This window comes from Musca domestica, unplaced genomic scaffold (genome assembly GCF_030504385.1).
Source record: "Musca domestica strain aabys unplaced genomic scaffold, Musca_domestica.polishedcontigs.V.1.1 28, whole genome shotgun sequence".
Lineage (NCBI taxonomy): Eukaryota > Metazoa > Arthropoda > Insecta > Diptera > Muscidae > Musca > Musca domestica.
Window position 1 is genome coordinate 505,233 of NW_026712293.1, and position 72,089 is coordinate 577,321.

Here is a 72,089-nt window from a genome sequence, read left to right on the forward strand (position 1 = left end):
GAGGCCAAAGGATATTGGGATTCGACATCTTCAACAATTTAACCTAACATCAGAATTTCACGATTCAACACACTGACGTCATGTGGGCATCAGGAAAACTACGTTAAAACTGAAAAATCGATATATTTGGAGGAACATGTCCAAAATGATAAGGAAATATGCTGTGAACTGTCCAAAGTGCAAAATAAATAAACAAACCAGCCTTAAAGTCTGCTAATTTAGTAGAGCTCCACATAACAATTAAAAGTTTTTATGGGAGAATTCAATCATACAAGCTATGATTATTATTTAAAGTTCAAAGGACTAAGTATGCCGAAGCATTTGTATCTTTTAAATTCGGACATGTGTTGCCCATTGGGTGCACAAATAATTTAAAATCGGATAATAATATATAAGGGAGCTATATCCAAATCTGAACCGAACTCGATATAAATTGGCAAAGAGCTGTATTTGATATATTACCTTGAATATCGTTATTACGGAGTGCATATTACGATTGTGGGTAACAAATATAACAAATCGGATGAACAATATATATGGAAGCTATAGACATATCTGAACCGATCTTTACCAAATTTGACACACTAGCTTCTAGACCCAATTCGGTCGTAAGTGCAGAATTCCATCCCATTTAGACAAGTATTAGACGTTTGGTGTACAATAAAAGGTAAATCGGACGAAGTTATATATGGGAAAGGTAAATCGGACGAAGTTATATATGGAAACTATATCCAAATCTGAACCGATCTCGATAAAATTTGGCAAATCCGAAGAGCTCTTTCTAATCCGAAGAGCCCATAAAAAAGTCGACCAAGGCGATCGCCGAGAATATCGCTGCCGTACCAGCCAGTGTTGAGAGGTCCCCAAGAACATCCCAAAATCGCCGTTCTCAGCAGTTGGGCATGGCTCGGTCCACTTTACAACGGATTAATCGCATTAATTTGCATTTGTTCCCGTACAAAATTTAATTAACGCAAAGAATGTTGCCTGCGGACAAGCCTCGTCGAATGGAATGGGCCCAAAGGTCCGTCGAATATGGGCAACCCTGTATACACACTAAAGAAAATATCAAATGTTTTCAGATATGTATTAACTATGCAATGTGACTTCATTACATTTCTGGTAGCTTGTCCCATGGAAACAAGGGGTGCAATAACAGTTGCAACGACGTTAGTAGAGAATTTTTAAAAAATATTAAATCAGATAATGGGACTGAGTTGTTGAATCTTTTACGCCCTTGTTGCAAGTCTAGCTAATATTTAGTACTCCGTATCATTACGAGACGTTGGGTTGCGTGGAACGAAGTCATAGAGTACATAATGTGTTCCAACTCAATTTCGCGAAATTCGATGAATGGGTTGCTTGGATACCATATTTTTCATTTGCATACAATACTTCACCACATGTCGACACAAACTACACACCATATGAGTTAATTTTCAGTAAACTGCCATATCTATTAAATGATAAAGAAAGAAATAAAATTCAATATATATAGAAGACTATTGTACCGAGATGAAACAAAGATTAAGATTTTCGTTTTAGCTAAGGAATGTTTAGAAAAAATCAAAAATTAAAAGAATTAAAGAAAAAACTTTGGGAACTGATTGAATTTCATGGCGACTTAGTCCTGTTAAGATTTACAAGTGGAAAGGAACATTAATCGACATACTTAGGTCCATACAAAATTATCATTTTTATCATTATAATATTTTGAAAAATTTAATAAAAATAATACAATAAAGAATTGTAAATATACTGAAATAATTTTCTTAAAGTAAAAATTATTTTTAGGGTGAGTGTGAAGTGTATTTAAACAACATATATTTTAATACGAAAAATCCTATCAGTCATAAGTTGATAATATATCATTTCGTGTGAACCCTATTAATACCTATTATTAGTAGATGATCTTCCAAAAAGTAAAACTAAGTTCTTTAATTTTGAGCTTAAGGAAGCCAGCATTTGCAAACCACTTGTGCCTGCAGATAACACAACAAATTTATTTTTGAGCCAAGTGACGTTTTTGGTAGGCAAACCGCAATACTAAATCATGAAATGCCAAATTTAAAGTCTATTATTTATTTAAAATGCAATGAGCGAAAAGGTATGAAAAGCCAAGCAGGAAAAATACGTAAAAGGAATAGGTTTATATATATAATTTTTTTTTAATTAAATACACTCCATGGTAAGAAAGTGTTGCCACAGGTATAGAAAGGTGTACAGAAGCTTCCCGTTGACGGGCGTAATTTTTCTGAGAATCTAACAGCACACATTCATGGCCCTCAGACAGTTGTAGGCCAATATCTTATCATTTTTCGTCTCAGTTCTCAACCCAAAATAGGGACTACAACTCAAATATACATCGACGAAATACAGTCGCACTGTCAATTCTAACCTTTTCAAATAACCCGGTGTTAAAACTCGAATATTTCATATATCGGCGGGAATACTTCCAACATCATTATAATTAAGCACGTGAGGACATTCTAAATGAATCTCACATGTTAGTATCAGGCCCAGCAGTCAAATGGTTACGTAGACCTGGGGCCAAATCACCGCATTCGCCATCGAGTTCTGTTTCGTATGGAGAAACATTTCGATCGCTGTAAATTTTTGGATCACCGCATTCGATCGCAAATTATTTTGTCTACTACTTTTTTTTACATCGCTGTAAGCATATAGTAATAAGAACTTGGAAGCGAAATAGAATTATAAGTTTTTTCGATTAAAATATGTTATTTCTAAGAAATTTATATTGTTTCTGTGTGTTTAAATACATGTGTACAATTATATTATGAATGCAAGTGTTTTTTTTTCCTCGAGCATGAGTACAAAGTGGCATTAATAAGGAAAATATTAGTGACAAATTCAGTCACTTAACATTTGCCTGGAGTACACCAGTGATTCTATTTAAAGTAATCTCCTTCAAACCTTTTTCTTTTTGTTTGCATTTTTCTTCACAAAAATCACTACATTTATTTATTTATTTTTTTTTTTGAAAGCATACTACCTACCGTGTACAACTTCGAGTACAATCAATTCGATTACGACTGCGTTGATCCGCGTAAGCTACATTACGATTTCGACTGCGGTGATTTGGCTCCTGTTCAAAGGCAGACATATGCCACGGAAACTATCTATTCGTTTTTCCATGACATAAACTTAATAAGGTTGAAAGTGGAAAGACCGGTTTCCGAGTTCGAAATGATTTCCTGGGTCAAGAAGAACCTGTTTAAATCCTGTCGAGCATTGTTTATTAAGTTAATGTGTCACCTCTTGAACAGCTGAAGTAGAATGTTTAGAGGTAGAGAGGGCATTTTCCAACGGGAATATACCCTCATAAAAACCTCTCAAAACCACAAGACTATGACTATGGAAATAAATGCCATTCATGAAAAAGGAAAATGGAAATTACTAAATGTTAGAAGAACAATAGGAGGTGGTCGATTTATATGCGATAAGCACCGCGTAATGTACATCCTTACAAAGAGGTAATTTCAAGTGCCAAAAGCGATACCTCCAAAATGTGCTAATTTTAGTCAGAACACAAAAAAAAAACGATAAAAATTGAAGGAATTGCCAAGGTTTTGTAACTTGGTGCGGATTGCTGGAAAATAATCCAGATAGCATCCCAAAATGTCCCTGCAGCTAAGTTTGGCCTAGAAATCGATGAAAAATCCATGCCTCTTCAACAAATGATACCCGAAATATGCATGTCTTATCAGAGGAGCAAGGAAAATGATATGAAGTTATATAAACCATTGCAACTTTCGATATGAAGGGTTTGGATTGTACCAAATTGGAAAAACGAATTATAAAGCTGGTAGAAAGTACCAACAAAGGCAACGACAAACATTATCCCCTGTCACAGGCGGTCCCAATAATCGTGCATGATGAAATTGACAAAATTATCTACCTGATGGTAATAGAAGAGGGTGATTAAGCATAGAGCATACGGACTACCGTTGCAGAACATCGAAGGACCCATTACATAAACAAGGTCAAAGTATGTTTAATTTTAGAATGAATTGGGAGAAAAAACTAATACGTAAATTTACATCCACACCTTTTTACTGACAACATGACTTCCGTAATGCATTTTGTATTCCACGTATTGCATCGAATTATAGCGTAGGCGCAGTGCTGTTTCAGAAGAACCATGATGGTAAAAAGGAAAATTAAAATCTGTTACAGAAAAATAATGTTTAGGAGTTAACGGCCAAGAAGTTCCGCCCGCGTCAGCCTAAAATTATTGATTTCACTCAAAGACCTTAGGACTTTCAGCAGGATTGTTGCAATTCCACTCTTATGGTTATCGAACACTACAAGGCATTGTAAATCGAGGTGGCGGATACGTTATTTAGCATGCCTATAGGCTTCGGGGTGGCCATTGAAGAATTAGACATGAAAGACGATTTATTGAATTTTCAAACAACAGCCTTTACCAGCTGGCAATCTACGGAGCTTCACGGTACGGTCCTTCTAAATAAAGAGACGCTTTCGGGTTTGAAAGTGAGTGTCGCTAAAGTGTTCATAAGGAAGAAAATTTTGATTTTAATTACACATAAATTTGAATTACACATAAACCAGAAATAACATATGCTTCAATAGAAATATCGCTTAATTTTAATAATACAGTTCGCTAAACCTAAACTAAACCGTCAGTGAGACGGTTAACTAACATCACCCACAATGTTTTCGTAAGATTAAGGGGTTGATATCTTTATCTTTCTATATTTAAGTCCAAAAACAGATAAATAAACTTAGTATTTCTAAGATGTGGAACGTATATGTATGTTTTTATGTGGAAAGGAGTGCCGAAAATAAAAGATTATCTATTATATTTTAAAAATTGTTCACGCGTCATACAAAAGCATTTAAGATATGAAAATAGATTTTTTTAAAATATGACAAAGTCGAAAAGATTTGCCATATTAAAATTTAGCAAATGAGTTTACCATATTTGTTTTGCTATAGTATTTATCAAAGATTGGGTTTGGTCTCGACGTCAATGGAACGGTGGTGAGGAAAATGAGGCAGACGACGAACCCTAGCCACTGCGAGACAACATCCGCAAACGGAGGAATCCGAGTCGTTACATCCCTTACCTGTATTCTTCAACTGATCTACAAGTACTTGCGGATTAAAGTGAGTAGGTTTGAATTTAGTTACTTTTATTTAAAAATGATGGAGGTTTTTTTATTTAGCCTACCCACGTGATCAGACATAATCCCAGTAAAAGATCAAAGATGTGCGAAATGTGTTTGAAGACATATTTATACAAAATACATAATGATTTCATTAAATGTACCTTATATAGCAAACATTAAACATTAAACATGCAGGCGAAACATTTGTACTGGAATGAATAGTGTAATATAATGTAAATCGATTTGAAGTATTGCTGAATTCAACATCATTTTTCTTGTTCAAATTTCTCTCGAGAGCATTTTTACTGCTTTAGCAATATCCTTCGCTTGTTTGTTGGTTGATGAGTTACAAACTGGGGTTATTTTATGCTCAATGCCATTATTAAATAAAATCTCTAATTCTTTTGGCAATCCAAATCGGGCAGAAAATTCTCTAAGTATATCCACCACAACCTTACTAGTAGTCTTCTTTCCCATATCTATGCACTCAACCCATTTTCTTGTACTGTCTACTGTCCTAAATGGACTAAAGAAATCAATGTGTATACACTACCATACCTCATTTGACCTTTCCCAGCATACAAGTTCTTGTTGGAATGGATCAGATCTTGTCCTTAAACATACATCGCATTTACGTACCAAAGCTTTTGACTGCTTTCTTGACTGACCAACAACATTCCCTAGCCATTGACTTTATTTTTACTATTCCCATGTGTGTGGAATGCAAACAATTTTTTAAACTTTATGGTATGACTAATCTATATATCCCCAAAATCAACAACCATCTTCAACCGACAATTCTGTTCTTTTCACAAAGAATGGCAATGTTGAAACATCGGAGCATATCGAATGCAATTGTCAATGTTATTACTTTTTGCAGCATAACATCCGACAAATTGGTGTAAAATCTAAAATTTGCCTATCATCTAGCAGTTGATCCCTATCGAGTTGAAAATATATTTTTTCTGCCTGTGACAATGTTCTCAATGCAAGCTCAATTGGCTTTCCACATTTTCTACGTCAATTTGTTCAAGAATAGCACCTACTCCTACAAAACTTGCATAAAACTTTTGCCTGAAAATCGGGACAATTTTAAGAAATCTACATTTTTTTCAATTGATACTTTGATAATGAACCTTTATCACCCAAACAAAATCTTTGCTATTTTTCAAAAGCTCATATTAGAAATTTAATAGAGTTCCTATGTTAGGTATGAAACTTTTACCAAATTTACCATACATAAACACGACTGCAACTGTTTAACGTTTGTTGGGTATAATTTTTTGAATGTCTATGATTTTCTATCGATTCATGTTTACCTATAGCACGACCCAAATATTGAATTTCATCACGAAAGAAATCAGATTTTTCTATTGAAAACTTAAACCTACTCTTACTTAACAATTTTAAAACTTTAGTTAATCGTTATATATGGTTCATCCTTTTAGAGAATGCAATTAAAGATCGTCGCGAAAAACGACTACTCCATCTAATCCAATTAATGAAGAATTCATTATTCGTTGAAATAACGTTGGCGCCGATGCCAAAACATAAATAAGTCGGGTGCAAAGTTAATACATCCTCCATTCTATGGAGGATATATTAACTTTGTCATTAAGTTTGTAACTCCTCGAAATGTTCATTACATAATCTGGATCAGCGTAAAGTTTTAAGGCGATCTTTCAAACGAATTGAGATAGGAAGCTAAAATTTTGCATACATTCATAGTTTACCAGTAGGCAGGTTATGTTCGTAAATGGTTCAAGTCGATTCACGTCGGTATTTTGATGATTTCAGCAACATTATTCATCGGAATCGTTTGAAATTTCGCATTGGAAGATCCTAATCGGAACTACAATCTATGACAGGTCTACGTCTTCGTATAGCCCCCATATTACGATACCTCCAGATAGTCGGTATTTTGACATTTTCAGCAACATTTTTCAACGGCATCGTTTCAACTTTCGTATTAGAAGATCTAAATGGGTACTACAACCTATGACAAAAAGTGTCGTATAGTTCCCATTTAACGGTTTTCATTTAATTGGTAGCTTCCGTTTTTTTTTAATTTTCAAGTTCGCTCCAAATGGTGGAGGGTATTAAAAGTTCGGCCCGGCCGTACTTAGCTGCTTTTTAATTGGGTTTTAATAATTGGGACAAAACTCGACAAGTTCTAACATATTTTATAGATAATAATTTATCAAGTCCATTTTCCACTTTCCACAAGGAATTTTTCCATTTATGCTTCAAATATTTTTCACAATCTCTCGATATTATCACAAAAATTCACTCTTCCAATAATCGGGCGTACTTGTTGCTACATATTCTGCAGCTATTTTATTACTTTTTGGTCTTTCCTAGTTGTCATTATAATATATTAGAACGCTCGCAGTTTTCTCCCGTTCCTTTATTTAGTCAACACACAAAATCAGCAACAATCCAAATGAAAGGTCAAGGATGTGCAAAAGGTGGTTGAAGACCAACCACAAAATTAGAGCAGAATACCCTCAGATAGCATTTAAAATACATTAGTAAATCTGAGTTCACCTTATATCATATTCAGACACATACTCAAAGTTCCGAATTTTGTAATGCAATATTTAGACACTGAGGTGTCATCATTATTTTTTTATATTATTCTTACGAAGATATGGTTAAATATGACGAATAGAAAATAAATAATAAGTCTTAGGAAAATATAAAATTAATATACATCTTGTTTTTGCAAAATGGTCTGGCTTTATCCCTTTATTGTTGTTTTTATAAAAACAACGTTTGTTTATTACCATCGTTCTCCACTAATAAACAAACGTTGTTTTTATAAAAACAACAATAAAGGGATAAAGCCAGACCATTTTGCAAAAACAAAATACTACGGTATCCCGAACAAACAAGCCACACTGTTCTATTAATAGACAAGGCATGGTCGACGAAGGGGTTTTTGTTGTAACAGACAAAACCAACTTACATGGTTATGCTACTTCGTTCAGGCTGAACGAAAGCATAACAAGTGGAGAAAGATGTAAATGTTTATAAGTGCGGTTGTAAGATTTAGAAGACTTTCCAAGAGAATTTTAGTTTTATTTAATTCTTTGGTTCCTCTTCTATTGAGCTTACGATCTCGTCACTTGGGTAAAAAATGTTTTTTGTCATAGAAGTTATTTTTTAAAATAACTTCTGGGGAGAATATCCCAGGCAAAAACAAGGGAACTGATGAGGATTGGTGGCTCTTTCCGAAACCTAGGTATTCCCTGCCTTACCCCCTGGTAAACATTACCATCGTTCTCCACTAATAAACAAACGTTGTTTTTATAAAAACAACAATAAAGGGATAAAGCCAGACCATTTTGCAAAAACAAAATACTACGGTATCCCGAACAAACAAGCCACACTGTTCTATTAATAGACAAGGCATGGTCGACGAAGGGGTTTTTGTTGTAACAGACAAAACCAACTTACATGGTTATGCTACTTCGTTCAGGCTGAACGAAAGCATAACAAGTGGAGAAAGATGTAAATGTTTATAAGTGCGGTTGTAAGATTTAGAAGACTTTCCAAGAGAATTTTAGTTTTATTTAATTCTTTGGTTCCTCTTCTATTGAGCTTACGATCTCGTCACTTGGGTAAAAAATGTTTTTTGTCATAGAAGTTATTTTTTAAAATAACTTCTGGGGAGAATATCCCAGGCAAAAACAAGGGAACTGATGAGGATTGGTGGCTCTTTCCGAAACCTAGGTATTCCCTGCCTTACCCCCTGGTAAACATTACCATCGTTCTCCACTAATAAACAAACGTTGTTTTTATAAAAACAACAATAAAGGGATAAAGCCAGACCATTTTGCAAAAACAAAATACTACGGTATCCCGAACAAACAAGCCACACTGTTCTATTAATATACATCGTCATAAACAAAACTGCAGTCATAGTGTCTGTGTGTGATAATAAAATCATTTTTACAGGTATACATTTTTACGTTGCTTTGGTAGTCCACATTTTTGTTGCACTAGTTTATGTGGAACTGTTACGTTGCAATCAAGACACTGTACGGTAAAATCCACTGGCTAATAAAGCCAAACCCCGCTCGAATACCTCGAATACCCCGCTCCACTTGTTATGCTTTCGTTTTACATGAACGAAGGAGTATAATTATATAAGTTGGTTTTGTCTGTTATAACAAAAACCCCTTCGTCGACCGAGAATTGTCTATTAATATAACAGTGTTGGCTTGTTTGTTCGGGATACCATTTAGATTACCATTTCGCAACAACAAAATACTACGAATAGATATAAATTTTATAAACAATCAAATTAAAAAATTACACATCTGGTAACACCAAACAATACAGCGTAAACAGATAATAGATGATGCAGATGTTGCATAGTAAACAACGGCATGTTCGTATACAAAAACAAAGACTATTATAGAAAGAAAAAGAGCAATGTAATGTAGTAAACGAAATAATTAGCAAAGAGAATTGTGTATTGTGTTCTCACAACAAAGCGAAGCTTAATCACAAGAATAATAGAACATAACTCAGACATACTGAAACAATACATACACTAAATTATTAAGCTAGAAAATATCTTTATTGTACAAACCCAATACCGATTTTTTAATACAACTCCTTCTTTTTAATCGATCTATTTCTATACAGATATTGAAGTGGAATCTTATTCATTTATACATTTCTTCCGAAGATATGGTTAAATATGAGAAAATTAATAACAAGTGTTAAATGTAATTAATTTGCTAATTTTACTTTAACGGTCTTTGAGGTCACGCAAATTGCATTTTTCATTACTTGAAAATTAACCTCCTCGCTTACACCATTAGCCACCAGGAATTTTTCCATTTGCACTTTATATAATTTCCACAATCTGATCAAAGAATAACATTTACCTAAAAGCAAAAGTAATGAAAAATAAATTATTTTTTATCACATGTCTTTATGAATACACTAATTTTTAGTGTCATATTCAACTAATATGTCCATATGTCACACCATCTCCTAATGTTCAAAATAGGTACATTATCAATCAACGGCAAAATGGTCTCCTTGACTGACTTGACGAATCGTTTTGAAGTATCAGTTTCTGCGCACTCTCCATTTAGTAATTAATGAATTACTTTATACGAATCTCTTCTCCAAATCATGTTTGCGATCAACAGCGGCCTGTGGCGATACGTAATGTGAGTTGATTGTTTGTTTTTTAAAGCTTTTCCATTCTTTTTCGTGGTATTAAAAAACACACAGTACAATGTTCATCTTTCTGAACACCACACGCAATTTCGAGCACATAGTTGGTTCTAGTTGGTTCTAGCTGCGGTGGTGGAACATTGCATGCATAGGTCCATGTTTTGGTATAGCCCTTTATAGCGGTACCTCCCGATATTCGGTATTTTGATGGTTTTTGTCACATTTTTTCCACGAATATGTCTAAAAATTGGTATGTGTGGGTCATAATTGGTTCTAATGTTTCCATTGCCCTAAGGTGGACGGTATTAGAAATTCGGCCCGGTCGAACTTAATGTTTTTTACTTGTTCTCGTTTCAAAAAAAAATTTTTATGCACTAAAAAAATTTACTTATTTTTGTGATGCTTTAAAATGCTGTAAACTTTTTTACGGTAGACGATAAAAAAGTCTCTTCACACAAATTGCCTGGATTGGAACGTACAAAACCCGACAGTGTATATCGCCGGACTGCAATAGATTGGTGTTGACTACATTTCTTCTTATTTATATATGCAAACGTGCCACAGAGCAACGACGCCGGCGTTAAGCGAAGAAAAGTTCCCGTCACAAATAACAAAGCTGCCCGAGTGTGAGTTGAAACCAGCAAGTATGTGTGGATGGCATAAATCGAACACTTTATCAATGACTACATATATCAATAAGAAATGTGCTACATACACATATTTATAATAGCCTGTCCAAATTCATACAATCAAAAAAATCACATTTTCACTAAATCGTACTGTATAAAGAGTCCTTATCTGTGAGCATAAAATTCCCGAAAGACAAAGTGCGCATCATTGTGAGGGTGTGTGTTTCTCACTTTGAACCTGAGTTAGGACAACGAGAGCCAGGTCGTCACAAATAATTTGCTTAGATTATGTATTTTGTTTCATTTGAGAGAGGAATGTGGAAGGATTTTCCTTTTATACCCTCCACTATACTATGGAGGGTATATTAACTTTGTCATTCCATTCGTAACTCCTCGAAATACTCATGTCGAACCCACGAAAGTATATATATTATTGATCAGCGTAAAATTCTAATTCGATTTGGCTATGTCCGTCTGTCTGCCTGTTGTAATCACGCTATCTTTCGAACGAATTGTGATAGAACGCTACAATTTTGCACACATGTTTATTCTTCAGTAGGCAGGTTAAGTTCGTAAAAGGACCATGTAGGTCCACGTTTTCATATAGCCCCCATATAACAGCTCCTCCAGATATTCAGTATTTTGATGATTTTAGCGACATTATTCACCGGAATTGTTTGTGCAGGTCCACGTCATTGTGTAGCCCCCATATAACGGTACATCCCTATATTCGGTATTTTGATAGTTTTAGCGACATTATTAACCGAAATTGTTTAAAATTTGGTATATGAAGTTCGTAATGGATACTGTCAAAAGTAAAGGGAACGTTATGAAGAGTTGTCGCGTCGAGACAGCTGCTAGGACAATGAACTGTCAACCAATTTTTTAAATGAAAAATTTTGAATGAAAATATATTAAAATTATAAAAAATTTTGAAACATATTTTTATCACAACAACCTCCAATTGATGTCGTCTAAGAAAACTTATAAAAATCGACTTATTAAAAAAAGAAACAGAAAAAGCTTTGTCATATCAATTTTCCTTAATTAACAATTTCCCTTAGCGATAATGCTTTTACCTGTATTTTTCTACCAAGGAAGTCCTCTTTACTTACAAGAGAAACAAACAATCAAAAACAAACAATCAACTCACATTACATATCGTGAACTCCATGTTGAACGAACCACAGGACGCTATTGATCACAAACATGATTATTAGAAGAGCAATGTAAAAAGTAATTCATTAACTACATAGTGGAGTGTGCCCAGAACCCGATACTTTAAAACAATTTGCTATTAACATGTAAAAAAAAAACAGTGATTTAATCTGGAAATGTGTCAAAAAGACCATTTTGCCGTTGATTAAAAATTTACCTATTTTCAAAGTTAGGAGAAGGTGTAACATATGGACATATTTGTTTGAATATGAATATAAAAATTAGTGTATTCATAAAGATATGTGTTAAAAAGATTTCATCCCTATCGCTTTTAAATAAATTAAAAAATATGATATAAATAGTCAAAAAAATAGATAAGAAGATTCATGAACATATTATTTAAGCTAACATGAGCAGAAAACTATGCCTGAAACGAAACTGACAAAACGAAATAATCGGAATTATCTCCTTCACTTTTTCTGAAGGTATTCGGGTGAGATTTGGTTTTGTTATAATTATATTGCAAAACATGGAGAGTGGATTTTACCTCCTAACTAGGGCAACAAAAATGTGGACTTCGAAACCAACGTGAAGGTTTATACCTGTAAATTCGTGTGTTAAAAAAAATTATTCATCCTATTTATTTTACAGTAGTAGCGTATGATACCTGTTCAATGAGATAATCAATGATTTGGATTGCCATCGCTTTTGTCTATTGGCAAAAATTATTTTATTATCTCACACACACTATGACTGCAGTTTTGTCTGTGACATATCATTGTATATTTTCCTAACAAGTATTATTCGTTTTCTTTTTATCATATTTAACCATATCTTCGGGAGAAAAATATAAAAAACTATTTACAGAATCGTCTCATCTTGTTAGGGATTGTGGAATTGTGAGATCACGATATACCATCGTCTCTGTCGAAAGAGGGAAACTGCCACACCTTGTCATCTAAAAACCCGGACAATAAAGATACTTTCTAGCTTAACCATTTAGTATATGTATTATTTCTGCCTACACGGTGTGTTCACAAAATAGGTACATTTTAACGACAACATAATCTACTTGACGCATTCCCAGACTATATTAGTTTTAATTGTTTTAAAGTACCGTTCTTTTTCGTGGTATTAAAAAAAAACACAGTACAATGTACATCTTTATGAACACCGCACACAATTATCAGCTCATTGCAGACAAATCATGTATTTTGCTATAAACTTTTTTTGTATATCGGAAACATTTTTCACACGAGTGATTCTTCAGATTACGGGCTACGGTATATGATAAAAAAGTCTCTTCACACAAATGAATCTAGAAAACCGTACATTGTATATCGCCAGACTGCAAAATGTTGGTTTTGACATTTCTTCTAATTTGGTTATATAAACGTGCCGCAGAGCAACGACGCCGGCGCTAAGCGAAGAAAAGTTGTCGTCACAAATAACAGAGCTGCCCTAGTGTGTGTTGAAAAAAACCAAGTATGTGTGCCTGGTATGAATCGAACATTTTATCAATGACGACATATATCAATAAGAAATGTGCTACATTTACTGTAAGCCAGCGTACACATACTTATACTGTCTAACTTCATACTCCTTATCTGCGAGTATAAAATTCTCAAACGCCAAAACCGCACATCCTTGTGTCGGCGTGTTTCTCACCATCAAGCTGGGTAAGGACAACGAGAGCCAGGTTGTCACTAATAATTTGTTTAGTTTATTTATTTAGTTTCATTTGAGATTATAGGATCACAGTTTTAAAGAACGTTGCAAACCCCTCTCAACTCTAACTCTGACACACAGTACTCTTATAAACAAAGGGAGCGTTGGAAACCACACTCCATACTCAAACTACAAAACAGTACAGTTGTTGCAGTTAATGGAACTGTAAACCTTACTTAACTTCAATGCAAGCATCCATCCAATTACAAATCGCCATCTAGGTAGAATCGTTTACTTAACGACTGATAAGAAGCAAGAAACTAAGCCAATCAAGTAAACTCTGTTATTTTGTTTATACCACTACTCCCGACTTTCCCACCCAAGCCGATATAACGGCCAAGAATTTGTATAGAAACACCAAAAAGACTTAGAAGAAGAAATAACATTTGCTTAGTCACAATATTTTTAATTTTAAGATAATGATAAATTAGTCTTAGTGTATGTGCATAGAAGTTTGTTTAATTAAGTTGTCTTATTGTTATTGGTGTGAAAGTTAACCAAAAAATGTAAATTATTAATAATTTAAAGGTTATTAACGCTAAATTGATTCGTTGAATAGAGTGTAGGTTAACCTGCCGATAAAAACGGGATTACTTTGTCACTTCGCCGCTCTGTCAAGTAGGATATTATGCTGTTTGAGCATAGTTTTACCGTATTGGCATTATTTACCGCAGATTCATGTAAGGTGATCTGAGTCAGCGATACGACATTTTATATATACACATGTATACGTTTTTGTTGTTGTTTTTATTTGTCATTTTAATAACTTGTTTAGATATACAGCGTCAATAAAATAATGCTGAGTTTTTCCTTGTTAAAGCAAAGACCGAAACGCATCGCATAGTAGTAAGAATGTGATAGTATCTACTTGGCCTTTCTTCTCACCGCTCCTCGCTAGTCTCGAACGTGCTTACGAGTTGTTTGTAAGGAAACACCTATTTTTTAGGGTGTGGGAGTGCCCCACGTTGGACAGGGATGATGTCATATCGTGATCTCACAATCCAATAATCCCTATCAATTCCCACCATTTCCAGCACAAAGTATACAAAATATTGAATTGAAATTGAAATTGAACATTTTCTTAGTCAAAATATTTTTAATTTTTAAGACTTAACAGGAGCATAAAGATAAATTAGTGTTAGTGTATATGTGAAGCATTTGAGTAAAGTTGTCTTATTTTTATTGGTTCTGATTTTGTTGAAGAGGGTGTAGATTTATCTGCCGATTTTACTTCGCCGCTTAAGAGAGCTCTGTTCAGTAAGATGTAGAGCTGTTTGAGTATAGCTTTGCCATATTGGCTGAGTCAGTGACGCGCCATTTCATATGTACATAGGTGTGAATATTTTTGTAGCTGTTTTTATTTTTCAATCTAATAATTTTTTTTATATATATATCGTGTCCTTTGTAAGTATTGGATTTAGAGAACCCTATTACTTTTACAACACACAACATACGTTTTTTACTAACTGCGGTTAGTTCGCACACACATGTAAATATTAGTATTAAGTTTTTCCTTTTTAGCGTCTAAGTTGTAAATTGACCACTCAGAATAAAGAACTCGAACAGAACACAACTGTCCTTTAATTGGGACATCGGCAGCAGCACGCATAAAAAAAAAATATATATATATATATATATATATATATATATATATATATATATATATATATATATATATATATATATATATATATATATATATATATATATATAAAATAACAGTTTATGGGCCCTGAAGAGATGAAAAATAAAATTGCCCAGGAAGACTAAGTGAAAGCCCAATGAAGTTAAAGTGCCCAAAAATAAAGTGAACATAAAAGAAACATTTTATTATTGTAAAAATATGTGTTGTGTGTTAACTTTAAGGAGAAATAATAAAAAAAAAACTGTGTGTCAGTTTAAGTCGCGCGTTGACATCAATATTAAAGAAAAATCTCTTATATCTTGAGCATTGAGAAATTGTTAGAGGACAATTATGAATCGTGGCATCTCCAGATGAATGCCGTGTTGGTCCATCAGTATCGATGGGAGGTGATCTGCGACGAAGAGGCTGCCGAAAAGACTTCTCCGTGGAAGAAGAAAGATGATAAAGCTATGGCAACAATTGTGTTAAGCATTACACCAGTGCAGTTATCTCACATTAAAAACTGCAAAACAGCGAAAGATGCTTGGAACAGCTTATCGCAAATCCATCGACCAAAAGGGCCAATAAGAAGGGTATCATTGTTTAAACAGCTACTCAATATGAAAATGACGGAGAACGGAGGCGTTCAAGAATACCTATTACAATTCACGTCCGTCGTGGATAAGTTGGTAGAGCCAGGTACCGAGCTAGGCAAAGATCTATTGGAGATTATGATTCTCAAAATCATATGAAAATTTTGTGGTCGCTCTGAAATCTAAAGACAATTTACCTAAGTTGAGTGCATTAAAAGTCAAATTGTCAGAAGGAAGTGAAAGAAGAAAATCTTCAGTGGACAATGGTGATACAATTTCCACAAAAACGTTTATGGCGCACAAGATCCGAAATTCCAATAAAAACAATAGAAGAAATTACAACGCAAATAGGCAAAACCCCAACAACAATGCAGGTAGCATTTAGAATAAATCACACACAAGCAACAAGAACAACAACGTATAATGTTACAGTTGGGGTGGCAGAGGACATTACGCATCAAACTGTAAAAAGGCAAAGAAAAATGTTGAGCAAGCGTACGCAGTTTTTGCGTTCGTCGACAACAACAATTTGAATGACAACGTATGGTGCTTTGATAGCGGTGCTTCCTCACACTTATGTGAGCGCAAGAATCATGAACAAGGGGAAAACGGTGTTGATTGCGATGAGAGGGGGACATTTATTTTTGTACAACGAGCCCAAGAACAAATTATTTTTAGCTGATACACCAAATGCAATGAAGTGGTATTACCGTTTAAGAATTTTATGAGGGAACATGGAATTGTTCATCAACTCACAGTGCCTTACACACCACAGCAAAATGGGGTTGCTGAGCGCATGAACAGAACGTTAGTCGAGATGGCACGCGCTATGTTGGTTGGTTCAAATGTTGAAGAATATTTATGGGCAGAAACAGTAAATACGGCTGTGTATTTACGCAACACGTCACCAACGGGAGCATTGAATGGGAAAACACCTTCTGAAATGTGGTATAAGAGGAAAACAAATGTGAATTAATTTAAGGTATTTGGCTCACTAGCAATAGCATTAGCAAAACTCATCATTACAAGTTTGGACCAAAGGGAAAAGAATATTTATTGCTAGGCAATTCTGAAACATCAAAGTGATATCGTTTGTATGACAAAACAACAAGAAAAGTAATAATAAGTCGAGATATTTATTTTATTGAGAACATGAATGAAAAAGAAAAAGTGACTTTCGATTAGGCCCCCAAGTGATGACAGTTTGAGGGAGTTTGAGTCTGCAGAGGAACAAGATGATATATTAGGGGGGGCACAGTTGCCAAACGAGGTAAGGTAGACCAAATATTTTTCGCACAGGACGTCCAGGTAGACCATGAAAGGAATACAATACATTGAATTTGATACACGCCTCAGAGATAAAGGTAACTAAAAAGAAGCATTAGCTCGCGAGCATTCTCAGTGTTTGTGGGATGGGACATGGGATTTAACAGATTTACCAAAGGAACAAAAACGCGTGGGTTGTAAATGAGTATTTGCTCTCAAAAGAGGCAAACATGAACTAATAGAAAGATTCCAAGCAAGGTTAGTAGCAAAGGGTGATCCTCAAGAGTACGGTGTTAGTTACACATAAACTTTCTCTCCAGTTGTCTGTTATGAAACCATTAGAATGGTAATTGCCAAAGCAGCGCAGTATAAGTTGCACTTACATCAGATGGATGTTTCAACTGCATACCTAAATAGCGAATTGTCCGATGATGCATATATGTCCCAGCCTCCATGTTTTATAGATAAATCTAATCCAAAGAAAGTCTTTAAGTTAAAGAAAGCACTGTATGGTTTAAAACAGTCAGCTCGTCGTTGGAATAAAATATTAGATAGTATTTTAGTAGAAATTGGATTTGAGGCATGTAAAAGTGAACCGTGTCTGTACGTCAGACGAAAATCATTGATTTAATAGCTGTATATGGGCACGACTTTTATTGCTACATCAAGTTTATCTGATATGAACAGCATCAAGAGGGAAATATCAAATAGAGTGAAAGTTGTTGATAAAGGTCAAGCCAATAAATTCCTAAGTATTGAAATTGAAAGGAATAGTTGTACAGGTGATATTAGTATCCATTAGAGAAGTTATATTGAAGAACTTTTAGAAGAATATGGAAGGATGGAATGTAGAACTGTCCCCTTGGAAGTGAATTAACAAGTTGCCTGTGAGAAGGCAGATTGCAAGAAGGTTAATTCAACAGAATACCAATCATTAATAGGTTCATTAATACATTCGGCTATTTGTACCAGAACAGATATTTTACACTCGGTGTGTAAATTACCACAAAGGAACTCTGATCCTCACTATGAACAGTTATCAGCAGCAAAACGGATCTTAATGTATTTGAATAAAACGAAAAATATTAAGATTGATTTCAGTAAGTCTGAAGAACCATTGAAATGTTTTGTTGATGCTGATTGGAGAGGAGATTCTAGTAACCGAAAGTCATATATAGGGTACTCGTTTATGCTCGAACAGAACACAACTGTCTTTTAATTGAAACATCGGCAGCAGCACGCCTAAAATGTTCAACAGTGTCAATAAAATATGCATTCAATTTTTTGAGTTTTGGATTTTTTTAAGAGATTAATTTTCGGAAATGTTCGCTACAAAAACAAGCTTTGCTGTAAAAATAATGCTGGTATAACTTGGGAGGAACTTGAAGGGTTTCTGGTATTTAATCTTTAATTCTTGGGACGTATTTTATGACGTGGTGAATTTTAACCCCTCTTAATCTATAAACAAAAAGATCCATTAAAAAAGATTTTATTTTAACTTGTAATAAATAAATAAAAACAGATGCTTTCTTTTCATTTAAATAAAACGTATACTTTTGTTCATCGCAATAGAAGAGAGAATTTCAACAAAATGTGAAGAGAGGTTTAAATGTATAACAACCTCGTTTGTTAAAGGTTAATTCGAATATGCCTAATCGCAATAAGTTCGAAATAAGTACTATTTTATAAAGAAAGGTCCGTGTAAGCCATCATCCACAACAAGCATGACGGATGAGCGCTAACTAACTGCGAAACGCGTCCCATAGCGGTAATTTTCAGATCATTAAGCTCGTCTCGAACGTGCTTATGATCTCATGTAATGGAAGCATCTAGTTTTTAGTGTGTGGGAGTTCCCCAAGTTGGACATAGTTGGTATATCGTGATCTCACAATTCCATAATGCAATACCCATAACAAAATGAGACGATTCTGTAAAATTTTACTTCACTTATGTGAACAACCCCAAAGAGTCATCAAAAAGGTTTAGAAGCTTTTTAATAATATTTTCCTTTTCACCCTTAGTCTTCGAACGTAATTAATTTGCAAATTTTACTTCAACTGTTTTAAGGTCACTCAAATTGCGTTTTTGATTTCTTCCTGGCTTATACCATTAGCAACCACGATTTATTTTTTGCAGTTGGACTTCAAATATTTTCCACAATCTCTCTGTACAGTCGGTGTTTCTACATATTCTGGAGCTATTTATTATTAATTTTTGATTTTCCCTAGTTGTCATTGTAAAATATTGAAACGTACTGAGTTTTCTATTGCTCTGTTATTTAGTCTGCACTCATAATCACCAACAATCCAAGTAAAAATGTGGTTGAGGACATATATATATATATATATATATATATATATATATATATATATATATATATATATATATATATATATATATATATATATATATATATATATATATATATATATATATATATATACACCGTGTAGGCAGAAATAATACATATACTAAATGATTGAGCAAGAAAATATATTTATTGCACGGGTTTTTAGATGACAAGGTGTGGGAGTTTCCTACTTTCGACAGAGACGATGGTATATCGTGATCTCACAATTCCACAACCCCTAACAAGATGAAACGATTCTGTAAATAGTTTTTTATATTTTTCTCCCGATGATATGGTTAAATATTATAAATAGAAAATGAAAAATACTTGTTACGAAAATATACAATGAGATGTCACAGACAAAACTGCAGTCATAGTGTGTGTGGGATAATAAAATCATTTTTGCCAATAGACAAAAGCGTTGGCAATCTCAATCATTGATTTTCTCATTGAACAGGTAGCATACATTACTGCTGTAAATAAACAGGATGAATATTTTTTAAGGTATAAACCTTCACGTTGGTTTGGAAGTTCACATTTCTGTTGCCCTAGTTAGGAGGTAAAATCCACTCTCCATGTTTTGCAATATAATTATAACAAAACCAAATCTCACCCGAATACCTTCAGAAAAAGTGAAGGAGATAATTCCGATTATTTAGTTTTGTCAGTTTCGTTTCAAGCATAGTTTTCTGCTCATGTTAACTTAAATAATATGTTCATGAATCTTCTTATATATTTTTTTGACTACTTATAACATATTTTTCTTATTTATTTAAAAGCGAAAGTGATGAAATCTTTTTAACACAAATCTTCATGAATACACTAATTTTTATATTCATATTTAACTAATATGTCCATATGTTACACATTCTCCTAAGTTTGAAAATAGGTACATTTTTAATCAACGACTAAATGGTCTACTTGACACATTTCCAGATTAAATCTCTTTTTATGGCAGGTAAATAGCAAATTGTTTTAAAGTATCGGGTTCTGGGTACACTCCACTATGTAGTTAATGAATTAAGTTTAACCTTGCTCTTCTATTAATCATGTTTGTGATCAATAGCGTCCTGTGGTTCGTTCAACATGGAGTTCACGATATGTAATGTGAGTTGATTGTTTGTTTCTCTTAAAAAATTGGTTCACAGTTGATTGTCCTAGCAGCTGTCTCGACGCGACAACTCTTCATAACGTTTAAACAATTTCGGTTAATAATGTCGCTAAAACTATCAAAATACCGAATATAGGGAGGTACCGTTATATGGGAGCTATACGATGATGTGGACCTGCACAAACAATTCCGATGAATAATTTCGCCAAAATCATCAAAATACCGAATATCGGCAGGAGCTGTTATATGGGGGCTATATGAAAACGTGGACCTACATGGTCCTTTTACGAACTTAACCTGCCTACTGAAGAATAAACATGTGTGCAAAATTGTAGCGTTCTATCACAATTCGTTCGAAAGATAGCGTGATTATAACAGGCAGACAGACGGACATAGCCAAATCGAATTAGAATTTTACGCTGATCAATAATATATATACTTTCGTGGGTTCGACATGAGTATTTCGAGGAGTTACGAATGGAATGACAAAGTTAATATACCCTCCATAGTATAGTGGAGGGTATAAAAGGAAAATCCTTCCCCATTCCTCTCTCAAATGAAACAAAATACACAATGATGCGCGCTTTGTCTTTCGGGAATTTTATACTCACAGATAAGGACTCTTTATACAGTACGTTTTAGTGAAAATGTGATTTTTTTGATTGTATGAATTTGGACAGGCTATTTTAAATATGTGTATGTAGCACATTTCTTATTGATATATGTAGTCATTGATAAAGTATTCGATTTATGCCATCCACACATACTTGCTGGTTTCAACTCACACTCGGGCAGCTCTGTTATTTGTGACGGGAACTTTTCTTTGCTTACCGCCAGCGTCGTTGCTCTGTGGCATGTTTGCATACATAAATTAGAAGAAATGTAGTCAACACCAATCTATTGCAGTCCGGCGATATACACTGTCGGGTTTTGTACGTTCCAATCCAGGCAATTTGTGTGAAGAGACTTTTTTATCGTATACCGTAAAAAAGTTTATAGCATTTTGAAGCATCACAAAAATAAGTAAATTTTTTTAGTGCATAAAAATTTTTTTTTGAAACGAGAACAAGTAAAAAACATTAAGTTCGACCGGGCCGAATTTCTAATACCGTCCACCTTAGGGCAATGGAAACATTAGAACCAATTATGACCCACAAATACCAATTTTTAGACAAATTCGTGGAGAAAATGTGGCAAAAATCATCAAAATACCGAATATCGGGAGGTACCGCTATAAAGGGCTATATAAAAACGTGGACCTATACATACAATGTTTCGCCAACGGAGCTAGAACCTATTATGACCAACTAATTTCAATTTTTAGACAAATCCGTGAAAAAATGTGACAAAAACCATCAAAATACCGAATATCCGGAGGTACCGTTAGGTTAGGTTAGGTTAAAGGATGTGTGGTTGTGTAAAAACAACCACTCCACTCTGAGACCTATTGGCCCATTGTGATCATCCTAATTTAGAAAAATGAAAGTGAAAAGGTTAGGATGTTAGAGTAGAATAGATAGGAAATAAAAGAGTTAGTGGGTTTGCATCCACGGTGTAGTCAGCGTGTCGTCCTTAGCCATTTTAGTCTTCTGGCTAACTGAAGAATAACTACTGGCTCGGTTTCGGTAGGACAGTGACAGAGTAAGTGTTCCACCGTTTCTGTTTCTTCCTCAACTTGGCAAAGCATGCAGTCTAGCGGCTTTAAATTAAGTAGGGTAAATAGAGCGGATTGTGGCGTGCTCCTGACCGCACCTGTAATTAGTAGCGATGCAACTCTTTGAACTTTATCAATATTCTTGCAGAGGGTGGTTTTCCTTAAGGAATGACACCAAACAAGTCCCCCATAGGTTAGGATTGGTCGGACTCTTTCCTATGGAGTTTTTGCAGGAGTAAAGTGCATTTAAGCCCTTCTTCGCTCGCTCCTCGATATTCCTCTTCCAGCTTAGCTTCTGGAAGAAGCTTAGAAAATACACCGTCCAGCATTGGTAGAGAGAAGACAGGTATTTTCCGCCTCCTTGTAAAGAGTACGAGCTCAGTTTTGGATGGGTTCACGCCTAAACCTTTGCAGCGCGCCCATCTGGATAGTTCAACTAGAGCTCCATGCATAAGATCCGAAACAGTTTGCAGAAACTTCAGGACCACATCGTCAGCGTAAGCCACGACCTTTGTTCCGCAGTGTTCCCGATCGAGTAAAATGCTGTTTAGCACCAGAAGCTAAAGAGTGGTGACAAAACGCCTCCTTGTGGAGTACCCCTAGTGACCGTTTTCCTAACAGAACACTCCCTGATGCTTGAGTTGATGATTCTGCTGCTAAGCATAACATCAATCCAATCAATGAGAAGTGGTGGCTCACTAAGTCTTTCGAGAGAACTATGAATTGCCTCAATTGTAACATTGTTGAATGCCCCCTCGAGGAAGGGCGCCAACGCGAAACATGAGCTGTTCAGGTTCTTCTCTACACAACGTCGTGTTGCGCTGATTCAACGGATTTGCCTTTCATATAGGCATGCTGAGCAGTGCTTAGTATTAGAGATTTGATCTCTATGTCTATTAGTCTATGTAACGTTTTCAATAGAAAGGACGAGAGACTGATAGGCCTGTAGTCTTTTGGAAGTACATGGCTTGGCTTCCCAGCTTTGGGAATGTAAGTGACCTCCCTCCACAATAATGAAATGTGAGAATGACGCAAACAAGCCTTAAAAATCACTTCTAGGAATGGTATTATCATGCCACCGTTGGAGGTGGCATAGGTGATGTACCGCTCATTCCCTAGCCCAGTTACCTTATTCTTAAAGATGTAAGGTTCCTGGACCAGGGCTATGTCAACTTCAAGCTTGGAGAGGGATAGGAGAAGCTCAGCCCCTGCTGCCTTACAGTGATGCAGATTTATCTGCACGATGTTAAGCAGCTGTAGCTCTGTTATTCTTACTGCGGCAGCGGCGTTAGATGGAACCGAATCCATCCTGTGTCGAAGTGCAGTTTCCCTCCACGCGCCTGAAGGTGTTCCTGGCCAGCAGTATAAACAGATATCTTTGTGACCAGGCCTCCTCCCTCCGTACTTGAGCCAACTAAGCGCCAGCTGTCCGTACAGAGATTGGGATTTTGTTTCCCCAATATTGTCAGCACGCGTGACGGGTCCACAGAGGGCGGCGGCACCCATGCTGTCAATATCCTCCTGCAGGGGATTTCCTTCAGGGATACAGCAGCAAGTGCACTTCCATCCCAAAGTCCTTGAAGGCCAGCTACTGCGGTCACAAGAAAGTTCTTTGACTCCTCATTTTCGCAGCAGATGACCTTCACTCCCCTGTAGATGGTACCGTTATATGGGGGCTATACCAAAACATGGACTTATATATGTAATGTTTCGCCACCGCAGCTAGAACCAACTATGACCAACAAACACCAATGTTTACACAAATCCGTGAAAAATGCAACAAAAATTATCAAAATACAGACTATCGGGAGGTACCGTTATATGAGGACTATACCAAAACGTGGACCGATTATTGTGAAAGTGGGAAACTCCCACACCTTGTCATTTAAAAACCTTGGCAATAAAGATATTTTCTTGCTTAATCATTTAGTATATGTTTTGTTTCTTCCTACACGGTATGTTAACATAACTCAAATAATAATGTTGTGGACCATGCATTCCTCTCAATTACAAAGAGCTACATTCCATATAGCTAGTTATTATTACAATAACAAATACTTAAAAGTTTGCATCCCTTAATAAAAAACGAGAAATAAAACAAGGAAGAGAATGCATTTACTATATAAGTTACATTGTATATAATCTTTATGTATGTTATATAAATATGTCTTCAACCAAATTTTGCACATCGTTGACATTTTACTTGGATTGTTCCCGATTATGTGTGCAAGAGAAAAATCAGTGCGTTTTAATATATTACTGTGACAACTAGGGAAAACCAAAAATTAATAATAAATATATTAATAGAACCATCTCATTATGTTTGGGATTATGGAATTGTGAGATCACGATATAACATCATCTCTGTCCAAGGTGGGGAACTCCAAAACCCTAAAAACTAGATGCTTCCCTTACGATCCTATAGCGATGAGTCAAATGTGAATTAATCTTTAACAAAGGAGGTTGTGATAAATTTTACCCTCTCTTCACATTTTGTGAAAGCTCTCCCTTCAATTGCGACGAATAAAAGTATATGTTCTGTTTTGAAATGAATGAATTAAACCATATAAAATATTACCTTTTTTAATAAAAAACAAGTAAAAAGGCTTTATGTTCACCATTCGGTACAAATTTAACAATTTTCAAAAAAAAAAATCCCTTAAAAATCTGTTAAAATCTTGAAAATACCTAATGTAGCCGTATATTAGAGTCTATGCGACGATGTGGACCTGCATAGGCAACTTTTGTCACAATATTGATATGCGAAACTTGAAAAAAAAAACAGTTTGTAATGCATAGGCAATTTTCTGTCATAGGCTATAACATCGAACTTCACGAACTTCAAATGCGAAATTTGAAACAATTCCGGTAAATAATGTCGCTAAAATCATGAAAATACCGAAGATCGGGGGGGGGGGGGGTACCGTTATATGGGGGCTATACGAAGACATGGACCTACATGGCCCCTTTTTAATACCAAAAATCCTGCAGACATAGTACACATTTGAGTAAAATTTTATCAACCTACTTCATTTCGTTCGGAAGCTAGAGTGATTTCCACAGACGGTCGGACATTGATAAATCGACATAGAATTTTATGCTGATCAAGAATATATATACGTTGTGGGGTCTAAAATGTATATTTCGAGGTATTACAAACGGAATGACAAACTTAAAATCCCCTTCATACTATGGTGGAGGGTATAAAAATAAAGGGGAAAAATTCACCATCACCATCATCATAAAATATGTCCCAAGCATTAAATATTAAATGCCAGAAACCCTCCAAGTTCGGCTAAAGTTCTTTTACTATTTTTTTTCGCAGAGAAGCTTTTTTTTTAGTGATCATTTCAGATAATTAAGTTCGTTAAAAAAAATAAACACACAAATCATAAACATATGATGTTCTCCTATATTCTAAAAATTGGATGTCACTCATCATAAGATAGAGCCGGAGATGATATATGATGTTTATTTGAACATAATCACTTTCGACACATAAAAGTGCTTCTGCCGAAAAAAACGAGTCAAATCTTACTTCCTGGGATTTGATAAATTTAATAGTTATTAAATCGTAAAAATCACTTAGATATGTTAATTAAAGTTACTCATTCATTGCTTTTTCAGAGTACAAATATTTCTTAGTTAATACTATTATGATTATATGGTAAAAAAAATAATTGATTGTAACCATGGTACAATGATATCAGGGTAGGGCTATGATACCATATGATTTTAATTTTTTTATTTCTTGGCTTAATATGTCATCTTTAGTTGTTTATGTATGTGTTTTCTTTTCAATAACAAGATAACTTGTTCAGAAAATATACAAATTCGTGTGTTTTAAAAATGTTTATTTCAACGTATGCATCGACAAAATATAGAGTTTTTGTGGCGAAATAATCCTTTAGAGATATATAGTACATGATTTTGAAAAAAAGTGTTGACCTTTCATTCAGTTATCGCGTTTTTCAATTATTTATTCAAAATAAATGCAACAAGTCGTTTGATTTTTTATTGTTTTGCTACTAATTCTGACATTACAAGCCAAACAGGTAGACCTCTATACCTGCAATTTTTTCAAAGTTCGCCTACCTTCTCTTCATTGTACCATGATTGTAACCCAGTTTTAAAATTTCGAGAGTTGAGCGATGGTTAATTCAATGAGTATATGAACCATACATAATCCAACGGAAAATATTGTTTTGTGCTGTTTGTTGGCCAGACCGTTTGAAAATGCCCTCACTTATTACATGGGAGTATATATCAACACCAAGAGTGATATATATTGGACCAGATTTATAGAAGTCTTTGTCACTTAACACTTGGATGTTATAGACCTAGGCAAAGATTTGCCTGGAGTAAAAATAGACATTCTACGGTTTACACGAAGTGTGGTTTCGATTTGTATGTTAGAATCGTATGTTGATTACAATGTAATAGCGCAAATAGTTTCATCTCTCAAGGCTAGAGTAGTTAATAGTAAGTTATTAACTCTCTTTGATGCACTGCAACTAAATTTGGAAGCTGAGTCTAGAATGCATCGAAATTTAAAAGCACCATTGAAACGGTTGTTTTTACAACCATTTTTGGAAGAATTGTTAGAACATTTTGCTTGAGAAGAGATGGCAAAGGGGGATAAAGGGCATTCGTTTAAGCAGCCTTCAATTTAAGTGAGTTTGAAACTCCTCGTAAGTGTGTTTGAAATTGAAAGCTATTTTACGGAAGTGGGAATTACAACTCCTAACCCCGCTTCCCAGAGCCCACCCATGTGTGGTGCTCAGAGATGGTCTGGTTTACAGTTTTTTTTTTGGGGGGTTTTGGACTGTCGAAAAGTTGTAAACGTCATATACGTGTATAAAACGTAGAAAAAGTAAAAAACCTCATAAGCTTCTAAAATACTGTAATGGCCCACATAATACATCCCAAGTTGGTTGATAAACGTTTAGGTCGTATCATTGAAACCTCTATGCTCTTAATGAGAATAGTTTCCTTGTGTAAGTCTTCCAAATCTGCCAAAGTTACTACAGAGAGCTTAAAACCTGAGGCTGGCGTTTTGTTCCAAAGGCATAAAACTGTAAAGATTGAACAAAATCCATATTGCTTTAAATGTCTCGATCAGGCAATAGATGACCAACGACATGGCAAAATGCGTTAAAAAATTTACAGAAATATGTTATTCTGATATCGAGAAAAATAACGTTAAGCTGTGGAAAAAACTAACAGATATGATAAATATGGAGTCACATACATATACAAAATCAACGAAAATCCTTCCAAAGTGCCCCCTATGTCACATTATAACATAATGCTATGTTATGGTGTCGTAACATATTTTTCCACTACCAACGACATCTATCAATTCAATGTAACAATTAAATGTCCCATTTTATTATATGGCTTTGTATTCAACCACCACGTTTCTGTCAAAAACTCTTATTATTTGTCCAGGTTTAGGACTTTTTCAACGTATATAATACGTCGGAAAAGTATGACATATACGTCAGATTTCTGACAGACCATCAATTGTGGTGCTCCAGGCGGAATTAAATGTCATTGTATAAATTCGGATATATTCTCTTGCGAATATTTTTGGCGCTCCTACGTAGTTTGTACCATTGTCTGAATGAATATACAATGAAAACCCTCTTTTTGAGGCAAATCTGCTAAAAGCAGCTACGAATGAATGTGTAGATAGTCAGTGCTGGCTTCACGATGGATAGCCTTTGTTGACAAAAGATTGAATACACTCACATAACCCTTTGTTATTTTAAATGATCTGCCGGAATGACTTCTAATGCCGAATGACCCTGTGGAATCTGAACCTATATGCGTGAATGTTCTAGAGAGTTCGGACCTTTCAAGAGGTAGAACTGACATTATTTGTTTCTGGTATCTATGTTTGTAGAGCAGCACGGCTTGCATCTATTTATAATATTTTTTAATGGTATGGGTTTTCACTCGAATAATCCAATATTGTGTTCAAAAAGAAAAAAAAAAAAGAATATTGTGAAAAAAGACTAGTTGGTTTCCACCGTGTAACCATATTCGGTGGACAAATCTTCCTAATAATCGAACATGCTGACAATTGTATGGTGCTTATCATAAGATAGAGCTGGAGATGATATAAGTCTTTTACAGACTGTCATGATTCCGCTCATATCAAAAAATGGATTGAGGTTATACATTACTGCGAAAATATGCCTTCCGTGCCATTGCAATAAATTTCATCTCAATGCTTCGCACCTACGAGGGTGATATGGTGGAAGAATTAGGTTTTAGATTGTCTCGAAACTTTGGATGGTATGGTGGAAAAATAATACATTCTACCACACGAATCGGTCTTGGAAGAGAGGAGAAATTATCCAAGATGTCAAATGTTCAAAATCCGAAAAGTAAGACAAAATGCACTTTAACTGTCTTCCTCATCCCATGCAGTACATTCTACCCAGTTTTTTGCATGATAATCGTGGCAGTAACAATTTAGAAATTTGTGACAAAACATTCCGTTTGGTATAGCTACTTGTTGCATGGAAATTTATAACGGAGAATAAAAGGGAATCGGATGAGGCATCCAACGAATGCCCAACGTCTTAGCATCGCTTTTGGATTCGAATTCAAGGAAATCATCATTGAGAAGGAAGGAATATCAGCAAAAATTTGTCTTGACTTTGAAGTCCACATCCTTATCGTGAATCCAGCTGTACTTAATACGCTAGTAAAATGATTCCGTGACAAAAATGTGAATTTTTTAATATTTATAAATCTTTCATTGATATACATCTATAAGTATTTTGGACACTTTCGTATGACGTGGGATTCATTTGCACTAAACTACATTGTTCTGATGTGATTTTATAGGTTTTGAGCTATGTTTTGAAGAGGAAGGGGTTTTGTGTGGCTTTGTTTCCCATGACGATTTACGTCGCAACTCGGTTACAGACTCGAGTGTTCTATGACGATTGGGCAAAAACGAATCGAGTTCTAATCATTTTGGTATATTAGCTTTGTCCGTTAAAATCTGCTCCCACAGTGTGCGAATGCATCAGGAAGGCGATTTGAGCAGATGAATATGAAACTTGGGCCCACCTCTATAAGTCAATATCATATAGCTTTAGAATATATGGATGTGTTGGATTCGGTTTGAATGACAGAAAGACCGAAAAATTTTTTTTTAACTGTATGTTAACGAGCACCCTCTTATTCTCATTATTTCTCACAATGGGAACATAAATACTTGCAGGCCACTCCGAAGTTTTAATTAAAGGAATTTTTTGGAAATTTCATTGGGTTCTCATTGTGTTCTTTGGTTCAAATGAAATAATTTGTCCCCAGAGCTAGGTCTGGGGTTTTTGATACAAACCGCGGTGAACATGTCCCTAAAAGTCGACCAAGAAGGATAATCACCACTAAAAACAGGAATTACGCATAGTGGAAGTTGGAAACCATATTGTTGGGCTGGAATCGTGATGGAAGAAGACGGAGATAAGAACTGAGACAAATCACCCACGTACTGCGGTATTTGGATTTTATTGTTTCTATTTCGGAAGAAGATTGGCTATCGTCCGTCTTTGATTCGCCTTGTTCATCGACTCCAAGCTCCATATCAATGAGACATGCTCGTATGCTAGCAGGAAACGCCCCAAATGTCCATCATTTCTTGCTTGTGGGATTTGATAATAAACTGGGAGATGGGATGGGACTGCTTGTCGTTCAGGCCAGCCTCAAATTCAACTAAGTTGTCAGAGGGACGTATAAATTTTTCCAATGGCATGGCATAATTTGTGGAAAATGGAAGAATTTAGATAAACTCACAAGATACATAAAGCAGAGAAACGTCCTAATCTATCTTAAAAAAAGTTATTTTATTTTACTTTTGCCTTGTTAATGCAAGGATCATATATTCATGATTTATATGTTTATTTATCTTTCGAGACGAGCTTAAATATCTGAAATTTGCAGAGAAAAGGAAACCCAGACAGACACTATCACACACTCACAACTATGCGACGCGTTTTGCCGTTGGTTAAGCGGCTCATCTGTTATATTTGGTGTGAATGATGACTTACAAGGCCGTTCTCTGGAAGGTAGTATTTATTTCGAGCTTATAGCGATTAAGCATATGCAAATAAAAACACCAGAAACCCTCCAAGTTCAATTCAAGTTCTTAAGTCGAACAAAAATACTATGTGATCGATATCAAATCTAAAACCTCAACCGATACCAATATTATTTAACAATTTAATTGGCACCGAATTCCGTTACACATTCAAAATTTCATTGAAATTGGAGACACATAGCGTGTTTGTTGCATCAAATACATGAAATCTACCGAAAATATATATTAGAGGTATATCCAAATATATAAATATAAATTCACAAAATAATTTTGTACCAAATTCAATTAAACATTTCAAAATTCATTGAAATTGAAAATACATAGCGCATTTGGTGCATTAGAGGTATATCCAAATATATAAATATAAATTCACAAAATAATTTTGTACCAAATGCAATTACACATTTCAAAATTCATTGAAATTGAAAATACATAGCGCGTTTGGTGCATCAAATATATGTAATCGGCCCAATTTATATGTGGGAGATATGTCCAGTCTGACCCGACTTCAATATAATTTGGAACATTTATTTTTCTATCGAATTTCGTCCCTCATTTCAAGTTTCATTGAAATTTGATATCAATAGCATGTATGGTGCATTAAATCACTAAATCGGAAATTTTGTACCAAATTTAATTACACATTTTAAATGAGATATGAAATAAATTGAGATTTGACTGCATAGAGTGCTTGGAGCAACAAATTCATGAAATCGGACGAAATATGAATGGGAGCTATAACGAAACCTTAATCGTTTCCAATCTAATTTGATAAAATAATTATTGTTCTAACCTAGTTATGGATATTGTTTTCAAAGGAGCAATTTTGGTCTTACAGCAAAATAAGTGGCTAGAAAAACAGATATGGATTCGCACGCGAATTACGGGTATGAAAAAATGAAAAAATTAAAATGACAAGAGCTTTGGCTTAATGCCACTTTATTCTTCTTCTGTGATCTTAAGACTAAATGTATTCAAGTTCTTTTTGACAATTTATTTTGTATTAATGCTAAGTTGACAGATACGGCGACAATGTTGTGTAACATTGTTGCTGCTTTCTGTTGACTTTAAAAAACGTTTTGTTTATGCTTATTCCGTATATTATCGATTATGCTTATTTTGTATATTATTGATTTTATTGGTTTAGCTGATTCAGCGTCGTCAGCGTTAATGGCAACATTAGGGTGAAGGTACGTAACTCCTCCCCCTTTTGTCATAGGATTCTCCTGAATTCTGTATTTATTTTGGATTGTTCTTAGTTTTAGAAAAACATATATAATAGTAATGCTTAAACTTATTATTATTGCAATTGTGCTTGTATCTGAAATTATGTTCCTTATTTTTAGTTCTTGTATTTCTTTAATATTTTTATTTCTCTTATTACTATTTCCTTGAATGATGGTGTACTTGAAAAATTATAATTTTTTTTTCATGTTATCTTCGTCATATTTTTGAATATATATTTCTTCTTTGTTTGAATATTGTTCATCTTCTATTATGATTGTACAGTTTATAAATTCAATAAGAGTGTTGTTTTCTATTGTGTGAGTTATTTCTCTTTCATTACATTTCTCTTTTATTAACATTTTATTTGCATTTTGTATGAGTATCGTGCCATCATTTATTTCCTCTACTACTGTTTTGAAGTCTTTTATTAATTTACAATTATTTTCCGTTATACAATTTTTGCTTAGCTTAAGTTCTCTTAGAGTTTTTTCGTTTTCAAACGTGTAGGTTTTGTTATTTGTGTTTATTATTTCTTCGATTTCTGCGTGTATTTTCTCATTATTACTCTTAGTAATAGGAATAATGCGTATGATTTTAGTAGTGATGATGTCAATGGGAATTTTGATAGCGATAACTATATTTAACTCATGAATCATTACATCAATTTTTATTAATTTAATTTTATAAAAATCGATACTGTATTTACTTAATTCCTCGTTTGTTAATGTGGATGGATGGAATAGTTTGTATCTAGCCGAGGCTATAGAGTCCAGTATGATATCTATTTTGTCATTCAGAAATTTTAATTTTATTATTTGATCGTGATATAAGATTTCGTTTCTAAGTTCGTTATTGCACGTATTGATGTTATTAAGTGTGTTAGTTATTTTCTCACGATCATCTATTATTGTCTCTTTTAGGTTATTAATGGATTTTTGGATATTATCGTTTATATTTATTTGTTGGTTAATAGTATTTATGATTTGGTGATTATTTTCTTGATGGTTTATGAGATGCTGTAAAATGTTTTGGCGATCCGAGTCGTCCATGACACCGAACAGCCATTTTTGTACTGTTCCTCCTATATTACGTAGTCCCCGTTTCTGTCTGATCCGGGTATTTGGTGTTATAGACCCGATCTTTGACCTAAGAGTTTGTATTTCTATGTCGAGTTCGTATTTATCTTCTCTTGTAATTGTCTTTATATTCTGTTCCATTTTACTTATCAATTCCAAAATTTCCGCTGGGTTGATCAAATGTAGTACGATTTTTGTGTTGTTGACTATTTCTACTTGGGATACTCCTATGGGTATGAATCCGATTTCAGTTTGAAGGGATGTGATTTCTACCACCGCCTTCGTCTGGGTTATTAGAATGATCAGGATGATGGGGATGATTGTCTGAAAATTTGGTAGGTCGTTTGATATTAGAATCGTGAATATTGGTAAGATTCTTTTTAATAAATTTTGCCGTTTCTTTATGTCTGACGTTTTTGTAATTTTTAATGAACCCGTTCTCTCTATTTTCGGTTAAATTTTCCCTGTTTTTGTTTGCATTTTTGTTCGTTTTATATTTTTAAGCCGTTCATATATTTTATTATGGTCGGCCACATGATTTTGGGCTTCAAGGGGTGTACACCCAATTGTGCTGTGATAATTGTTGTTATAAAGAGTAATAGCCTTATTCATTTGCATAATAACTGGTATTTTCTCTTCGATATTAAGTGTTCTAATTTTCTCTGTTATGGTGTTATTAAGTCGCTCTGCGTATGAGTTTCCGGTGTGACTATTTGGTTTAGTTGTATGAAATTCTATATTTTCTCTTCTTAAATATTCTGTTACTGTTCCCGATTTAAATTCATTATCGAAAACGAATTTTTTTACTTTTCCCTTTATAGCGATAAACTCTTGAATCTTACTTAGGATAGTTCTTGCATTCCTATCTGGGAGTGGAAAACATATGGCATGTTTTGAAAATTTGTCTATAAAAGTTATAAATGATTGTTTACTATTTATATATGTATCAATGCGAACTACTTCGTTTATTGTTTTCGGGGTTTCTGTTGTGTAGAATTTACTTTTGATTGGGTTGCGGTCATATTTTCCACCGCTGCATACATCGCAGTTATTTATAATTTTATGGATTTGTATTCTTAAATTTGGATTATAGATTATCGATTTTAGTTTCTCATACGTCGCCACTATGCCGCAATGGCAGCTTTCATTTTTGTGAAAGAGGGCAATTTGAGTTTTCAATTCATTTTCTATATCCCTAGCGTACTTTGTACATTTCACGAACTTAATGTGATGATTCATGGAGTACTCACTCTCTATTATTTTGTAGACTTTGTAATATTCGTGATCATTAAGGTATGAATATATTCCCACCTTGCCCTTTACCAGTTCTCTGCGCAAGATTTCGAGGGTCAATCCGTTATCAATATCGTCTTTGTCTAGGAAAATTCTTTTGTTTCCGAAAACTACAGTTGTTGGGTTTTGTTTCTTTTCCACGAGGATTATTTGTGTTTTGAATCTGTTAACCACTGTCTCTAGTATTGGTACGTTATACCCTAAGTCGTACTCTTGAGAGTGAACTGTTTGTACCTCTAATGAGGCGATATCGTCTTGATCTATGTCCCCACTTAGTAAATCAGCGGTTCGTGCCTCTTGATTGTCGGTTTCCGGTTGCCAACAGTTTATTTCATCATCTCGTATTCTACTCAGGAAATCCGCTATGTAGTTGGTCTTTCCTTTTATGTATTCGAGAGAGAGAAGTTGTACTCTCCTAGACTTATTAACCATCTCTGGAGTCTTGGGTTGATATCTTTGGCGGAGTACTTCGTCATTAACCACTTCAGCGGTTGGTGATCGCTTTCGAGATCAAATTCTCTACCATATATATATATGGTCTGAAGTATTTTACTGCCCAGACAATGGCGAGTAATTCTTTTCCCACCGTAGCATAATTACATTCATGTCTGTTTAATGTACGAGATGCATAGGCAATTGTGTGTCCTTCTTGAGAAAGTACTGCCCCGATTGCGAAATCGCTAGCATCAGTAGTTATTTTAAATTTCTTATAGAAATTTGGATATCTCAGTATTGGGGTGTTCGTCACCAAATCTTTTAATTTTTCGAACGCTACCAAATAATTGGGATCGTTGATATTTATTGACTGACCTTTTTTCAGGCATACCGTCATTGGGTGTGCAATTTTTGCGTAATCTTTGATGAACTTCCTATAAAATCCTGTCATTCCCAGAAAGGATTTTATTTGTTTTGCAGTGTTTGGTATTCTCAATTTTCGAATAATAGAGACTTTATCAGGATTTGGTTTTATACCCTTAGGGGTTAATACATGACCTAAGAATTGAGTCTCTTTCTTCAAAAAATCACATTTGTCAACTTGTATTTTAAGCTTAGCTTTACGTAGGGTTTTTAATATTTTCCTCAAAGTGACCATATGCTCCTGGAGTGTTGTACTGAATATAAGGATATCATCCATATATATAACACATGTTTTGTTGATGTGATCCTTAAGGACCTCATTCATCAACCTTTGGAAAGTCGAGGGGGCATTTTTCAGCCCAAAAGGCATTCAAACAAATTCGTAATGACCTGAAGGTGTAGAGAAAGCCGTTTTCTTCTATCTTCCTCTCTAACTAATATCTGGTGAAAGCCTCCCGCCAGATCAAGAGTTGTGAAGTATTGGGCTCTACCCAGTCTGTCCAATAATGAGTTTAGATTACGAATGGGATACTTATCATCCACTGTGAACTCATTTAGTTTCCTGTAATCGATAACGATTCTGTATTTCCTTATCCCTGAGTTGTCCAATTTTTTGTCCACATTCCATAGTGGGCTATTGTATGGTGAATTACTTTTTCGTATTATATTTTGCCTAAGCATGTCCTCAATTTGACGATTTATCTCCGACTCGTGTATCTGCGGATACCTATATGTTTTTGAATATAAAGGTTTGTCTGTAGTTGTAACTATTTCGTGAAATATTTCGTGTGTCGCTGAAAGGTTGTCTCCTTCTTTAAAGAAGAGATCTTTAAAATCGTTGAGTAACCTTAGGGTTAGCTGTTTCTCTTCAGAGTTTAAATGGCTTAAGTCGAAATTATCTATGTCGTCGTTTTCTATTGATTCGAGTGTACAGATATCGTCCATATACTCTGGGTATATGTATTCCTCGAAATATAATTTTTGACCTAGCAATTCTATGAATTTTATTCGCTGTCTATTTTAGCTTTAAATCCCGTTAGAAAATTCTGACCAATTATGCCAGAAAAATTTTTGTTGGAAAAATGTATTATTTTCCATTGCAAGTTACCCTCACACCTTAATTCCTTTGGGAACGGTGTTACTACTTCATATTTTACTTCCTTGGTCCCACTAAGGGTTTTGTAAACCCATGGATTTTTTAATTCTGACATTGGGTAGTCTTCTTTAAGAATACCTTCTTTTAAGATGCTAGTGGTTGAACCTGTGTCCACTAGGCACCTAATCTTCTGTTTTCCTATTGATAATGATTCTAAGGGTAATTGTGCCCTTGAGGCAATGTCAAAAAATTTAATTCATTTTCTGTTTCGACTCTTTCTTCCTGAGTGGTGTCTATCTCCATATATATGGGTTCATTATCACGATTAGTATATTGAGTCCCTATACTCATATGAGAATTTCGGGTTTGCCCCGAGCTTTGTCTATTATTATAATTATTCCTGTGTTGAAATCCAGTATTGTTATCTTGTGTATTGTTTCTTTGTTGGTTAGTGTTAATACGATTTTGGTATGGTCGTTTTGAATGTTGGCTAGTATTAGTTTCATGTGGTTGATTAGTTGATTGATTTTGAGTATTTTTTTGTTTGTGTCTATAGTGAATGACTCTTGGGTCATCCAAAGCTCTTATTTGAGTATACCTTGTAATAACTTGATTCAGAGTACTATTTTGGTCTATATGAGACCTTAAGGGAATATCTATTTTTTCAATGAATATATTAACTAAATCTTTGTCCACTCTGCTGGGTTCATATATTTGTGGTTTCATTTCATCAAAAAGATATATTTGGCTGAGTTCGTATTTAGCCTTTTCAAAATAACTAAATAATTCTCGTAAATTACTCACTTTAACATAACGACACTTATTAAATACGTCCCCATATGTTGATTTTGGACGGTGATAGTCCATCAGCTTAGTTTTTATCTGTTGCCAAGATGCGTCAGGTCCTATCTCCCGGATGTAATTTCCTGTTGTTCCAAGAATTTTTCATTCATCACGATGGCCATGGATAAACGTATTAGCTGCTGGTTATTCCTGGGGCATAAATCAAGTATTGCTTCCACGGATGCGGTAAATGCTGTCACCGAATGGTCCTTGTTTAGCGGTTTTAGTTGCCGAAATTGTGCCAATATGTCTTTCGGAGTAAGCAAGATTTGTTGTTCAGGTTCTTGTATTTGTTGATGTATTTGCTGTTGATGAAGTTGGTTGATAGCCATTTCTTGCCTTCTAACTACTTCACTTAGTTCATTAATTTGTTCTTGTTCCATTTGTAAATTTCGATTTGTGTCGAAAACTTCTTGTCTATTCATAATATATTTTGTTTTTGCGAACTGTTATTAGTGGTTTTGACATACTAATTTTAATGTCTGGTTCTTTTCTTAGTATCTTTTGATGCTAATTTCCGCGACTGCGCTAATTACGGGTATGAAAAAATTAAAATGACAAGGGCTTTGGCTTAATGCCACTTTATTCTTCTTCTGTGATCTTAAGACTAAATGTATTCAAGTTCTTTTTTACAATTTATTTTGTATTAATGCTAAGTTGACAGATACGGCGACAATGTTGTGTAACATTGTTGCTGCTTTCTGTTGACTTTAAAAAACGTTTTGTTTATGCTTATTCCGCATATTATCGATTATGCTTATTTTGTATATTATTGATTTTATTGGTTAAGCTGATTCAGAATTTATTGTTTCGAAATATTGATTTAGCATTGGCAACGGAAGCAACATCAGTGCGATCGTTGTTATGTTATTGTTTCAAGTATTTCTGGACAATAATGCTGATGTCGTCGTCAGCGTTAATGGCAACATTAGGGTGAAGGTACGTAACTCGCGTATATAGAATGCAGCACCATATGCCTTTTCAGATACATCACTAAAACTATGAAATTGGATCTCACAATCAGGAGAATAAGGAAGCCATCTGGATACAATGCTAAGAACGATTTCGACAGTAATAGGGAGTCCTGAAAAATCTCTTCCCACGCAGTACCTTCCACCCAGGTTTTTGCATGATAATCGTGGCAGTAACAATGCATAGGGCCAGCCAAGGGCAAATTGGGACAAAATATTCCGTTTTGGTATCGCTACTTGTTTCAGGGAAATTTACAACGGAAAAGAAAAAGTAATCGGATACGACTTCCAACGAATGTCCAATGTCTTAGCAGTGCTTTTGGATTCGAATTCAAGGAAATCATCACTGAGAAGTTTTCGGTAGGAATATCAGTAAGAATTTCTCTTGAATTTGAAGTCCACTTCCTTATCGTGAATCCAGCTGTATTTAATGCGCTAGTAAGCTGATTCCGTGCATCTCTTGCAACTGATGTATAATGACAGCCAAAAAACACATCATTTACGTACACTGAATTTCGCAAAATATCAGAGGGCAAAGGATATTGGGATTCGACATCATCAGCTAGTTGCAGGATTGTTCGGATGGCTAAAAAGAAAACGCAATTTATACAGAACGCTACTGTTATGAGCTCAAATCTTTGGATATATTTTTGGGGATTTCTACGAGGAAGGAGGTATGCTCTAAATGAACAACAATTCGTTTATGTATATAGTTATGTCTTCATTAAATACGTGCAACAACAAAGTCGTTCTGACGTTTGCCTTGTTAATGCAAGGATCATATATTCACGATTTATATGTTTATTTATCTTTCGAGACGAGCTTAATTATCTGAAATTTGCAGAGAAAAGAAAACCCAGATAGACACTATCACACACTCACCACTATGCAACGCGTTTTTCCTGTTGGTTAAGCGGCTCATCAGTCACATTTGCTGTGAATGATGACTTACAAGGCCGGTCTCTGGAAGGTAGTATTTATTTCGATCTAAAAACGATTAAGCATATGCAAATAACAACACAAGAAACCATCCAAGTTCAATTCAGGTTCTTAAGTGGACCAAAATTACTGTGTGATCTATACCAAATCTCAAAGCTCAACCGATATCTATATAATTTGACAATTAATTTGGCACCGAATTCCGTTACACATTCAAAATTTCATTGAAATTGGAGAAACATAGCGTGCTTGTTTCATCAAATACATGAAATCTACCGAAAATATATATTAGAGGTATATCTAAATATATAAATATAAATTCACAAATTAACTTTGTACCAAATTTAATTAAACATTTCAAAATTCATTGAAATTGAAAATACATAGCGCGGTTGGTGCGTCAAATATACGTAATCGGCCCAATATATATGGGGGGATATGCACAAATCTGACCCCACTTCAATATAATTTGGAACATTTATTTTTTCTATCGAATTTCGTCCCTCATTCCAAGTTTCATTGAAATTTGATATAGATAGTGTGTTTGGTGCATTAAATCACTAAATCGGAAATTTTGTACCAAATTTAATTACACATTTTAAATGAGATATGAAATAAATTGAGATTTGGCATGCATAGAGTGCTTGGAGCAACAAATGCATAAAATCGGCCAAGTATGGATGGGAGCTGTATTTAAACTTTAATTGATTCCAATATGATTTATAATATAATTATTGTTCTAACCTAGGTATGGATATTGTTTTCAAAGGAGCAATTTTGGTCTTAAGTGCGTAGAAACACATTTATTGATTCGTATGCGTATATAGAAAGCAGCACCATATGCCTTTTAAGATGCATCACTAAAACTGTGAAATTGGATCTCACAATCAGAAGAATAAGGAAGCCATCTGGATACAATGCTAAGAACGATTTCGACAGTATTAGAGATTCCTGAGAAATCTCCTCCCATGCAGTACCTTCCACCCAGGTTTTTTGGATGATAATCGTGGCAGTAACAATGCATAGGGCCAGCCAGCCTGCTGGATCGAACAATTTAAAAATTTGTGTCAAAATATTCCGTTTGGAATGGCTACTTGTTTCAAGGAAATGTACAACGGAAAAGAAAAAGGAATCGGATGACGCATGCTAACGAATGCCCAATGTCTTAGCGGTGCTTTTGGATTCGAATTCAAAGAAATCTTCATTGAGAAGTTGTTCGAATGGAATATCAGCAAGAATTTGGCTTGAATTTGAAGTCCACTTCCTTATCGTGAATCCAGCTGTATTTAATGCGCTAGTAAGCTGATTCCTTGCATCTCTTGCAACTGATATATAATGACAGCCAAAAAACGCATCATTTACATACTCTGGAGAATATCATTTAGGAGAATATCATTTAGGCAAAAACTACTGGAACTAGAACCTTATGCGTTGAAAACAACCCGATGTTGCTTGAGAAGAGATGGCAAAGGGGGATAAAGGGCATTCGTTTAAGCAGCCTTCAATTTAAGTGAGTTTGAGTTTGAAACTATTCGTAAGTGTGTTTGAAATTGGAAGCTATTTTACGGAAGTGGGAATTACAACTCCTAACCCCACTTCCCAGAGCCCACCCATGTGTGTTGCTCAGAGATGGTCTGCTTTACAGTTTTTTTTTTTTTTTTGGTTTTCGACTGTCGAAAAGTTGTAAACGTCATATACGTGTATAAAACGTAGAAAAAGTATAAAACCTCATAAGCTTCTAAAATACTGTAATGGCCCACATAATACATCCCAAGTTGGTTGATAAACGTTTAGGTCGTATCATTGCAACCTCGATGCTCTTAATGAGAATAGTTTCCTTGTGTAAGTCTTCCAAATCTGCCAAAGTTACTACAGAGAGCTTAAAACCTGAGGCTGGCGTTTTGTTCCAAAGGCATAAAACTGTAAAGATTGAACAAAATCCATATTGCTTTAAATGTCTCGATCAGGCAATAGATGAATCGAGAAAAATAACGTTAAGCTGTGGAAAAAACTAACAGATATGATAAATATGGAGTCAAATACATATACAAAATCAACGAAAATCCTTCCAAAGTGGCCCCTTTGTCACATTATAACATAATGCTATGTTATGGTGTCATAACATATTTTTCCACTACCAACGACATCTATCAATTCAATGTAACAATTAAATGTCCCATTTTATTATATGGCTTTGTATTCAACCACCACGTTTCTGTCAAAAACTCTTATTATTTGTCCAGGTTTAGGACTTTTTCAACGTATATAATACGTCGGAAAAGTATGACATATACGTCAGATTTCTGACAGACCATCAATTGTGGTGCTCCAGGCGGAATTAAATGCCATTGTATAAATTCGGATATATTCTCTTGCGAATATTTTTGGCGCTCCTACGTAGTTTGTACCATTGTCTGAATGAATATACAATGGAAACCCTCTTTTTGAGGCAAATCTGCTAAAAGCAGCTACGAATGAATGCGTAGATAGTCAGTGCTGGCTTCTCGATGGATAGCCTTTGTTGACAAAAGATTGAATACACTCACATAACCCTTTGTTATTTTAAATGATCTGCCGGAATGACTTCTAATGCCGAATGACCCTGTGGAATCTGAACCTATATGCGTGAATGTTCTAGAGAGTTCGGACCTTTCAAGAGGTAGAACTGACATTATTTGTTTCTGGTATCTGTGTTTGTAGAGCAGCACGGCTTGCATCTATTTATAATATTTTGTAATGGTATGGGTTTTCACTCGAATAATCCAATATTGTGTTCAAAAAGAAAAAAAAAAGAATATTGTGAAAAAAGACTAGTTGGTTTCCACCGTGTAACCATATTCGGTGGACAAATCTTCCTAATAATCGAACATGCAGACAATTGTATGGTGCTTATCATAAGATAGAGCAGGAGATGATATAAGTCTTTTACAGACTGTCATGATTCCGCTCATATCAAAAAATGGATTGAGGTTATACATTACTGCGAAAATATGCCTTCCGTGCCATTGCAATAAATTTCATCTCAATGCTTCGCACCTACGAGGGTGATATGGTGGAAGAATTAGGTTTTAGATTGTCTCGAAACTTTGGATGGTATGGTGGAAAAATAATACATTCTACCACACGAATCGGTTTTGGAAGAGAGGAGAAATTATCCAAGATGTCAAATGTTCAAAATCCGAAAAGTAAGACAAAATGCACTTTAACTGTCTTCCTCATCCCATGCAGTACATTCTACCCAGTTTTTTGCATGATAATCGTGGCAGTAACAATTTAGAAATTTGTGACAAAACATTCCGTTTGGTATAGCTACTTGTTGCATGGAAATTTATAACGGAGAATAAAAGGGAATCGGATACCGCATCCAACGAATGCCCAACGTCTTAGCATCGCTTTTGGATTCGAATTCAAGGAAATCATCATTGAGAAGTTGTTCGGAAGGAATATCAGCAAAAATTTGTCTTGACTTTGAAGTCCACATCCTTACCGTGAATCCAGCTGTACTTAATACGCTAGTAAAATGATTCCGTGACAAAAATGTGACTTTTTAATACATATAAATCTTTCATTGATATACATCTATAAGTATTTTGGACACTTTCGTATGACGTGGGATTCATTTGCACTAAACTACATTGTTCTGATGTGATTTTATAGTTTTTGAGCTATGTTTTGAAGAGGAAGGGTTTTGCGTGGCTTTGTTTCCCATGACGATTTACGTCGCAATTCGGTTACAGACTCGAGTGTTCTATGACGATTGGGCAAAAACGAATCGAGTTCTAATCATTTTGGTATATTAGCTTTGTCCGTAAAAGTCTGCTCCCACAGTGTGCGAATGCACCAGGAAGGCGATTTGAGCAGATGAATATGAAACTTGTTGGTTTCGGTTTGAATGACAGAAAGAAAGCTGTATGTTAACGAGCACACTCTTATTCTCATTATTTCTCATAATGGTAACATAATTACTTGCAGGCCACTCCGAAGTTTTAATTAAAGGAATTTTTTGGAAATTTCATTGGGTTCTCATTGTGTTCTTTGGTTCAAATGAAATAATTTCTCCACAGAGCTAGGTCTGGGGTTTTTGATACAAACCGCGGTGAACATGTCCCTAAAAGTCGACCAAGAAGGATAATCACCACTAAAAACAGGAATTACGCATAGTGGAAGTTGGAAACCATATTGTTGGGCTGGAATCGTGATGGAAGAAGACGGAGATAAGAACTGAGACAAATCACCCACGTACTGCGGTATTTGGATTTTATTGTTTCTATTTCGGAAGAAGATTGGCTATCGTCCGTCTTTGATTCGCCTTGTTCATCGACTCCAAGCTCCATATCAATGAGACATGCTCGTATGCTAGCAGGAAACGCCCCAAATGTCCATCATTTCTTGCTTGTGGGATTTGATAATAAACTGGGAGATGGGATGGGACTGCTTGTCGTTCAGGCCAGCCTCGAATTCAACTAAGCTGTCAGAGGGACGTATAAATTTTTCCAATGGCATGGCATAATTTGTGGAAAATGGAAGAATTTAGATAAACTCACAAGATACATAAAGCAGAGAAACGTCCTAATCTATCTTAAAAAAGTTATTTTATTTTACTTTTGCCTTGTTAATGCAAGGATCATATATTCATGACTTATATGTTTATTTATCTTTCGAGACGAGCTTAAATATCTGAAATTTGCAGAGAAAAGGAAACCCAGATAGACACTATCACACACTCACAACTATGCGACGCGTTTTGCCGTTGGTTAAGCGGCTCATCTGTTACATTTGGTGTGAATGATGACTTACAAGGCCGTTCTCTGGAAGGTAGTATTTATTTCGAGCTTATAGCGATTAAGCATATGCAAATAAAAACACCAGAAACCCTCCAAGTTCAATTCAAGTTCTTAAGTCGAACAAAAATACTATGTGATCGATATCAAATCTAAAACCTCAACCGATATCAATATAATTTAACAATTAATTCGGCACCGAATTCCGTTACATTTTCAAAATTTCATTGAAATTGGATATACATAGCGTGTTTGTTGCATCAAATACATGAAATCTACCGAAAATATATATTAGAGGTATATCCAAATATATAAATATAAATTCACAAAATAATTTTGTACCAAATTCAATTAAACATTTCAAAATTCATTGAAATTGAAAATACATAGCGCGTTTGGTGCATTAGAGGTATATCCAAATATATAAATATAAATTCACAAAATAATTTTGTACCAAATGCAATTACACATTTCAAAATTCATTGAAATTGAAAATACATAGCGCGTTTGGTGCATCAAATATATGTAATCGGCCCAATTTATATGTCCAGTCTGACCCGACTTCAATATAATTTGGAACATTTATTTTTCGATCGAATTTCGTCCCTCATTTCAAGTTTCATTGAAATTTGATATCAATAGCATGTATGGTGCATTAAATCACTAAATCGGAAATTTTGTACCAAATTTAATTACACATTTTAAATGAGTTATGAAATAAATTGAGATTTGACATGCATAGAGTGCTTGGAGCAACAAATTCATGAAATCGGACGAAATATGAATGGGAGCTATAACGAAATCTTAATCGTTTCCAATCTAATTTGATAATATAATTATTGTTCTAACCTAGTTATGGATATTGTTTTCAAAGGAGCAATTTTGGTCTTACAGCAAAATAAGTGGGTAGAAAAACAGATATGGATTCGCACGCGAATTACGGGTATGAAAAAATGAAAAAAATAAAATGACAAGAGCTTTGGCTTAATGCCACTTTATTCTTCTTCAGTGATCTTAAGACTAAATGTATTCAAGTTCTTTTTGACAATTTATTTTGTATTAATGCTAAGTTGACAGATACGGCGACAATGTTGTGTAACATTGTTGCTGCTTTCTGTTGACTTTAAAAAACGTTTTGTTTATGCTTATTCCGCATATTATCGATTATGCTTATTTTGTATATTATTGATTTTATTGGTTAAGCTGATTCAGAATTTATTGTTTCGAAATATTGATTTAGCATTGGCAACGGAAGCAACATCAGTGCGATCGTTGTTATGTTATTGTTTCAAGTATTTCTGGACAATAATGCTGATGTCGTCGTCAGCGTTAATGGCAACATTAGGGTGAAGGTACGTAACTCGCGTATATAGAATGCAGCACCATATTCCTTTTCAGATACATCACTAAAACTATGAAATTGGATCTCACAATCAGGAGAATAAGGAAGCCATCTGGATACAATGCTAAGAACGATTTCGACAGTAATAGGGAGTCCTGAGAAATCTCTTCCCACGCAGTACCTTCCACCCAGGTTTTTGCATGATAATCGTGGCAGTAACAATGCATAGGGCCAGCCAAGGGCAAATTGGGACAAAATATTCCGTTTTGGTATCGCTACTTGTTTCAGGGAAATTTACAACGGAAAAGAAAAAGTAATCGGATACGACTTCCAACGAATGTCCAATGTCTTAGCAGTGCTTTTGGATTCGAATTCAAGGAAATCATCACTGAGAAGTTTTCGGTAGGAATATCAGTAAGAATTTCTCTTGAATTTGAAGTCCACTTCCTTATCGTGAATCCAGCTGTATATAATGCGCTAGTAAGCTGATTCCGTGCATCTCTTGCAACTGATGTATAATGACAGCCAAAAAACGCATCATTTACGTACACTGAATTTCGCAAAATATCAGAGGGCAAAGGATATTGGGATTCGACATCATCAGCTAGTTGCAGGATTGTTCGGATGGCTAAAAAGAAAACCCAATTTATACAGAACGCTACTGTTATGAGCTCAAATCTTTAGATATATTTTTGGGGATTTCTACGAGGAAGGAGGTATGCTCTAAATGAACAACAATTCGTTTGCCTTGTTAATGCAAGGATCATATATTCACGATTTATATGTTTATTTATCTTTCGAGACGAGCTTAATTATCTGAAATTTGCAGAGAAAAGAAAACCCAGATAGACACTATCACACACTCACCACTATGCAACGCGTTTTTCCTGTTGGTTAAGCGGCTCATCAGTCACATTTGCTGTGAATGATGACTTACAAGGCCGGTCTCTGGAAGGTAGTATTTATTTCGATCTAAAAACGATTAAGCATATGCAAATAACAACACAAGAAACCATCCAAGTTCAATTCAGGTTCTTAAGTGGACCAAAATTACTGTGTGATCTATACCAAATCTCAAAGCTCAACCGATATCTATATAATTTGACAATTAATTTGGCACCGAATTCCGTTACACATTCAAAATTTCATTGAAATTGGAGAAACATAGCGTGCTTGTTTCATCAAATACATGAAATCTACCGAAAATATATATTAGAGGTATATCTAAATATATAAATATAAATTCACAAATTAACTTTGTACCAAATTTAATTAAACATTTCAAAATTCATTGAAATTGAAAATACATAGCGCGGTTGGTGCGTCAAATATACGTAATCGGCCCAATATATATGGGGGGATATGCACAAATCTGACCCCACTTCAATATAATTTGGAACATTTATTTTTTCTATCGAATTTCGTCCCTCATTCCAAGTTTCATTGAAATTTGATATAGATAGTGTGTTTGGTGCATTAAATCACTAAATCGGAAATTTTGTACCAAATTTAATTACACATTTTAAATGAGATATGAAATAAATTGAGATTTGGCATGCATAGAGTGCTTGGAGCAACAAATGCATAAAATCGGCCAAGTATGGATGGGAGCTGTATTTAAACTTTAATTGATTCCAATATGATTTATAATATAATTATTGTTCTAACCTAGGTATGGATATTGTTTTCAAAGGAGCAATTTTGGTCTTAAGTGCGTAGAAACACATTTATTGATTCGTATGCGTATATAGAAAGCAGCACCATATGCCTTTTAAGATGCATCACTAAAACTGTGAAATTGGATCTCACAATCAGAAGAATAAGGAAGCCATCTGGATACAATGCTAAGAACGATTTCGACAGTATTAGAGATTCCTGAGAAATCTCCTCCCATGCAGTACCTTCCACCCAGGTTTTTTGGATGATAATCGTGGCAGTAACAATGCATAGGGCCAGCCAGCCTGCTGGATCGAACAATTTAAAAATTTGTGTCAAAATATTCCGTTTGGTATGGCTACTTGTTTCAAGGAAATGTACAACGGAAAAGAAAAAGGAATCGGATGACGCATGCTAACGAATGCCCAATGTCTTAGCGGTGCTTTTGGATTCGAATTCAAAGAAATCTTCATGGAGAAGTTGTTCGAAAGGAATATCAGCAAGAATTTGGCTTGAATTTGAAGTCCACTTCCTTATCGTGAATCCAGCTGTATTTAATGCGCTGGTAAGCTGATTCCTTGCATCTCTTGCAACTGATATATAATGACAGCCAAAAAACGCATCATTTACATACTCTGAATTTCGCAAAATATCAGAGGCCAAAGGATATTGGGATTCGACATCTTCAGCTAGTTGCAGAACTGTTCGGATGGCTAAAAAGGGAGCGCAATTTATACAGAACGCTACCTTATCCGTTCAAACCCTTGGATATATTCGTGGGGATTTCTTCGATGAAGTAGGTATGCTCTGATTGAACAAGAATTTGTTTATACATTTAAGTTATGTCTTCATTAAATACGTAGTCAAAAAATTCCAGACAACAAGGTCGTTCTGTAACGTTTGACCCGTTTGGAGAATGTCATTTAGTCAAAGACTACTGGAACTAGAACCTTATGCGTTGAAAACAACACGATGTTTTTTCAAGACAGCGTGGTGTGGCAAACAGTAGCAGCTGGATTGGTCAGTACATGGGGATACAATTGTGGAAATGTGATTTATAGATACATTTGTAGAAATAGGACATCATGATATTCGTTCTTGAAGTCAGGCGATTTTAGTAAACGAGTTTCGTCTTTGAAAAACTGGGCCATTGCACTCATTGTTGATTAACCAATGACCAGAAAATTGCCTTTGAATGCCATATTTATCCCTTATTAGAGTGGTTCTGCAGGTGTCCTCGCAGAATTGATATATTATACCGAACACAGCGATGAGGTATCCCCAAACTTGGTGTTGTATACCAGAAAGCATTATTAGTGGAAGTATGACACCTTCGAGGAGTATATCTATATTTCAACATTCAAAAACACGGAGATCTGCCAGGGGAATATCAAGCAAGTCTATAGTATCTAGTATCTCAGGATCAACGGTTTTTGATGGAAGTTTAATCGAAAGATGCGGGATATCTGAAGCATTCGCCGAAATTCGGAAATTGTTGTCTATGTTCGAAATCAAAGTGAAAGTGCTTCTTTCTGAACTGCTGCGGAAATTGTTTTATTTAAACACGGCACCTAGGCTGAGGTCCGCTTGGACGGAATATTATAAGAAGTACAGAGCTTTTCTTATATAAAACTACCTTGGAGCCAGAATCTATTATTGCCTATACCTATTTTTACTACTGCAGTACCTAGTAAGATACCTTTCGAATGGCTAGAGAAGCATCTCTGAACGAACCCATCTCCCTAGCTGGTGGATTGTAATTGAAGTACGTTCGGAGAGGTTGAAAATGGGGATAAGGGTACGGTATGCTACAGCACTTTTTTTTTTTTTTTTTTGTTGGGAAAAATAAATTGGAAAAATTGATATAAACACACACACACACTACATGAAGAAGAAAAACGTCATAATCTGTCGTGAATATATATTTTTTTGAGTCTTGCCTTGTTGATCTGAAATTTGCAAAAAAATGGAAAGTGAGATAGACACTATTACACACTCACCACTATGCGACGCGTTTTGCCGTTGATTAAGCGGCTCATCAGGCCTATTTGGTGTGGATGACGACTTACAAGGCCGTTCTCTGGATGATGGTATATATTACGAACTTATAACGATTAAGCATATTCGATTAAAAACTAAAAAAAATGTGTGATCTATATCAAATCTCAACGCTCAACCGATATCAATATAATTTGACAATTAATTTGGCACCGAATTCTGTTACACATTCCAAATTTCATTGAAATTGGAGATACATACATAGTGTGTTTGTTGCCTCAAATACATGAAATCGGCCGAAAATTTATATTAGTATATCCAAATATATAAATATAAATACACAAATTAATTTTGTACCAAATTCAATTACACATTTCTAATTTCATTGAAGTTGAAAATACATAGCGCACTTGGTGCATCAAAAATATGTAAAATATAGAAACAACATATATGTGGAAGATGTGTTCAAATCTGACCCGACTTCAATTTAATTTGGGACTTATATTTTTCTATCGAATTTCGTCCCTCATTCCAAATTTCATTGAAATTTGATATAAATAGTGCATAAAATCACGAAATCGGTCGAAAATGTATATAAAATCTATTTCCAAATCTAACAGATTCCAATATAGTTTGACGATATTATTTTTGTACCGAATTCCGATACGCCTTCTACATTTTAATGACATTGGAAATATGTAGTGTTTTTGGTGGACCGAATTTTATTGAAATTTGACGTACATATCGTGTTTGGCGCATCAAATGCATGAAGTCGGTGAAATTATGGCAGGTATACCCAAACCTCAGCCGATAACAATATAATTTGATATTAATTTTTGTACCAAATTAAATTACACATTCTGTCGGCTGAAGTTATAACCAAATCTGAGCCGATTTCAATATAATTTGACAAATTTAATTTGTAGAAATTTCCGTCTCTCATTCCAAATTTCATTGAAGATGGAGATACATAGCGTGTTAGGTGCATCAAGTACATGAAATCGACCGAAAACATATAAGAGCTATATAATTACACATTCTATATTTCATTAACATTGGAAATACCTAGTGTGTTTGGTGCATCTAGTACATGAAATCGACCGAAAGTTTATGAGGGAGCTATATCCAAATCTAAACCGATTTTAGTATAATTTCAAAATTTAATGGTTGTACCAAATTCCATCATACAATCCATATTTCATTCCAATTAGAAATACACAGTATGCTTGGTGTATCAAATAAAGTAACTATGCTGAAAATATGTAAAGGACCTATATGCAAATATCTACCGAGTTCACTGGTGATCGACCTCCACCCTACTTATGTGTGTTTCCGAGACAGTTGCGTTCATTTGGTTTAGAATAATTGTGACTTCCGTGGCTTGCCGGATGGGATGAATTTATACCCTCGCAGAATTGGTCTATTATACCGAACACGGCGATGACGGATCCGCAAACTTGGTATTGTATCCCAGAAAGCATTAATAGCGGAAGTATGTCATTGTATGCGTTTTAGAAAAACAGCTTAGACAAAAATTTGACTTTTTAATCACATTAAACCTTTCATTAATATACATCTGTAAGTATTTTTGACACTTTTGTATGACGTGTGATTCCTTCGGACATAGCTTGCATTCGGACTCAATTACATTTTCTGAAATGATTTTAGGGCTTAGGGATTTAGGTCTTAAGGGCTTTGTTTTGCTTTGTTCCCGATGACGATTTACGTTGTAATTCGGTTACTGAGCTTTGTCCGTTAAACTCCGCTCCGACAGTATGAGAATGGCATCAGGAAGACGATTAGAGCAGATGAATATGAAAATTGGGTCCACCTCTATACGCTAATATCATATAGCTTTAGAATAGATATATAGCTGCATGTTAACGAGCACCCTCTTATTCTCATAATGGGAACATAAATTCATGCAGGCCAGTCCGAAGTTTTCATTAAAGGAATTTTTTGGAAATTTCATTGGGTTCGCTTTGTGTTCTTTGGTTCAAATGAAATAATTCCTCCACAGAGCTAGGTCTAGGGTTTTTGATACAAACCGCGGTGAACATGTCCCTAAAAGTCGACCAAGAAGGATAATCACCACTAAAAACAGGAATTACGCACAGTGGAAGTTGGAAACCATATTGTTGGGCTGGTCGTGATGGAAAAAGACGGAGATAAGAACTGAGACAAATCACCCACGTACTGCGGTATTTGGATTTTATTGTTTCTATTTCGGAAGAAGATTGGCTATCGTCCGCCGTTGATTCGCCTTGTTCATCGACTCCAAGCTCCATATCAATGAGACATGCTCGTATGCTAGCAGGAAACGCCCCAAATGTCCATCATTTCTTGCTTGTGGGATTTGATAATAAACTGGGAGATGGGATGGGACTGCTTGTCGTTCAGGCCAGCCTCGAATTCAACTAAGCTGTCAGAGGGACGTATAAATTTTTCCAATGGCATGGCATAATTTGTGGAAAATGGAAAAATTTAGATAAACTCACAAGATACATAAAGCAGAGAAACGTCCTAATCTATCTTAAAAAAGTTATTTTATTTTACTTTTGCCTTGTTAATGCAAGGATCATATATTCATGACTTATATGTTTATTTATCTTTCGAGACGAGCTTAAATATCTGAAATTTGCAGAGAAAAGGAAACCCAGATAGACACTATCACACACTCACAACTATGCGACGCGTTTTGCCGTTGGTTAAGCGGCTCATCTGTTACATTTGGTGTGAATGATGACTTACAAGGCCGTTCTCTGGAAGGTAGTATTTATTTCGAGCTTATAGCGATTAAGCATATGCAAATAAAAACACCAGAAACCCTCCAAGTTCAATTCAAGTTCTTAAGTCGAACAAAAATACTATGTGATCGATATCAAATCTAAAACCTCAACCGATATCAATATAATTTAACAATTAATTCGGCACCGAATTCCGTTACATTTTCAAAATTTCATTGAAATTGGATATACATAGCGTGTTTGTTGCATCAAATACATGAAATCTACCGAAAATATATATTAGAGGTATATCCAAATATATAAATATAAATTCACAAAATAATTTTGTACCAAATTCAATTAAACATTTCAAAATTCATTGAAATTGAAAATACATAGCGCGTTTGGTGCATTAGAGGTATATCCAAATATATAAATATAAATTCACAAAATAATTTTGTACCAAATGCAATTACACATTTCAAAATTCATTGAAATTGAAAATACATAGCGCGTTTGGTGCATCAAATATATGTAATCGGCCCAATTTATATGTCCAGTCTGACCCGACTTCAATATAATTTGGAACATTTATTTTTCTATCGAATTTTGTCCCTCATTTCAAGTTTCATTGAAATTTGATATCAATAGCATGTTTGGTGCATTAAATCACTAAATCGGAAATTGTGTACAAAATTTAATTACACATTTTAAATGAGATATGAAATAAATTGAGATTTGACCTGCATAGAGTGCTTGGAGCAACAAATTCATGAAATCGGACGAAATATGAATGGGAGCTATAACGAAACCTTAATCGTTTCCAATCTAATTTGATAGAATAATTATTGTTCTAACCATGTATGGATATTGTTTTCAAAGGAGCAATTATGGTCTTACAGCAAAATATGTGGGTAGAAACACAGTTATGGATTCGTGCACAAAATATCAGAGGCCAAAGGATATTGGGATTCTACATCATCAGCTAGTTGCAGGATTGTTCGGATGGCTAAAAAGGGAGCGCAATTTATACAGAACGCTACTTCGTCTTCAGGGACATCATGATATTCGTTCTTGAAGTCAGGAGATTTTAGCAAACGAGTTTCGTCTCTAAAAATCTGGGCCATATCACTAATTGTTGCCTTTGAAAGGGAGACGAACCATGTATCTTACATTTTTATCCCTTATTGGAGTGGTTCTGCAGGTGTCCTCGCAGAATTGGTCTATTATACCGAACACGGCGATGAGGGATCCGCAAACTTGGTGTTGTATCCCAGAAAGCATTAATAGTGGAAGTATGTCATTGTATGCGTTTTAGAAAAACAGCTTAGACAAAAATTTGACTTTTTAATCACATTAAACCTTTCATGAATATACATCTGTAAGTATTTTTGACACTTTTGTATGACGTGGGATTCCTTCGGACATAGCTTGCGTTCGGACTCAACTACATTTTCTGAAATGATTTTAGGGCTTAGGGATTTAGGGCTTAAGGGCTTAAGGGCTTTGTTTTGCTTTGTTCCCGATGACGATTTTCGTTGTAATTCGGTTACTGACTCAAGTGTTTTATGACGATTTGTCAAAAACTAATCGAGCTTTGTCCGTTAAACTCTGCTCCCACAGTATGAGAATGGCATCAGGAAGACGATTAGAGCAGATGAATATGAAAATTGGGTCTACCTCTATACGCTAATATCATATAGCTTTAGAATAGATATATAGCTGTATGTTAACGAGCACCCTCTTATTCTCATAATGGGAACATAAATTCATGCAGGCCAATCCGAAGTTTTCATTAAAGGAATTTTTTGGAAATTTTATTGGGTTCGCTTTGTGTTATTTGGTTCAAATGAAATAATTCCTCCACAGAGCTAGGTCTAGGGTTTTTGATACAAACCGCGGTGAACATGTCCCTAAAAGTCGACCAAGAAGAATAATCACCACTAAAAACAGGAATTACGCATAATGAAAGTTTGAAACCATGTTGTTGGGCTGCAATCGGATGAAAGAGGACTGAGATGAAACCTGGGCATATAACCCACGCGAGTTATACACCGGGAATATATTAAATTTACCACAGCGCTCTTATTCTCATAATGGGCACATAAATTCATGCAGGCCAGTCCGAAGTTTTCATTAAAGGAATTTTTTGGAAATTTCATTGGGTTCGCTTTGTGTTTTTTGGTTCAAATGAAGTAATTCCTCCACAGAGCTAGGTCTAGGGTTTTTGATACAAACCGCGGTGAACATGTCCCTAAAAGTCGACCAAGAAGGATAATCACCACTAAAAACAGGAATTACGCACAGTGGAAGTTGGAAACCATATTGTTGGGCTGGTCGTGATGGAAGAAGACGGAGATAAGAACTGAGACAAATCACCCACGTACTGCGGTATTTGGATTTTATTGTTTCTATTTCGGAAGAAGATTGGCTATCGTCCGCCGTTGATTCGCCTTGTTCATCGACTCCAAGCTCCATATCAATGAGACATGCTCGTATGCTAGCAGGAAACGCCCGTTCTTCAATATAATTTGGAACATTTATTTTTCTATCGAATTTTGTCCCTCATTTCAAGTTTCATTGAAATTTGATATCAATAGCATGTTTGGTGCATTAAATCACTAAATCGGAAATTGTGTACAAAATTTAATTACACATTTTAAATGAGATATGAAATAAATTGAGATTTGACCTGCATAGAGTGCTTGGAGCAACAAATTCATGACATCGGACGAAATATGAATGGGAGCTATAACGAAACCTTAATCGTTTCCAATCTAATTTGATAGTATAATTATTGTTCTAACCATGTATGGATATTGTTTTCAAAGGAGCAATTATGGTCTTACAGCAAAATATGTGGGTAGAAACACAGTTATGGATTCGTGCGCAAAATATCAGAGGCCAAAGGATATTGGGTTTCTACATTATCAGCTAGTTGCAGGATTGTTCGGATGGCTAAAAAGGGAGCGCAATTTATACAGAACGCTACTTCGTCTTCAGGGACATCATGATATTCGTTCTTGAAGTCAGGAGATTTTAGCAAACGAGTTTCGTCTCTAAAAATTTGGGCCATATCACTAATTTTTGCCTTTGAAAGGGAGACGAACCATGTATCTTACATTTTTATCCCTTATTGGAGTGGTTCTGCAGGTGTCCTCGCAGAATTGGTCTATTATACCGAACACGGCGATGAGGGATCCGCAAACTTCGTGTTGTATCCCAGAAAGCATTAATAGTGGAAGTATGTCATTGTATGCGTTTTAGAAAAACAGCTTAGACAAAAATTTGACTTTTTAATCACATTAAACCTTTCATGAATATACATCTGTAAGTATTTTTGACACTTTTGTATGACGTGGGATTCATTCGGACATAGCTTGCATTCGGACTCAACTACATTTTCTGGATTAGGGATTTAGGGCTTAAGGGCTTTGTTTTGTTTTGTTCCCGATGACGATTTTCGTTGTAATTCGGTTACTGACTCAAGTGTTTTATGACGATTTGTCAAAAACTAATCGAGCTTTGTCCGTTAAACTCTGCTCCCACAGTATGAGAATGGCATCAGGAAGACGATTAGAGCAGATGAATATGAAAATTGGGTCTACCTCTATACGTCAATATCATATAGCTTTAGAATAGATATATAGCTGTATGTTAACGAGCACCCTCTTATTCTCATAATGGGAACATAAATTCATGCAGGCCAATCCGAAGTTTTCATTAAAGGAATTTTTTGGAAATTTTATTGGGTTCGCTTTGTGTTATTTGGTTCAAATGAAATAATTCCTCCACAGAGCTAGGTCTAGGGTTTTTGATACAAACCGCGGTGAACATGTCCCTAAAAGTCGACCAAGAAGAATAATCACCACTAAAAACAGGAATTACGCATAATGAAAGTTTGAAACCATGTTGTTGGGCTGCAATCGGATGAAAGAGGACTGAGATGAATCCTGGGCATATTACCCACGCGAGTTATACACCAGGAATATATTAAATTTACCACAGCGCTATTTGGATTTTATTATTTCTACTTCGGACTCAAATGGCTATCGATCGCTTTTGATTCGCCTTGTTTATCGACTTCTAGCTCCATATTAATGAGATTTGCTCGTATGCTGGCTTGAGATGCCCCAAATTTTGGTGTGCGCCTCTTAGAGGGTTAAATTCCTTACTAATAATAAGAAGAATAAAATAGTTGATGACTCAAGACACAGCTGATTTTCGTTAAATAGAAGAAGCGTGAGTAAGGGGAAGTAAGAGAGAAAGAAGAAAATTGTTTGACAACTGAAAAAATTTCCTCTATGAAAATTGTTAAAGTTTCGGTCCTTTTTACTTTAGTCATGAAGGCGATTAGACGTGTAGCTTCCATAGGAAAGGAAAAATGCGGTGTATATGGAATTAAGTTGTTCTTTATTATATATGAAGCAAATAATATGAAGATATAACAAGTAAAAAAGCAGTAAGTTCGGCCGGGCCGAACTTTGAATACCCTCCACCATTTGGAACGAATTAGAAAATTTTCAAAAAAATAAAATCCATTTAAAATATCTAATATAGGAAGGTGCCGATATATGGGGGGATATACGATATTGTGGACCTTTAAAGATAAATCTATGTCTGCGTGTAAAGAACTCACAAGGAACTCCGTGTGTGGATTTTCAGACAATACGATTGGAAAATGTGGCTAAAATCATCAAAATACCGAATATCGCGGGGTACCGTTATATGGGAGCTATACGTTATCGTTAACCTATATAGAGAATTCTCTGTCGGTGGGTAAAGTGCTCACAAAGAACCCCTTGTGACCATTCCGTTGAAAAATATGGCTAAAAACATCAAAATACCGAATATCGGGGGTACCGTTATATGAGGGCTATACAATATCGTGGATCTATATAGATAATTCTCTGCCGAGGTATAAAGTACCCACAACGAACTCCTTGTGTGCATTTTCAGACAATTCCGATGAAAAATGTGGGTCAAATCACAAAATACCAAATATCGGGAGGTACCGTTTTATGGGGGATATACGATATCGTGGACCTGTATAGACAATTCTCTCTCAGGGGGTGAAGTACTCACAAGGAACTACTTGTGTTGATTTTAAGACAATTCCATTGAAAAGCGTGGCTAACATAATCAAAATACCGAATATCGGAGGTTACAGTTATATGGGGGATATATAATATCGTGGACCTATATAGACACTTCATTTTGAGGAGGTAAAATGCCCACAAAGAACTCCTTGTGTGGATTTTCAGACAATTCCGTTGAAAAATGTGGGTAAAATCATTAAAATACTGAATATCGGGGGGTACCGTTACATGGGGGCTACACGATATCGTGGACCGATATAGCCCATCTTCGAACTTGACCTGCCTGCAGATAAAAGAGAGATCTGTGCAAAATTTTAGCTTCCTATCTTAATTTGTTTAGACTGTAGCGTGATTACAACAGACGGACAGGACTAAATCGTCTTAGAATTTTACGCTGATCAAGAATATATATACTTTGTTGGGTCTAAAATGATTATTTCGATGAGTTACAAACGGAATGACGAACTTAATATACCCTCCATACCTTTTTTGGTGGAGGCTATAAAAATTAAAACAAGAACAAGCAAATAAGAAAAACTAAGAAAACTTATATTTATCAAAAAGTAAAGAACGTCAGCCGATATCTTCCTAGAGCCACAGTCATCGCACATCCAATCCATCGAGGGAGGCGCAGTGTTGTTGCATAGCGAAACCGGTATGCCGTGGTATTCTTCCCAGACTTTGGTATACGTCACACTCGGAGAGATATATCCCACGGCAGCGGGTTCTACGATACCGGATTGACCCGAAACAACAAGATCCCAGTTTCGGCCAGCGGCTGCCAACCCAGTATGTACATGTTTGTGTTTGTTTATTTTTCTGCATTGGGAGCAGCATATCCCGGAATGCTTGCTCCAGATTTTATTGGTCCGTGCCGGGATTGAGGAAAACCCCGGACCTTGGTTCTGCTCGGTTTGTCAAGAACTGTTCGGACTAAGGCGTTTGCGAGACTACAGCGTAAGGGATTATGTTGATTCTTGCTGCAGTAACGTAGTCCCCAGCGAGCCACTTCTTCGTCGTCCTCGTCAGAGACGTCGTCGGACCGCAGCACCTAACGCCACATGTTGCTGTTCCAACTCCGGATTGTGCATCATTCTTGCAATTCAATTGCAACGGACTTCGAGGCAAAATAGATGAGATAGTGGAATTTATGAGTCGGAGGAATATTAAGAATATTAAGATCGCAGCGGTGCAGGAAACCAAGCTGAATGAAAATTGCAGCCTACAACGTTGTTATGGTTACAACGTACTAAGGAAGGGTCGCACCAGAAGTGGAGGTGGGGGATTAGCGTTCCTGTTACACCATTCTGTTCAGTACAGACCTATCTCGCTTGAGCTAGTCTCTAGTGACCCATACATGGAATGTATGGGGGTAGCAGTCAAGTGTGGAACTGCCGAGGTAGAGATGCTTAATGTGTATATCCCGCCGATTAATAGCTGTGAACCGCGTTATTTGCCTGATATTAGCCCATTATTGGTAGGCAATAACCGCTTGGTACTAGGGGATTTTAATGCCCACCATGAGTTGTGGCATTCCGTCCTAGGTAATGACCAGAGGCGATCAGCGCTGGCAGAGCAGATTGACTGCTCCACATTCTGCACGGTTAACGAGGATGCCCCACCCGAATAAGAGGAGAGTGTCACAGTTCGCCAGACTTAACCATAGCGTCACCCGGTCTGATAAATGACGTGACTTGGCAACCCGTCATTTCTCTTGGCTCAGACCATCTCCCGATAATCGTCTCCATAAGCAGGTCGCCCGATTTCATAACCTCTGAACGAACCATGGGAAAGCTCACTGGCCAGAGTTCAGAGAATTCACCAACCGCCGCTTCAGAGAACTGCCCAGCCCTTCTGATGTTCGGGTAGCAGAAAGGATTTTCCGAAACATCATCAAAGCTGCAGCCGCTCGCTATAACCTGCTGGTCGAATACCCGAGATAAGACCAAACTTCTCAGCAGAGGCAGCGGGATTAGCAAACGAGCGTGATAATCTCCGTCGTACCAACCCTACTGATCCTAGAATCAGTGATTTCACAGTGGAAGTCAACCGGTTGGTACAGGAGCATAAGAGGAAAAAGTGGCTAGACCATCTGAAGTGCTGCAACATTGGAACCGATATGAGTAAGCTGTGGGTAACGGTTAAGTCGCTCTCGAACCCTGGAAAAAAGGATGATAGGACCTCAGTCACTTTTAACGACGTAACAGTGACTGATCCGAAGAGGTGCGCGGAGTATTTTAACCGACAATTTGTCGAGGACCCCGAGAGCGATAGGGCGAAGCGAAGAGTACTACGTCGTATCAGATCTCTTCCCGCCGAGGAGGAACCACCACAGTTTACGATGGTTGATGTTGCAAATGTCATCCGTAACGCTAAGTCATCCAAAGCGTTGGGCCCAGACGGAATCTTAATGGCAATGTTGAAGCAGCTGGATACGCCGGGAGTCGAGTACTTAACGAAAGTTCTCAATTTGTCGCTAGCCACCCACATAGTGCCCGAAACCTGGAAAATGGGCCGGGTGGTCCCGCTACTGAAGCCAGGCAAGGATGCCAGTAAAGGCGAATCGTACAGGCCGATTTCGCTTTTGTCGCCAGTAGCAAAGACTCTTGAGGCTTTACTCCTCCCCAGCATTAGAGAAAGCTATACAGTTGCCATCCACCAGCACGGATTCCGTCCACAACATAGTACCACAACAGCATTACACGCCATTTCCACACATATTAGTAGAGGACTGAACCAGAACAGGCCGTGTGACAGAACAGTGTTGGTAGCCCTTGACCTATCAAAGGCATTTGATACGGTCAATCATGCCACACTGTTCGAGGACGTGCAGAGAACTACCCTCCGGTCAAGTTTGAAACGTTGGATAATCAACTATATGTGTGGAAGCCAGTCGTACGTGGAATTCCGGAACAAGAAGTCCAAAGCCCGTAGAGTGAAACAGGGAGTTCCCCAAGGTGGGGTGATATCTCCGGAACTGTTTAACCTCTACCTTTCCGGAATTCCTCGCCCTCCAGACGGCATTGAGATCGTAACGTATGCGGATGATTGTACGATCATGGCGTCGGGTTCAGTGGTCGATGACATATGCGAAAGGTTGAACCTCTATCTCACGGAGCTTGCCGCATACTTCCACGCGAGGAATATGAAAATATCCGCCACGAAATCAGCGGCCACACTCTTCACCACATGGTCTGCGGAGATGAGAACACAGCTGAATGTTCAGGTCGAGGGGAATCTAATACCAACCACAAACTACCCCAAGATTCTTGGGATCACGTTCGACAGCACGTTCAAGTCGTCCGCGCAAGCCACAGCTAAGAAGCCTATCAAGCAGGTCTGAGTGGCATTCACACCGATGCAGTCGCGGCTGCTATTAGCAGTTTTAAAGTCAATGCCGTCCTCAGAGTCCACCCCCATCCATTGCAGGCGAAGAACGTCAGCTGCCTAGACAAACCAGGGTGGTTTTGGCGCAATTACGTTCAGGATGGTGTAGTCGTCTCAATTCGTATTGGGCACGAATTGATGAAGATGTGCGTGACGCCTGCCCGGCGTGCGATACAGGCCCGCACAACACGCTACATCTCTTTAATTGCACAGCCAAACCTACCCAACTCACTCCAGAAGATCTCTGGCTACAGCCCGTTAAAGTAGCCGAATTTCTAAACCTGGAGCTGGAACCAGATTAGCAGAACGCAAACACATATATGTACTACTGCTACAACAACAACAACACTCGGAGAGATAGACGGACGTCAGCACGCATGATTAAATTCCCGGTGTTTGATAAAAAAGGGATATATAAAAACATATTTTAGTGAAGAAGGAAAACCATTGAGGGAATTAGTGTAAACTTTACTCACCTTGTGTATATTTAGGGTAATAGTCCGGGAAACTCGTGGTTGAGCTCGACTTAGGGTTTAGTGGCTGTTTGTATACAAATTTTAGCCGTTGAAAGTGGTTTTTTTTCCGGCAGTTTTCCATTCCGAGCCTAAAAAAAGAACAAAAAAAAAACAAGTAAAAAAGCTGTAAGTTCGACCGGGCCGAACTTTTAATACCCTCCACCATTTGGTACAAATTTGGCAATTTCAAAAAAAAAAAAAATAAAATAAATAAATAAATAAAATAAAAAAAATTCTTTAAAAATTCTGTTAAAATCTTAAAAATACCGAATGTCTATACGACGACGTATACCTGCATAGGCAACTTTTGTCATAAGTTATTACAACATTTAAATGCGAAACTTGAAGAAAAATTTGTTTATAATGTAGCTAAAATCATCAAAATACCGCATATAGGGGGTACCGTTATATGGGGGCTATACGAAGACGTGGACCTGCACAGACAATTTTCTGGCATGGGCTGAAGTATCCATTACGAACTTCAAATGCGAAATTTAAAACAATCCCGGTAAATAATGTCGCTAAAATCATCAAAATACCGAATATCGGGGGGTACGGTATATGGGGCCTATACGAAGACGTGGACCTACATGGTCCATTTTCTGTTTTCTGCTGCAGTATCTATTACGAACTTCAAATACCAAATTTGGAACGGTTCCTTTAAATAATGTCGCTAAAATCATCAAAATACCGAATATCGGGGCGTACGGTATATGGGGGCTATACGAAGACGTGGACCTACATGGCCCATTTTCTGTTTTCTGCTGCAGTATCTGTTACGAACTTCAAATACCAAATTTGGAACGGTTCCGTTAAATAATGTCGCAAAAATCATCAAAATACCGAATATCGGGGGGTACCGTTATATGGGGGCTATACGAAGACGTGGACCTGCACAGACAATTTTCTGTCTTAGGCTATAGTATCCATTACGAACTTCAAATGCCAGTGAATAATGTCGCCAAAATCATCAAAATACCGAATATCGAGAGGTACCGTTATATGGGGGCTATATGAAAACTTGGACCTACATGACCCATTTACGAACTTAACCTGTCTACTGGCAAAATAAACATGTGTGCAAAATTTTAGCCTTCTATCTCAATTTGTTCGAAAGATAGCGTGATTACAACAGACAGACAGACGGACAGACAGACAGGCGGACATGGCTAAATCGTCTTAGAATTTTACGCTGATCAAGAATATATATACTTTGTTGGGTCTGACGTGAGTATTTCGAGGAGTTACAAACGGAATGACAAAGTTAATATACCCTCCATAGTATGGTGGAGGGTATAAAAATAGTTAAAAAAATATACCTGGAATATAATTAAATGCTAAAGCCTATAAAGAGAAACCGCATACTTACGGTACGTTCACTTACCTTATCCAATATTTACCTTAAGTCTCTAGGAAGAGCCGATCCAATCCCTGGAAATAGCTAAATCTCCATACAGCACGTCCACGCCTGAAAACAGAGAGAAACTTCATGGTTAATGGGCAGTCAGACGTTCATTCTAATTCCTTATATTTTCCAAATATTTATATGGAACCTGTAACTTTTAAAATTTAATGATTGTTAATTTCAATTGTTCGTAATATATCAAGATTTCAATTCATAAATGCGTAGATGTCAATTTTATAAGGAAAGGAGATAGTTTTGTAAATGGAGATGGCTTCGAATAAATACTTTTATAACGTTTAATGAAATATGGAGTGTATTATGATTGCTAACTGAATCTTCTAAAGGGTAAGAAAACATAGACCCAAACAGGTGGGGGAGTATCAGGGGTATTCTAAAACATTATGGGAGAGAAGGAATACCATAGTGGGGTGGGAAGTTCTCTTGGCACAATCAGCATGGTAAATAGTGCCTAATAGTCCAATCAGTCTCCGACGAAGCAAGTTCGGACAAACCACAGATGGATGATGGTTGTTGTTTTCAATCCCGCTGACAATAGATATTTGGTTTTTTGTCCACCCTATCGAGGTCTAATTTGCTGGAAAGAACTGCGCCATAGACTGAGTTATCGCCGAGGCAAATATGTCAGTTAGCCAGCACCGCCAGTAAGTTAGTTCCTGCTCCGAGCGCAAGGGGTCCAAGAACAGGACAAAAATGTCGCCCGCAACATGAAGCCTGAGTAACCAGGTGTCCAAATTCATTAGTTATGCCACTCCTGCACTACGTCTTGAGGGTTTAAATAAACAAGGCTGGTGAAAGACTTGTCAAAAGTCTTAACCATAAGCGGGGTGTTTGGTTCCCGGGGGGTAGGATGGGGTTGGGATTTCAGTAGTTTTTTGATTGAATGAGATGTAAGTCACGAATTGCTCACCTTGGTAACAGCAGCAATTCGGTTACGACGATTCTGGAAAGAGGTGAAGCACATCATTAGATACAATAGGTAGTTCCAAAAGCCCAAATTAATTTACTCACCTGTCCGTCCGTTTGTAAGAAACAACTGGTTCCCGTCCAAAGAGTCCTGGATATGTTCTTGATCACAGGAATTATCCAGTGTCCTTTTGGTAGTTTCCGTCAGGTGGTAAATTAACACTAGAGTTTTATTTGACAGCGACTTTTCTGTAAAGAAAGAAAATAAATTTAATTTTCGGAGACTAAGTGCATGTGTTTTTTTTTTTTTTTTTGTGGAGTGCGAGATTGATTAGTTTATATTTACCCACCTGTGTAAGTCCACGTTTTCGAAGCCTTTTAAACAAAAATATGTTCAGGTATTCCGACATTACTTTTTCGCTTTCCTAGAAAGAGGAAAAATATTATTATTATTTTTTTATTTGTACGATTTTAAAATATAGACACATTGTTGTGGTGAATGCGCCACGTTATTTATAAATGTTGTCCAAAGTTGGCATTTTAATAATTGTAGAGGAAGTTTAGACGCGTTAGAGAATAAAGAGGTATGAGAACCAGGCACAAGTCTTACGAGATAGAATATAGTGCCCCAAGTTCCTCCGTCATGGCAACAGTAACATCAACGGCAGCTACAACGACAACAACGGTTAACACAGACAGTACGTCCGTGGCGATTACGACCACGGTGACATCGGCTATAGAAAATAGCATAATGTCGACACTGTCAAGTATAGCCCAGTCTGTGGATGAGTCGATCTCAATGGACGAAGCGATGCCGGGCTCGCCGGAGTTTAGTAGCCTAGCAGCGCAAAACATGCGTGTGTTGAATGAAAAATTGAGTTTACTGGTTCCGCAGTTGGTCCAAAGAACCTTGGAGGAGATAGGAGTCGGGCGGAGTGCAGCTTCTTCGAACCAGAGTCCAGAGGTTCTAGCAGAAGGGCGGAGTCAGCCTGGCTTAGTATCGAAATCAGGACCCCGTGGTCAGCACGTACCACCGCCGGATAACCAGCCACGGCCAAAAATACATTCGCAGCCACAGCCACCACAACATAACCATCCTCAGTCACAAATATATGCACCTTCACAGCCACAACAGAATGACCAGTCTCAGTTACCAACAGGTATGCAGCCACAGCAGTTACCATCGCAAAACAACCAGCCTAAACCAAAAACAGGCATACAGCCTCCGCAATCGCAAAACTGCCATCTTCAGCAACAAGGACGTATCCAGTCACAGCCACCGCAGGACAGCCTACCATTGCAGCTTCCGAACCAGCAACCATACACAGAGGGGCAATTACCACAGGCACATCTTACCTCCAATGCACCGACTCAAATGGGTTAGCAGCCTCCATCAGTATCGTATGGGTGTTCCGCACCAATTTCATGGAACTGGCCATCCCATCCTAATGGGAATGATCAGCCGCCACAGGGAATAAGTTGGCAGCAGCCAGGGCAAAATAACTGGCTACCTCCACATAGACAATACTCGGGTACAGTGCCAAGCGAGATGCACCAGTGGCAACTAAGATTCGACGGGACCTCAAAATCGATTACTGCGGAAGATTTTATGTTTCGACTGGAGCGATTAAAGGAAGACTATGGTTGTAGAGACAAAGATGTGGTAATAAAGTTCCCACAATTGTTGGAAGGTCCAGCTGAGAACTGGTTCTTGTTTCAGCGTCGTTTGGGAAAATTAGCCAGCCTCCAGCAAGCAGTGCCATAACATAGGCAGCAGTACATACCATCAAGTATGGAGAGAACGTCGGTGAATGGGAAGTTGAAGCAATCTCCAGGCAAGCCAACTTCATTTGCTGGAATTGCAAAGATAAGGGACATGGATTTATGGACTGCACTTCCACGACAGGCAATTTGTTTTGCTATGATTGCGGTCTGGAGAATTTGGTCAAGCCGAGTTGTCCCAGATGCCAGGGAAACCAGAAGACCGGTGTGGCAAGGGGGATAGGGCGTCCGGCTCAATCCAATCCCCAGTAATGGAGCCTGAGGAGCAGGGGCAGAAAAATTTAGAAAGAGATAGAAATAGTGTTAGTATAAGTAAAAATGAACGAAATAAAGTAAGAATAAATGAAATAATACCCTGGCATGAAATAATACCCTGCACCTGAGCCTGTTAAGAGAAATTGCTGGCTGCTTAAAAGCAGCAAAATTGACCATTAATGTTGAAAAATCGAAATTCTGCTTTCGGAAGCTATGCTACCTAGACTATATCGTAGGCGAGGGCAAAGTAAAGGTCGATCACGAGAAGGAGGCAGCCATCATTGGGAATGACGGACTGGTATCGCCGATTATGTTACGCTGGCTACCCTCATAGTTGCTACTTTCAGGAAAGGCCGCTCGTTTGAATTCGGGGAGGATGCTAAGGAAGCCTTTGAGAAGCTGAAGGAGGCATTGACTCAGAGTCCCGTCCTGCAACATTCCCATTTTAGTCGACATTTCTATGTGCAGTGTGACGCGTCTGACTTGGGAATCGGTGGCGTGCTTTTTCAGTATGACAATGAGGGAGGAAAGCACTCAGTGTCCTATATGTCACAGAAGTTGACTCCGACCCAAAAGAACTATTCCGTAACGGAACGTGAGTGCCTAGCAGTTGTGATGGTAATAAAGAAGTTCAGGCCATACATTTAGCTGATACGTTTACGGTGATCATCGATCATTCGTCCCTAAAGTGGTTGATGACCAACAAAGAGCTGAGTGGGCGCTTGGCTAGGTGGAGTCTCCTGCTGCAAAGTCATTCGTTCGACATAAAATACTGCAGAGAAAGCCAGAATGTGGTACCGGATGTTCCGCCGAGATATAACCTGGAGGAACTAGTAGAAGAGATGGAGAGCCTGGTAGATCTGACGGCAGATGACTTTAAAAGTGACGAATACGTGGCCAAAATACAAACTATTACCGAGAAACAAGACAGTCTTTCCGATCTAATCGCGAAGGATGGGTATATATATAACAAGTAAAAAAGCAGTAAGTTCGGCCGGGCCGAACTTTGAATACCCTCCACCATTTGGAACGGATTAGAAAAATTTAAAAAAAAAAAAATAAAATCCAATAAAAATTGTTTTAAATTCTTTAAAATATCTAATATAGGAAGGTGCCGATATATGTGGGGATATACGATATTGTGGACCTATAAAGACAAATTTATGTCTGCGTGTAAAGTACTCACAAGGAACTCCATGTGTGGATTTTCAGATAATTCCATTGGAAAAAGTGGCTAAAATCATAAAAATACCGAATATAGGGGAGTACGGGGGATATACGATATTGTGGACCTATATAGACAATTCCGTTTCAGGGGTAAAGTGCTCACAGAGAACTCCGTGTGTGGATTTTCAGACAATACGATTGGAAAATGTGGCTAAAATCATCAAAATATCGAATATCGCGGGGTACCGTTATATGGGAGCTATACGTTATCGTTAACCTATATAGAGAATTCTCTGTCGGGGGGTAAATTGCTCACAAAGAACCCCTTGTGTACAAAGAACCCCTTGTGACCTTTCCGTTGAAAAATATGACTAAAAACATCAAAATACCGAATATCGGGGGTACCATTATATGAGGGCTATACAATATCGTGGATCTATATAGATACTTCTCTGCCGAGGTATAAAGTACCCACAAGGAACTCCTTGTGTGAATTTTCAGGCAATTCCGATGAAAAATGTGGGTCAAATCATAAAATACCGACTATCAGAAGGTACCGTTATATGGGGGATATACGATATCGTGGACCTGTATAGACAATTCTCTCTCAGGGGGTGAAGTACTCACAAGGAACTACTTGTGTTGATTTTAAGACAATTCCATTGAAAAGCGTGGCTAACATCATCAAAATACCGAATATCGGGGGTTATAGTTATATGGGGGATATACGATATCGTGGACCTATATAGACAATTCTTTTTTAGGAGGTAAAATGCCCACAAGGGACTCCTTTTGTGGAATTTCAGAAAATTCCATTGAAAAATTTGGCTAAAATCATCAAAATACCGAATACCGGGGGTACCGTTACATGGGGGCTATACGATATTGTGGACCTATATAGATAATTCTCTGCCGAGGTATAAAGTACCCACAAGGAACTCTTTGTGTGGATTTTCAGACGATTCCGTTGAAAAATGTGGGTAAAATCATCAAAATACCGAATATCGGGGGGTACCGTTATATGGGGGATGCCAGCGTATCTGACATCCTGACGAATGCTATGGATCAAGTAGATGATGCACTCATAGTAAAGAAAAGTTATTAAATCAATTGTATGAAAGAAAGTTCGTCAGGAAAGTTCTGCAAAAGAGAGCGGTTTGGGAGAGAAATTTTGACAGTTCTTTCAGTAAGAGTTTGCAAATTCTTGCTGGACAGATTTCTCCTTACAATCACTTGCAACTCTTCTTCTTCTTCCCATTCATCGACATTCAATCAGATGTGTTCTGTTGTTTATTTATTTCTTTTTGTGCTTTCAATTTGAAACAATTTTTTTTGGAATCAGCAAGACTAATATGAAAATAAGAGACGGTTTTCAACATTTCTATTTGTAAACCTTGGACCATCGGTGGTGCTTCCTTTCTTTTAATTCTTTTAATGGGTGACAAATTGGTTTATTTTGACAAATCAGCTGACTAGTTGTCAACCTCTGCAGAAATACTGTCTGTTTACTTTTCGCATTTTTCGTGCAAAAGAGAATAAAACTACCTTACTCTCTCAGAAAGAAGTTGCTGGATAGTTCCTGCTGGAAAAGTAACCAGACACACCTATTATTTCGAATGCACCAACTTTTTGTTTTCCTTCTTTGGTTCTCACTTTATTTTTCTTATGTTTGAACCCATGGTACAATAATGAGGTAGAACAGCTTCGTAAAATATACAGAAATACAGCTCTGAGGCTTTGCCCGCTTCCTGTCAGACTCATTCAAGTTTATATGCAACAAGTTGTTTTCATTTTTCTTTTCATATTTTTCCCTCATTGTTAAAATGAGTCAAATAACGCGAAAAATGAATGAAAAGCCTGGATTTTCTCTCAAAAATATGATCCAAACTGTTGAATCTTTCAATTTAATGGCTAAACTGGTTAATAGCTTTAATGCGAGAGCTGCATCGTTCGTGTTTTCCAAGCATTGGTTCGAAAATATTTTGTTTTCATTTTTTTAAACAATGAATACATACTCAAAATTCGCAGAAGTTGGGCACACTTAGAAACAAATTGTAATCAGCTAGTAGTACCATCTTACCTTTTTATGGTACCATGTCTGGACCCAAAGCCCTTGTACTTTAAAAACAGATATATTCACATTTAGATATTTTTAGCACATCCACTAATCAATTTCTTTTCCTGGAAGTATACAATCAGTCTTATATGTTGAAACAAACCATGGTAGAAGAATATAGGTAGACGCGTCGACACAGCTGCTGGGACAATGAACTGTCAAACCAATTTTGGAATTATAAATATTGAATGAAAAATTATTAAAATTAGTAAAAATTCTTCAAAAACGAGAATTATAATAGCCTTCGAATGACGTTGTATAAGAAAACATATAAAAATCTACTTATATTTGAAAAAAACTTTTGAATTTTATTGACATATCAATGTTCTCAAGCGTTGATGCATCTACCTGTATTTCTCTGCCATGAAACAAACTCAAAATTTATTTTCACCATTCAACACATATTTTTTAAGACCAATACTTTTGAAAATGGAAACACACGATCAGCCACATATAGCACTAAAATTAATTCCCTCCTTTCTTTTCACAGCTCAGTAATTATTTGGGTTATATTTTTTTCTCTTTAGAATTTTCAACCATTCACTGCACATTTTTATACCCTCCACCTTGGAAAGGAGGGTATATTAACTTTGTCATTCCGTTTGTAACATCCTTAAATATTCGTCTTAGATCCCATAAAGTATATATATTCATAATCAGCATAAAATTCAAAGACGATTTAACGATGTCCGTCTGTCTGTCTGTCCGTCTGTCTGTTGAAATCACGGTACAGCCCACATTATTTGACGTAGAGCATCAAAATTTAGCAGAGCTATTTGCATTGTGTCTAGGATGGTTGGTATTGAAAATGAGATATATCGGTCCACGTTCTGGTAGAGTCCCCATATAACGGTACCTCCCGATGTTCGGTGGAGGGTATTAAAAGCTTGGCCTGGCCGAACTTAATGGTTTTTTACTTGTTTGTTTTGATTTTACATTCTTTTCTCATTCCATTTTTGTTTTCCTTTAATTATCAGTTTTGATTTTTCCTTCCTCTAATTATCACACTATGATTTCCCCATTAGTTCGATTATTTCCCTCGATCCCTTTTCTTTCTCATCTTCTTTCGATTTTTTGAAAAATATCCAACAAATATTGAGATCGACAATGAAAAAGTGTATATATATACATATATATATATATATATATATATATATATATATATATATATATATATAAATATATATATATATATATATATATATATATAAATTAATCAAAGTGAATGGATTTAACTTTATTTATTGAGTATGAGTTAAAAACTGAACTTACAATAATGCTGTTACTTAAAACTAAGCCACCACATTATGCTGCGCCGCTGTCGCTCTGCCAACGTTGCCATTGCATTTCTTGCTGACACAGTGGGCCGTGTAGAATATTGGGCTCTTAACTTGTAGTGGGGTGTTCAATAGGCGGCTCGTGTTAGTTGTGGGAATACGGGAGCATGAAGGTTTCCCATGGATGGTTGTAAGTAGTTGGTTTGGGTGCAACCAAATGAATAAGGTGTTTAGAATAAGGTGTTTAATGCGCTGACTTAGCAGCTCGTGTGGGGTTTTTGGTTGCTTTAGTGCAGCCAAACTGTGGGAATACGGGAACACGAGGGTTCCTCATGATAACTCCTCCCCTTCTAAGTGGGGGCCGTCCTCAGTCCTCGTAATAGCGTTTTTGATTCCATCTTCAACTGACCTGGTTATGATGATCTTCTTTTTTGTGATGGTTCTTCGTCGTAATAGGTAACCTGCCAGTCCCACAATCGCGGATGTGTTGGAGGTTCCGTTGGTTCACGTGGTGCAGATAGGGGGCACTTAGTATCTCAGTGTGTTGTGTCAGGTTGATCTCAGAAGCCCATGGAGTTTCAGGTTGCAGAGGAGTCGTCGAATTCTCGTTGTAATATACCGAATCGTTGATTTTTACATGATCTTTGAAAATGACCAGGTAAGTGCCATTAATTGTAACAATCCATCGCCTATTGGTATAATCGGCGTGAGATTGTTGAATGTGGTGCTGCAGCTTGCAGTGTTACGTGTCAGTAGTTGTAGAGCGCATGATGTGGCTGATGACGGTAGGCAAAAAGTTGGTATCGTGTCGCTGCAGTTCCTTACCGCTAAGGTACGATTATGGCATACCGCTAAGGTGGATTCTTGTACGTGGAGCATTTGGTGGCCGTGAGCTACTTGTAAAATAGTAATTTTCTTACATCCAAGCTTAGGAATAGGATATCTTATTAGGAAGTAAATTACATTATCGTATTGCAAAATCTTAATATTAGCTACAGCCATAACATCGGCCACGGAGAGGTTCGTGAAGTGCTCATTTTTTATTATGAAGTTTATTTCGTTACTGTCTAAAAGGATGCGGTTCAAGACTCCAATTTTTGGGAATGTGATAGAAGTGATAAGATTGTCTAAGTCTGTTATTATTGCTCTGTTTCTAGCTAATAGAATATCGTAAAGGTGGCTAGTGTCTATTTCTCTGTGTTTTTCTGTCTTCAAGATTTTATTTACTGTAATGGTAAGACTATAAATTTCTTTCTGTACCTCCGTGTTGATAGTAAACTGTCTGTCCTGGGAGTCGATTAGTTGTTCTGCCTTGTTTGTTAGTCTGTCAAAGTCGTCATGGTCTGGGGTCCCTGCAATATATTTCAGTACTGTCCTTATAAAGTTCAAGCTTCTCGCTTGTCTGTGATGAGTATTTAATGTCTGTATTAGTCTACTTATCTGATTTACGTCTGCGTCTAGCAACTTCCTTATGTGTGTTTGAGGAAACTGGTCCGTAACCGAGTCAGGTTCGTAACATGTTTGATGTGTCCATAACTTTCAGAGATAACAAGGTCACAACCGGTCACCGGAATGTATCCTGCATTTGAGTAGTCTATTAGTCGTCCAGATGTTGCTGATACCAATATGGCTATAACCAATTTTAAAGCGATTCTGAAAACGTAAGTTATATTTTTTTTTTTTTAATTCGTCTCCCGCATATAACTTGTGCTATTTCTAGAAAGGAAGAAAATTCAGCGGAGATTGTCCTTATGGACCCTCCTCCCCCTTATGAGAACGGTGGTACCCAGGTCTTTTCCAACTTTCTCTTTGGTGTAAAGAGGTGTAAGTTAATTACCTAGCCTTCTGTTATTTTTTACGAACACTTTCTCCCCAACGGCAAAATCCCTATCTTGCCTATTCTTATTGTGCGCTTCTAAGTTTTTGATCTGAGTGTTTTTTATACGCGATACTATTTGTGCGTCGGCTTCCGAGGAATGAAAGGCTGTAATAGGTTTCGTCTCAGTTACCGAATGTATTGACTTGTTATATTCGATGGTAGCCAAAAGAACTATCTCTTCGATATCATCTAAATTTTTGTCAAGTTTAAGACATCTAGATATTTCCATCAGTGTGTTGTGAAATCGCTCTACCTGTCCATTTGAGGTACTGTGCAAGTGTGGAGCGTTCGCAATATCGATGTCGAAATGGTTCTTTAACGTGGCCTTGATGCTATGTGAATTGAGCGACTTCTCGTTGTCACAGTAAATAGTTCTCGTATTTGAAAACACGTTGAGCAACTGCAGAAGCTGAGGCTTAAAGTCTACTATCGTCCTAGACTTTAAAGACTGTACTATTGCAAATTTTGAAAAATTTTCAATGCAAGTCAAAAAATATTTCGACCCTGTTGAAAATATATCAATGTGGAGAATTTCTCCACAATATGTGGGTATGGGCGTTTGAGCAATGAGTTGCTTTTTTGGATGGCGGTCATACTTCGCTTGAGAGCATACGCGACAATTTGCTACAAATTGTTTAGTCTTCTTTTCCATTTTTGGAAAAAAATAGTCTTCAATTATTTGCTTCACGTTTTCCTGGGCTGCTCGGTGTGCTCGATTGTGTTCGGCTGCGATAATTTCTTGTTGTTCGTTAGGATCTGATATATCAATAACTAACTTTTCTGTGTGCCTGAATTTCACGGTTGGAAAGAGTTCGATCAATTTATGCTGGAATCGTGCCAATGTGTGCAGATCACACTGCAGAGCATTTACTACATCTACGTTCACGGCTTCC